The 72,089-nt window shown below is 39.4% G+C and overlaps 1 protein-coding gene and 1 non-coding gene across 3 annotated transcripts; both read left to right on the top strand.

Moving 5' to 3' along the window:
• The first annotated feature begins 19,689 nt into the window (after window positions 1–19,689).
• On the top strand, window positions 19,690–70,362 carry PARP1 (poly(ADP-ribose) polymerase 1). 2 transcript variants are annotated; one of them, XM_044672423.1, is made up of 23 exons: window positions 19,690–19,916; window positions 29,475–29,643; window positions 32,102–32,214; window positions 33,687–33,901; window positions 36,751–36,847; window positions 40,632–40,748; window positions 42,541–42,717; window positions 43,677–43,821; window positions 46,924–47,064; window positions 48,881–49,120; window positions 49,757–49,825; window positions 50,358–50,490; window positions 53,356–53,551; window positions 54,624–54,752; window positions 58,627–58,710; window positions 61,556–61,678; window positions 63,912–64,040; window positions 65,404–65,502; window positions 66,248–66,400; window positions 66,723–66,850; window positions 67,504–67,565; window positions 68,571–68,685; window positions 69,831–70,362. In XM_044672423.1, exons 1-23 carry the CDS (start codon window positions 19,797–19,799, stop codon window positions 69,910–69,912), a joined length of 3,036 nt encoding a protein of 1,011 aa, XP_044528358.1. In that variant the 5' UTR covers window positions 19,690–19,796; the 3' UTR covers window positions 69,913–70,362. The 2 variants fall into 2 exon arrangements, with proteins under 2 accessions (XP_044528358.1, XP_044528356.1); XM_044672421.1 differs by having other exon boundaries at window positions 19,691–19,916; window positions 32,096–32,214.
• LOC123248100 lies at window positions 57,965–58,067 on the top strand. The gene has a single exon (XR_006506204.1). It is a non-coding gene; the product is annotated as a U6 spliceosomal RNA (small nuclear RNA).
• Window positions 70,363–72,089: the final 1,727 nt, after the last annotated feature.

Here is a 72,089-nt window from a genome sequence, read left to right as displayed (position 1 = left end):
TAAACAGACTTGTAGGAAAATATTTATAGCTGTGCTTTTTGTGGTGGCAACAAATTGGAAAAGGAGGGTATGTCCTTCAATTGGGGAATGGCTGAACAAACTGTGGTATATGCAGGTGATGGAATACTACTGTGCTAAAAGGAATAATAAACTGGAGGAGTTCCAGGGGAACTGGAGAGACCTCCAGGAACTGATGCAGAGCGAAAGGAGCAGAGCCAGAAGAACATTGTACACAGAGACTGATATACTGTGGTAAAATTGAATGTAATGGACCCCTTTACCAGCAGCAATACAATGACCCAGGACAATTCTGAGGGATTTATGGTAAAGATGCTACCCACACTCAGAGGAAGGACTGCAGGAGAGGAAACATATAAGAAAAACAACTGCTTGAAGGCATGGGTCGGGGTGGACGTGATTGAGGGTGTGGACTCGAAACTACCACACCAATGCAACTACCAACAATTTGGAAATTGGTCTTGATCAAGGACACATGACAAAACTAGTGGAAATGCTCATCGGCCATGGGTGGGGGGAGTGCGGGGGGGCGGGGTGAAGGGGATAGGAGGAGCATGAATCAGGTAACCATGTTAAAAATGTATATTAATAAATGTTAAAAAAAATTATATCCAAAACTCAAAGTATTATATTTTATAAGAATTTTATCAATAATAACTTGAAGTAGAAGAAATAAAAACAATGAGAGAGAGAGAGAGAGAGAGAGAGATAACCAGGGGAAGAGGAGGAGAGCTCCTGAAGAGGAGAGAGAAAAAGGAGGGGTTACAGCCAACTTTTATCACCAAAATGAAAGGATGCAAAGTGGTGATGAAAAAGGAAAGGGATTATGGGAAATGAAGCCTAAGAGTACAAAATTCTATTTACACACTACCCAAATCCTTTCATCTTAAAACCTACTGAATTTGAATCAGTACCATACTATTTAGCACAAATTTATTTCCTAATTGTATTGTATGTATTTATTTTTTCATCCTCCAAAATAGTCCATGCCTCTTTATAGCTAAGTGATGATCCTAGCTTCTTCAAAGGTAAGCAAGAGGACCCATGCTCTAGCAAGTCCTACCCAGTTGAGAAGGCTTTAAATATTATCCACCTTCACACTATATATCTCTTGTCTGAGGACCAGCTTTGCTAAACATAGTAGGACTCATCACCAGAAAACCATACACCAAATGATTAACTTTGAAAGCCCATGAAATGGACAAAAACACAACTCTTTTGAAATCCCCTTTTGCTTCCATGGTGAGAGAGGCAAAGGAAAAAGGAGAAGCTAGAGCTTCTCAAATATTATTATTTTTAGTCTACATCTACTAAGAGTTGACAGTTTTATGTACAGTTCCTATCATTGACCAGTTTCTTGATTTATTCATTGCTACTCGGATTTCTATTAATGAAAGTAACCAAATAGACTGACCTTTGGATCCCAAAAGAATTCATTATGGTCTTGAAAAGATATATGTATTAATGCAAATATATACATATCATATATATCACATTGTGATGTCTTTCACTTGGCATTGTAAAGCTATTAATTAATACATCAAGAATGAGCAATAGTAACACAAGAATACCGCCCATGTGTCATTACAAAACCATAGACTTTTAACGTGACATTGAAAAACTCATGTGGCACTATAAGGTCAGTGTTCTTGCATCCAACTGGATCATACCCTCTGAAGGTCAGTCTTCAGCTGAAACTCCTACACAGCTACTCTCAATTCCCAGTCAAATCAACTGAGACAACTTGGAGTACTTTTTAAATCTTGTTACTCTGTACTGTAAATGTCAGTCCAAAAAATATGTTTTCTCTAACACAACCCAATATTTACACCAACTCATGCAGGGTAGAAGGCCATTCATGTCTGGTCTTATAGTCTAACCCCTCATTTTATAGATAAGAAAACTGAGGCTTATAGAGAAGTGATTTTGCCTAAGTTGCATAGACGTTAAGTAGTAACTAATGGACCCATGTCTTTTGATTTCATGTTGTTATTGGAAATTTTGGGGTCCTTGAACTACATTTCCCATGAGCCCACTGGCTTCCTGTTATATGATGAAGTAGACAGTTATGTGATGACGTAGACAAGAGGATAAAATTGAGGGGCTGGACTTGCACTTTCTCTTTTCTCCTGATCCAGCATGGTGGTAGCAGGTAATGGCGGGCCTTTTAAACTGACTAAGTCAGAATGGCATGTGGCTTCATTTTCTATTGGCTACTAATAAATCTTTTTTTTTTTTTAAACCCTTGTACTTAGGTGTATTGTCTCATAGGTGGAAGATTGGTAAGGGTGGGCAATGGGGGTCAAGTGACTTGCCCAGGGTCACACAGCTGGGAAGTGGCTGAGGCCGGGTTTGAACCTAGGACCTCCTGTCTCTAAGCCTGACTCTCACTCCACTGAGCTACCCAGCTGCCCCCGGCTACTAATAAATCTTATAAAACCCATAATATTTCTAAGGCTATCTTTTCACATTAATTTTATTTCTTATAAAATCTAGTGCTCCTTCCAAATCACCATCCAGTTATATTCCTTGCCAAGCCTAAATTGACCTCTCTGCAACTTTTACTCATGGCTCCCGGTTCTATTCCCTGAAGCTAAACTACAACCCTATTACAACCCTTCAAATACTTGAAGACACAGGTCATTTCTCCACCAGTCATGCCATGACCCTCCTGGTTTTTTATTTGTTTGTTTTCTCCTACACGTGTCCATTTCCTCCAATCAATCCTTATGTGACATGGACATACCATTGATTGCTTTCCTTTGGATACTCTCCAGTGGGGAACCATAGACTTTTAGTGCAGGGAAGAAAAGGAAAAGTTATTGAAAAAATAAATCAGAACAATTGAAAAGTGCTTCCATACAAGCATGCTTATGCAACCTCTATGCTGATTGACATTATATAACAATTGCCAAAGTGACTGTTTTATAAACAGAGATTCTCAACAGGACAATAATGGAGTTTTGTAAGCCCGTTTCCCTCTGGAAGTGGTGAACTATCTGTGGCTTCATTTTCTTTACTGTCCTCTTTATGTGTATTTAAAAAGGAACAAAGATATTAAAAGGATACACTCAGTAATCTCAACAACAAGGGGAATGGATGAAATGATCTCCAAGGTCCCTTTCAGCAATAACAATTCAAAGCCTCAATCACTTGACAAGGTAGAAGATATAAAAACCAAAAGTAGGCAATGAAAAATGTGGCTCTTTTTGATCCCAGTTGGTTTCCCAAAGCAATGCTATCCCTAAATATCACATTATGATCTAACAGCTTTTATTTCCAAAGGGTTCAGTTTCATTACAACAAAGCCCTTTATCTTGACAGAAAAATCAGTATCCAGTGCAATTGCGTGGGCTAGGGAGGGAACATAATTTTCTGAGACAGTTGTGGGTGTCTTTAAGTTGGCCTTGAATTTTAAAATAACATTATGTGTGTTTACTGTATGGATAATTTGTTCAGTAGGAACTGCTCTATGGATCATAGGTTCAGAGCCATAAGGGAACTTAGTAATCATTTAGTCACAGAATCAAAATTTAAGAGTTGGAAGGGAACATCTAGTCCAAATTAAACACAAAAGAAAAACCCACTATAACATACTCAATGAGTAGTCCTCCAGCTTCTGCTTGAAGCAAGGGGAACCTACCACCTCCAAAGGCAACCCATTTCAGTTCCAATTCAAGATAGTTTTAATTGTTTGAAAGTTTTTCCCTGAGGCTAAACCCGTTTTGGCATATAAATGTTATAGAACACTACTGTGCTATAAAAAATGACAAAAAACTTAGAAGATTTGGATTAACTGTTTTAAAGTATGAAGAATGAGAACAATTTATACAATAAAAATATAACTATAATTAATGGAGGTCGGGGGCAGGGCAGCTTAGTTGCTCAGTAGATAGACAGGCCTGGAGACAAGCGGTCCTCAATTCAAATCTAGTCTCAGATACCTTCCAGCTGTGTGACCCTGGGCAAGTCAATTAATCCCAGTTACCTAGCCCTTACTGCTCTTCTGCCTTGGAACGAATACTTAGTATTGCTTCTAAGACAAAAAGTAAAGATTTGTTGTTTGTTTTTTTACTTTTTTTTTGGTTATTTGGAAAATTTTATTTAATTAGTTGATTTAGAATATTTTTCCATGGTTACATGATTGATGTTCTTTCCCTCCCCTCTTCCCTCACAACCCCCCCAACAAGTAATTCCACTGGGTTTTTTACATATGTCATTGATAAGACCTATTATAAAAAATAAAATGAATATATAAATGATGACTTTAGAAATATTATGGTTTTTATAAGATTTAACACCAGCTCCTCAGTTTTATCCTTCTGTCTACATCATTGAGTAATGACAGGAAGCCGGTGGGCTCATGGGAAATGTAGTTCAAGGACCCCAATATTTCCAATAACACACTATTTCCATATTATTAATATTTGCATTAGAGTGATCATTTAGGGTCTATATCCCCAATCATGTCCCCATCTACCCATGTGATGAAGCAGTTGTTTTTCTGCTGTGTTTCTACTCCCACAGTTCTTTTTCTGGATGTGGATAGTGTTCTTTCTCATAAGTCCTTCAGAGTTGTCCTGGATTATTACATTGCTGCTAGTAGAGAAGTCCATTACATTCGATTGTACCACAGTGAATCAGTCAGTCTCTGTGTACAAAGTTCTCCTGGTTCTACTCCTTTTACTCTGCATCAGTTCCTTGAGGTCATTCCAGTTCACATGGAATTCCTCCAGTTCATTATTCCAAAAAGTAAAGGCTTTAAAACAACAACAAAAATTAATTTGGGGGGCAGCTAAGTGGAGCAATACTGGATAGGAGTCAGAAAGACTCATTTTCCTGAGTTTGAATCTGGTCTCAGATACTTTCTAGCAGTATGATACTGGGCAAGTTACTTAACCCTGTTGGCCTCAGTTTCCTCATCTGTAACATGAGCTGGAGAAGGAAATGGCAAACCACTCCAATATCTTTGCCAAGAAAACCCCAAATGAGACAAAGAAGAGTCAGACACAACTGACAAATGATTGAACAACAAATTAATTGTTAAAAACTATTAACAAGACAACCTTGAGATTGCACAGGTGGTAGAAAATAGTGAACCCAAGTCTTCTAACCCCCAATTCAATGCTCTTTCCAAAGTACCACACAATTGTGTTCCTCCCTAAATCTAAATTGGCCTGTTAGCAAATTCTACCCATGGCTCCTAGTTCTGCCCTCTGGGGACAAACAGGGACAATGTTTGTGATAATCCTTCAAATATTTGAAGACAGCTGACCCTCCCCTCCTCTGCTCCCTCTCTTCTTTTCTCCAGGTTCAATTCCTTCTACCAAACCTCATATGCTATAGACATAAGTGGGAAAGAAAAGGGACCAGCAGTGTCCAATCTCAATCAAAACAGTAATTCTCAAACCAATTTGGTACTAGTTCAAAAATTGAGACATTGGTCAGTAGAATAGAATAGGTACACAACACACAGTACATATATGCTATATTAAAATAGTTGATTGGCTGTGTGACCCTGAGCAAATCACTTAACCCCCATTGCCTAAGGCTCTTCTGCCTTGAACCAAAATGCAATATTGATTCCAAGACAGAAGGTAAGGGTTTAAAAAAATTTTTAAAAATAAATTAGATGCAGCCATCTCTTCGATAGAGACAGAATCAAAGACTTAGAGCTTGAAGGGTCCTCAATAATAATCCAGTCCAACCCATTCATTTTACAGCTAAGGAACTGAGTCTCAAAAAAGTTACGTGATTTGCTGATAGTCACATAAATAACAAGTAGCAAGAAAATCACACTCAGCTTCTCTAATAAGTCAGAGATGGACAACTTTTTGGATAGAGTGCCAGACCCCATCCCTGCCCCAGACCAAGTGGCATGCCCATGCCCCACTAGAGTCCACTGTGCTCCTCCCTCCAGTGAGTGCCTGGTACACCCTGCTTCCCCCACTTACTCTACCCAGGGGAGGGAGGAAGGAAGCACTCCCATTGGATTGCTGGGCAGGGGGGTGGGTGATGTAGTCAGGCTTGGAGAGAGGGAGAGGGGAAGGGCACAAGCACTCTACTCTGCTCCCCTCCAGCTATGATCCTCTCAAACCTAGCTCCTCTCCAAAGTGGAAATAGAAGAGTCCTTGAAATTTTCGAAGAACACCCTCTTTAGTTATTATTCAAGGAACCAGATGCCATTTCAAATACAACACTTTATTGAGTGAGAGAAAAAAGGTGGCCAGAAAAAAAAAAAAGCATAAAAGCCCCTGCTTACAGGGAAAACCCTTATTTATAGGAAAATATAACCTTCAGGTTAAATTACATCATCCTAACACATTCAACCCATCCTGGTCCAGGCCCAGCCTTCCTGAAGCTGGTATCCTCCAAATGAACCTTTTTTAGCAAATGGTCAAGGGTTAAAGTCAGGTTTTAATCTAGATGCAGGGATGATTGGGAGATTGCTACCTTCCAGAGCTTCTAGTTCACCTTTCTCCCTCAGGAAGGTACCCCTTTGAATGCAAATTGAACGGGCTGCATCAGGGGATTAAGAATGCAAATTAAAGCAGCCTGAGTTTGCTTAAGAAAGAAACTGGGGAATAGCTGAAGAGGCTATTAGTTCCATAAAACTTATTCCTAAATCACTAGACTACAGTTTTGAACATTTTTAAAGTAAAAACTCAAAAGACACATCCCCAAATCCCAAAAATACTTTGTATAGTAAAGACATTGGTTGCACAGTCTGGTCCTGCAAGGGATGCTTTCTTGGAGAGAGCTGCTGACTACTGGGGAGATGGGGAGGGGAGCAGCCCAGTTGTGCCTCATTCAGGCTTTCTAGTTAGAACTCTGGTGACCTCTGTGATGCAAGAATGGGCACACTGGGTCCTTGGCATGCCTGCTCACAGAGAAGTCTAGACATACCATCTCTGGCACATGTGCAATAGGTTCGCCATCACAGATATAGGTCTATGGCCCTCACAAATGACCAGTGAATGGAAAGCTTAGTCAGGCAGGTCAGTTTTAGGAGCTTATTATTCGATCCCTTCCTTGAACACCCCAAGATTTTTCTAATTGGTAAATAGCTAAGTAAGAGGTGATCCATCAAACTATACACCCCTCTCTATCCCAACAGGAGTTTAATTACACAAACCAGGAAAAGAATCATTGTAAAACATTCCTGTTAACCAGAATCTATGAAAGGAACACATTCCTAAGAACAAAGGAAATGCAAAAAGCAGCAGACTGGATAGAATTTCTGTCCTAGACCCCAGATACAGAAATACACAGAAATTCTCACTGACCCTTATATAGAAATGAATATAGTATTTTTTAAATTCTCACACTTCCTACCATATCACTCCATTCTATTAACTCCCAAGAGAAAATAAAATCTTAGCAGCTTTCACTTGAATGTAGTTAATAAATATTAATAAATTCCTATTCTTACAACTTTTTCTGGATTCCATGCAAATATTTGGTTATGGTATTATTCAGATCAGGTTTCAATAAATTAGACTATAGCTTATATTATCTGGATTTTAGACAATTATCTCTTGGGAGGCACTCTATTCCTTTGATGATTTGGGAAATCCTTGATCTCCTTAACTAAATCTAGCAACACTATCTCAAAACCCATTCACTAAGCCCCTCTTGGACTGGATTAATTTTGTAGTTGGTTCATCGTTTTTGTTTATTATAATTTATTTCAGTTCAGAAGATGGTATTCTCTAATTCTTCTCAAAAGTCTGAGGTGATATCCTATATGAGGTTTGTAACCCCTAATAGTGACTATACTAATGATGTGTACTTTAACTATCCACAGGTTAGAAGGTTTAAATAAATCTGATTCTGAGCCAGAAAGCACCACCATCTTGGTGGTTAGTGACAGTCTGCTAAAGGAAGAAGATCTGACATAGTTGATTAAGATCTATGCTGTCTTTCTGGACCATGTATGTAGGAGGTGACATAGAGTCTGCTGAGACATCTCAAACCTGCCAACTGATAGTCACTTCTGATGACTCACACAGAAACAAATGACACTGCAAGAAGGAATTTGGAAAGGATTTTGTAATTATATCTAAGCAAGAAAATTTATGGACTTGGCTACATAAGGTAACATTAAAAGGAGCATAATTGCAAAGGCATATGTAAAAGCAAAAGCCATCAATAAAACATTATTTTTAACTGATAAGTAAAATGAGGGAAGGGGTAGTCTCACTGTATTCAGCCATCATCAGGTCACATCTCTAGTATCATGTTCATTTCTAGGTACCATATTTTTAAAAGGACACTGATAAGCTGTAGTGACACCCAGAAATGGGTAACTAGTTTGCCAAGAAGATTCAAAACCAAGTCATAATAATAGCAATAACATATTTATTGAATACTTTGTTCTACAAAGCATTTTCTTCACAGAAATCTTGCAAAATAGGTTAATGGAAAAATTATTCTTCTGTCCTATAGATATAGGAGGAATATATACAGGAAATAGAAGTTTAGTGAGATTACAACTTGACCTCAGGCACACAACTAAAAAGTATCAGAATTAGGACTACAATCCAAATCCTTTGGTTCTAAATCTGGCACCTTCTGATATATTACCCTACTTCCCACATAAGTATGGGACCAAAATCAGGACATAGGATCAAATAAAAACTATCCCCCTTCCCAATTTATAAAGGAAACAGAATATTTAAAAATTAGAAGTGTCCCAAAAATACAGTCACAGTACATGAGAGAGGTTGATAAAATACTATTATACAGATCATGTATGATCCCACCCAAAATAACTTTCCCCTTGAAGAAATTTCCTCTATATAAGATCACCAAGAGAGACCAACCACTTTAAAAATATTTTTGTTACAATACGTTTACCATCACAACTCTTTCCAGAAAAGGAGCCATACTATGTGTAAGGCACAGATCATTCCAGGTGAACAAGGCTATTGACTCACAAGATGAATGGGCATCCTACCACTTTCTGTCAACCTACAGGTTGGCTAGTTCTCCTACTTTTGTCTTATCTACAACTCTGATAAGTAATCAATGATAGATAAGTGGTCAAAGACTAGCAATAATTTTTTTTAAAGAGGAATTACAAACCATTAAATATATAACAGACTTGAAAGTGCTGATTGTTAAATTTTCATTGTGAACATTAACACCTTGGAATTTAGCAAACATTATGAATCAAGGCTTGGTTTATCAGTTTATTGATTGCCTAGAATTAAGAAAGCAATGGGTAAAATATTAATAATACAGATTAAACTTAAAAGTATGTCATAAGTATTTTTTTTCTTAAGGAGATGATTGTTAAATATTTAAAGGCAGACCCCTGGAAATGGGATTTTAGCTGTCTGGATCTGTGTTCTCCATCTAGTAAAAGCAGAACATTTAGCATATTCTTTTTTTTTTTTTTTAATTTTTTTCCAGTTATGTGTAGAAACAATTTTTGACAATTGTTTTTTGACATTTTTTAATTCAGATTTTCTTCCTCCCTATACTCCTTCCCCCTCCCTGAGTTGGTAAATACTCTGATATAGATATAGATTATAGTGATCCCTCATCTGTCCCAGGAGTTATGTTACAGAGACCTCCGAGATAGGTAAAAATCTGCAAGGTAGGGGCATTATATTTATTTTATTATTTATATGTATTTTAAGGCTTTATAATCCCTTCCCACTCTTCTATAAACCTTTTCCACACTCTTTTTAACGAATAGTCACTGAACCAATCAGCACCCAGGATACAGAAATCAGTGCTATGGTTGGTCGCCTTTCATTCCATCAGCCAAAAGTGTGCCGTCATAAGTGTAATTCCTCACTCCTGAATTAGATTTTTTTTTAAACCCTCAATAGAATGAAGCCAGGATAAGTGAACCATGATATGGCAAGGGACAACTGCATACCCATACTTTCATTTAATACATATTTCCATATTGCAGCTAATATAGTCTAATATTGCCTTAACGATGAGATTTCATTCTTCAAAAGATGGAAGTATCAATCGCTATTCTGTTAAGTGACATAATTCAAACATATAAGATAAAGAACCATTCCTCAGTTGACAAATGACTAAAAGATATGAACAATTATCAAAAAGAATAATTGAAAACTATTAACAATTATATGGAAGATTACTTCAAACACTGACAAGAAAAATATCTAGAAAGTGCTCTGAAATTTTACCTCAAACCTAACAAATTAGAAAAGACAAAACATTTTGGGAGGCAGAATAATACAAAGAGCTCTGCCATCAAAGTCAAAGTCTCAATACTCCTCAAGATTTTTGTCAATGATTTGGAATAAGACATAGATAGCTTGCTAATCAAATTTTTTGTTTTATTAATGGCTTTTGTTTTTGTGCCTGTCTTTCCAGATAGACATCCTCTTCCCACTCCAAAGAGATTTACCCAGTAGCAAAGAAAAATACATAGGTGATATCCCTTGACATTGTGTCCTGTTGAACAGCATACACAACATTCTATAGCCATAGTACTCCTCACCCCAACCTCTCCTACAAAAGGAGTGTGTCTTTCCTCTTTCTTTCTCCAGGTCAACATTGTTTATTATAATTACTCAATCCCAGAGAGAAGAGATTTAATGTCATTATTCACATTATTGAAGTCGCTGGGTAGAAGACTCTTCTATGGTTCTTTCTAACTCTAAATATGTGTCGAAATTGGTTCTAGTTTCATATCCCTACTATATCATACCTTCTTGCAAAGCTTGTGATTTATGAGCTAACCTTTTCTATTTCTTCCATCTATCCATGTGTTCTATAGTATATTGCCTCTATAATTTCACATATGTTCCCCTCTGTTGATCCCTAAATTATCTGGTCCTAGAATATCCTCATGAATATATCTTCCCAATAGATAATGCTACTAAGAACTGGAAACAACATAGATTACCACTGTGTGGAGTGGGAATATGGGGATGGGGGGGGTTGGAGAGGGGTGGAACTTGATAGAGCAAGATGCACCCCCTTTAATCACTTGAATAATAAGAGAGGCCAAAATAAGATGAAGACAGACAGTGGCTTTATTGCTTTCAAGCAATGGAAGGAGACCTTAACTCTCAAGTCAGAGACCCAAAGATACACACGAATTTCCTCATTTATAGGAAACCAATGCAATGCCCTCCACCTGTGCAAAAGAATACCAACCAAAGACCTATATGCAAGACTGTGAAGCGGAGGGGTAAAGGGAGAGCAAAGCTGTCTCTAATTAAGCCAATAATTTAAACTTAACTTCTACAGGGATATTGATCTTAAAATATTTTGAGAATAATACATTGATTTTCACTCCATACACCATAGACTGGAGAAACAAGGGACGAATTAGAAGCAGTTAACATGTTAGTTATAGTTCTGACTGGAGTATATGGAGTGTTCTGGGAGGACTGGCACCTCTGTTGTAAGGGCTTGCCATGTCCTTTTCAGGGCTGCCCATCCACCTTTGGTGTCTACCTGTCACTCAGCTCTCACCTGTGACTCCAAGCAGTAGCCACATCCCATAACTGTCTCAGAAGGCAGCTAAACTAGGTTGAGGGGAACCAACAGACCTCAAAATCTGTGAGCTAGGTGGTTGTCTGTCCCAAGCCTGAGAAGACTTCCCCCAGAGGAATGGGGAAATGAAAATGATTTGCTCCAATGAACAGGCAATGAGGAGCACTTAGAGCTTGGTCAAACATCAAAGAGATCAAGGTCATCCACTGCCTTTTGAGCTATCACTAGTCATCCTGACTTTTGTCTTATTACTGGACTTTGATAGCTAGAAGAGAGAGCAAGGTTGAATTACCTTGCTTAAATCCAATTCACTCAAAAATCAAACTATAACCCACAGCATGATCAGTCTTCTTCAAAATGAAGGACAAACAACAAGTTTTGGTTAACTGTTTAATATTAAAAAAAAAAAAAGATTCATTGGGTAGGAGATGGTAGGAATATTTTTAGAAATGATTACATAAAAACATAGGACATCATTTAAAACTTAAAATGTGAATGTGTATTCCACTTTCCCTTTTATTCATTCTGTTCCTTTTGAATAACAGTCTTCCAGAACCAAGTTCTAGTAATGATTCTTATCCTATCAATCTCAATATCACCAATAAAATCAAATTGCTTTCTTTGCTTAGAATTTCTTTCACTTGCTATTCATACTTCCACCCACCTCTGACACTTATTACTTGTGTGTCTTTAAATCACTTAGTGCCTAAGGACTCACAGGTAATGAGTTTCAGAGGTAAGAGGTGAACCCCTATCCTGTGACTCAATCAGGGCTCTTTTCCCTGTACCAAGCTGTTGATTTACAACATATCCAAAAGCTATCCCTCTCCTTTCCTCTCTATCCTAATTTTTCCTTGTTTAGGTCCTTAACAGCCCTTACTTGAACTGATAATAATAGCTTCTTGTTTTATTTCTATTATCACTAAAAATAGAGCATCTCTAATAATCTATCAATATCCTCTATAATCCATCAAAACATGACTGCAAATAAAATGTTTCTAATGATCAAGTCAAAAACCTTCAGCAGTTCCCCATTACCTTCAAAATAAAGTCAAAATGGCTTAGCTTATTAAGACTCCCTTTTGCACTACAGCTGTAACCTATATTTTAAAAATTATCTCACTCAACTCCCTGCATGCTCTACTATCTAGCCATATGCTACTCTTCACTATCTCAGGTCTTCTGGCCCTCTTGCATCTCTGTACATTTGTTCATGTTGACAAGAATAGACCCCTATAGTTATTCTCATCTCTCCTTGAGGAAATTCTTCCCTTCCTTCAAGGTTTCTCTCAGCTGTCACCTCTTCCATGAAGGTCTCCTGATTCTGCCCAGTAAAAATGATTGATTATAGATTTTGGGTTACTTTCCTTATTGGTTAATCTGTTTATTTGTAACCCGTTGATTTAATAATAAGAAGTAGTTTCAGTTATGAGTTCTTATCACATAAGTTAATCATTACAAACTAATTATTATGAGCTAATTCTAGACTAATTAAATTACTGTTAAATCCTGTGCTGTCTCCTTAAAGAAATGTAACTCTTTGATAGGTCCCTTGAAAAGACCTATTAGTAAGTAAGATAGTTCCCTTATGTAACCCTTTAGTCTCTTTCCTGTTTTAGATGAAGGGAAGTGGATGTACTCTAATGGGGGACCCTTAAAGACCAAGAAAGGTCATGCATTCTGTTAAAGGACCCTAAAGGGACTAAAGATATTTGTATCTCAAACAAGGTATCTCAGGGAAAAGCTGAGTCTTTAAATACTCCTAGAGGGGCAAACAAATGGGTCTCTAGCCCTCAAGCCTCAATTGTTCCTCTTTATATCTAAATATAGTTTATTTAATTCAATATACTTAAATTAGTTACTTTAAATAAATATATTTATTAATCCAATAAGTTCTTCTTTCTATCTAAAATATCTGTCCCTTGTGATATTTAGGGTCTCAGATCATGTTGGTCATAGGCTACTGACTCCTGTGATTTGCATTTTCACTATTGAATTCAGTTTGTAAGAAGATTTGGGGGGGCAGGCATCGAGTGGTTCAGTGGGTGGCTCAGTGGATTGAGAGCCAGGCCCAAAGATGATCCTGAGTTCAAATGTGACCTCAGACACTTTCTAGCTGTGTGACCCTGGGCAAGTCACTTGACCCCCATTGCCTAGCCCTTACCACTCTTCTGCCTTAGAACCAATTATTGGTTCTAAGACAGAAGGTAAGGGTTTAAGAAAAAAAAAAAAAAAAAAAAAAAAAAAAGATTTGTTCCCAGTAGTTGTTTTTTTCACCAACTGGACTGGATCTCTCTTATTTCAAATTTCTCAAAGCATTTTGGACCTCTTTTTTGAACTTTCCACATTTTCCCTTGTAGTATGTATATAAACATCCTGCCTTCCTAAATAAATTGCAAATTTCTTGAGATTAAGATTTTTGTCACTTTATCTTTGGGCTCAGGAACTATCAAAATAAATTTTAAATGTATACAATTTTATTATTATTTTCTACATTCAATATTGCTAAATCCCACACAAGAAGAGTGGAAGAAAATTGGTTAAAAACTATCAATAGAAAAGTTAACAAGGGAATGATACATTCTGATTCTAAGATAATCAATCAAGGTTTTATCAGCCTGAGGTAATGAATCAAATCATAGATTTGGAGTCAGTAAAACCTGGGTTCAGAGCTCACCCTTGGCACAAGATATGAGATCATGGGTAGAAAAGTTACAATTTCTTTGAGCCTCGGTTTGCTTATCTGTAAAATTTAGATAATCTTATGACCAGTTAACAAACAATTATTAAAATGCTTAATATGTCAACTAATATGGAAATGTGTTTTCCATGATTACACATGTACATATATCAAATTGCATGCCTTCTCAAAAAGAAGGCAGAGAGGGAGAGAGTTTAGAATTCAAATTTTTAAAATGTTAAAAAATTATTTTTATGTATAATTGGAAAAAGAAAATATTATTAAAATAATAAATGCCTACTGTATAGCATGCACTATACTAACTGCGGGGGGGAGGGGGTTACAAAACAAAGGCAAAAGACAATCTTTGCCCTCAAGGAGCTCACAAGGAGAGAGACAATACACAAACTATGTACAAACAAGATATATACAGGATACCAGAGAAATTGGAGATAAGCAAAAGAGGAAAAACACTAACATTAAAGAGGATCTAGAAAGGCTTCATGTAGAAAGTAGGTTGCTATGAAGCTCAAATGATGTCTTGTATGTAACTCCCACCTGTGCACAGATAAATTGGTTTTGGGATCTTAAACTTTGTATCTCTTTCTTACCCCTACTTTTCCTTCCCCAATAAGGACAGTTTCAATTTCATTCACACGTTGAAGTTCAGGATAAGGAAATTCCCTCTATTGATGTCACTTATTATGAATTATCCTGATTGATCAGAACTGCATTTCCCAGAAAGCCCTGTTTCCATACTAACTACATTCTTTTTTTTCTCTTTTTTAACAATATTTTATTTTTTACCTTAATTACATGAAAAAAACACTATTTTTTTTAAGTTTGATTCTTCCCTGTCCCTTCCTTCTTCCTTTCCCCACTCCCAGAGATGGCAAACAACCCGATATAGATTTTACACATGTAAATTACTTATTTTGTAAGTATTTTTACAATTTTTACTCATTTTTAATTAATGTTTTTATTATTAATTATCAATTCATTAAATTATTTATTTTATTTATTTATAAATTTATTCAATATTAGTTAAAACATTAACTAAAATATTAATTAAAATTAAGTATTAATTAAAACTAAGTATTAAAATAATTAATAATTTTAATTAATAAATTATTATTACAATAATTTACAAAGTAAATTTGTAAAAAATTACTACATGTAATAGTGTAAAGCATTTTTCCATCTTATGGAAAATATGAGGGTTAGAGGGTTAGAAAAAGAATTTGGACTTCAAAACTTTTTTTAAAAGAATGTTTAAAAATTGTTTATACATTTACTAGGGGAAAAAAATAAAACATTATTATTTTTTTAAATTTGCCCAGGGAATGGCTGAACAAATTGTGGTATCTGATGGTGATGAAATACTATTGTGTTGAAAGGAATGATGAAATGGAGGATTTCTATGTGAATTGTAAAAACCTCCAGAAATTGATGCAGAACGAAATGAGCAGAACCAGGAGAACATTATACACAGAAACTGAAACGTTGCTACACAATCATATGTAACAGACTTTTCTACTAGTAACAATGCAGTGACCCAGGACAATTCAGAGGAACTTATGAGAAAGAATGCTTTCCACATCCAGAGAAAGAACTGTGGGAGCAGAAACACAGAAGAAAAACATATGATTGGTCACGTGGTTTGATAGGGATATGATTGAGGATTTTGACTTTAAATGATCACTCTATTGCAAATATGAATAATATGAAAATAGATTTTGAACAGTGATAACCAGTGGAATTGCTTGTCTGCTCTGGGAGGGAAGAGAGGAGGGAGAGAAAATAAATCATGTAACCTTGGAAAAATATTCTTAATTAATTAATTTCTAAAAACTTGCCCAGAGTCACACAGATAGTAAGTGTCTGAGGCCAGATTTGAACTCAGAAAGATGAGTCTTCCTGATACCAAGCCCAATGTTCTGTTCACCATGTCACCTAGCTGCCCAAAGTAACCATGCACTCATTCTTTATATGCCTTCTAAATCTCCTTGAGCAGTTTGTCTCTAAGAAGACTTAGGGAATCTGTTTGTTGCTCTTCCTCTAAAATCTACTTCCTCTCTTTTTTGTATGTTTGATGATAAACATGAGTAAAGCTTATCCTCTATCTCTAGATATTATTCTACATTGAAAGGATCTTTCCAGCACCTTTAGGAAAATAATAAATGCTGGAGGGGATGTGGCAAAATTGGGACACTAATACATGGCTGATGGAATTATGAACAGATCCATCCATTTTGGAGAGCAATTTGAAACTATCTTTAAAACTGTGATTCAGCAATACTATGACTAGGACTGTATCCCAAAGAGATTTAAAAAAAAAAAAAAAAAGGGAAAAGGATTTGTTTGTTCAAAAATATTTATAGCAATTCTTTTTGTGGTGGCAAAGATTTGGAAATTGAGGGGATGTCTGTCAATTGGGGAATGGTGAAACAAGTTGCAGTATGATTGTAATGGAATACTACTGTGCTATAAGAAATGATGAAAAGGATGCTCTTCAAAAAATCTGGAAATATTTATATGAACTAATGCAAAGTGAAGTGAACAGAACCAGGAAAACATTGTATGCAGATAAAGCAATATAATATGATGAACATTTATGAATGACTTAGCTCTTCTTAGCAATACAGTGATCCACAACAATTCTCAAGGACTTATGATAAAAAATGTCATCTGTTTCCAGAGAAAGAACTAATGGAATCTGAATGCAGACTGAGACATATTATATTTGAGTTTATTTCTTCACTTTTGTTTGAGTTCTCTTTTACAAAATGATAGCAAGCAATCTGATATAGATTTTACATGTATAATCATGTGAAACATTTTTCTGTTAGTTGTTTTGTGGAAAAGTTCTTAAATAAAAAAATAAAGAATAAAGAATGAAACATAGTATGTTTCAGACTCCAACTCTTTCTTGGAGGGCAGATGGCATTTTTCATCATGAGTCTCTGAGATTGTTCTGGATCACTGAATTGTGAGAATAACCAGGTAATTCCCAGTTGATCATCAAAAAACATTGCTGTCCTTGTGTACAATGTTCTTCTGGTTCTGCTTACTTCACTTTGCATCAGTTCATGTAAGTCTTTCTAGATTTCTTCTGAAATTATCCTGCTTGTCATTTCTTAAAGCACAAAATTGTATTCCATAGCTATCATATACCACGACTTGTTCAGCCATTCCCCAACTGATGGACAATTCCTCAATTTCCAATTCTGTTACCAGAAAAACTTCAATAAGTATTTTTGTACTAATACATCATTCCCCCCCCCTTTTTTTTTTATCTCTTTGGGAAATAAGAACTAGTAATGGTATTGATGGATCAAAGGATATGCATAGTTTTAGACTTCTTTGAGAATAGTCCAAATTATTCTCCAGAATGGTTGGATCAGATCACAACTCTACCAGTAGTATATTAATGTCCCCAATTTTCCTGTGTCCCCTCCAACATTTATCATTTTCCTTTTCTGTCATATTAGCCTATCTAATATGTATGAAATGGTACTTCAGAGTTGTTTTAATTTGCATTTCTCTAAGAGTAATTGAGAGCATTTTTTCATGATTGTAAATAGGTTTGATTTCTCCATTTGAAAACTTCCTGTTCATATCCTTTAGCCATTTATCAATTGGGGAATGACTTTTATTTTTATATATTTGACTTATATCTATATATTTGAGAAATTAGTCCTTTATTAAGGATACTTGCTCAAAATTTGCCCCCTGCTTTCTGCTATCAATACAATCTTATCTGCATTTGTTTTGTTTATACAAAAACTTTTAAATTTAATATAATCAAAATTATCCATTTTATATTTTATAATGTACTTTATCTCTTATTTGGTCCTAAATTCTTCTCTTATCCATAGAGCTGACAAGAAGACTATTGTATGTTTCTCTAATTTGCTTACTCTTTATATTTAGGTCATGTACCCATTTTGACCTTAATGGTGTGAGATGTTGATTTAATTCTGAGGCAAGGCACTTAACCTTGTTTGCCTCTGGTATCTTTGCTAAGAAAACCCCAAATGGAGTCACAAAGAGTCTGAAAAACAACTGAAGTTAAGTAGCATTTATTAATGAAGTGCCTACTACTACAGGCACTGTGCTTGGCAATGAAGCTACAAAAAGAGGCAAACAAACTGAACAAATAAAACTGCAATATTTGCTCTCAAAGGATCTAGAAAACATGAAAATGCCTATGTACACACAAGGTATAAAAAAATAAATTTTGGAGTAATCTTAAGAGAGAAGCCATTATCCCCCTCCAATACTGGCTCCCTATCACCTTCAAAACCAAATATAAAATCTTGTTTGGCATTCAAATACTTTCCTAATCTGGTCCTTTCTTGCCTTTCCAGTATTAAACCTTACTCCTCCCCAGCCCACCACCACCCAGTAAATTGTAATCTGTAAAAAACAAAAGTAAACCGGCCTCCTCTCTCCCATTTCTTCTACTGACCCTGGGATCTGCAATGGCTGTCCCCCATTCCTGGAATGCCCTTCCTTCTCATCTCATTCTCCTGACTTTCCTGGCTTCCTTCATGTCCCAGTTAAAGTCCCACTTTCTACAAAAAGCTTTTTCTCATCCCCCTTAATACTAGGGTTTTACCTCTTCTGATTATTTAATCATTATTTTAATGATTATGTATTTTATTAGAACTTTTATTGTTATATTTATATTATTCATAAATTATATACATTTATACTTTATGTATTTTAATATATAATTTATAAATTTTTATAATGTATAATATAGGAACGATATTCATTATATTCTATTTATATAAAATATGATGCTGATACAGAATATTCTATATTTAATATGTTTACTTAATTTATTCTGCAACAATCTTGCCTGTGCATGTGGTCTCCCCAGTTATACTGGGTGCTCCAGGAGAGCAGGGTCTGGTCTTTGTCTTTCTTTGTATTCCTAAGGCTTAGTACAAAGAAGGTACTTAATAAATACTCTTGGACTGGACTCTTGAGGTCCTAGATGAAGAATCTACACGAGATTGGCGCCTTCTCTGCAACTTGCAGACTCAGTTTTCTAGAGCTCTGAAAATGCAAGTGACTTGCCCAAGGTCATGAAGCCAAATTGAATTTGTAGGTTTCCAGGCCAACTTTCTCCGCTGAGCCAGCTTCGGTTGCTACTGTAAAACAAAGGTCAGTTGAATTGAATTATCCCGCCAGGTGGCGAGGACGGATCGTCCCGCCAGGAGGCGCCTTTCCCTCTTGGTCCAGCTGCCTGCCACGCCCACTCGGAGGGCGCCTACCTCCCAAGGAGGGGTTTCCCCCGCGCCTACTTCCCGCCCCAAGCCCCCAGGCGCAGGCATTAGTAATCTATCGTAGGAAAGCAGCGCGGAGTGCACCGGGTTCTCGGCGTTCCCTCCGTCACTCGTTCCCTGGGCCCTCATGGTGGGCGGGAGGAAAGCAGGGCGCGCGAGAGCCGGAGGCGAGGCGGCACGCGGCGGGGGTGGGGACTAGCGTCGCGCCCCCCCCCCCTTCCTCACATACACTCCAACCCAGCTTGGTAGATTGCTTGCGGCTTTTCCGCGGTTCCTAGGAGCAGAAAGAAGGAGAAAGAGGCGGGAGGATGGCGGAGTCGGCGGACAAGCCCTACCGGGCAGAGTACGCGAAGAGCGGGCGCGCCTCTTGCAAGAAATGCGGCGAGAGCATCGCCAAGGACTCGCTCCGCTTGGCCATCATGGTGCAGGTAGGAAGATTGGCTCTGGAAGTCTCTTTGATGAGGGGCCGGGGTGGGGGTGGGCGGGCGGGATCGAGCCGGAGTTCTCCGGGCCTCACCTCCTCTTCTCTCTTTTCTTCCTATATACTTTGGAGAATTCGAATCTGCCCGGGGGCGGGGGGAGTGGGTGGGGTACGGCTTTGGCCCTGCTGTCTACCCCCCGCCGAGTTTTCTCTCTCCCCCCCTCCCCCCAGCTGAGCGAAAGGGCGGTTGCAAACGGGGTTTGTATGCATATTCTTTAGTCGGGAATTGGACTGGTTTTTCTCCACCCTTGGGAGGCTTTTAAACTTTTCCTGTGACCTTTTAAATAATAGTAATGAAAACTGTTCATCTTATTAGTTCCAAGTGCAAAACCTAAACCTCCTGGGAACATGTCCGCTGCTCTGTGGGCACTGGTGCCAAACCGTGCTTGCAAAAACGAGGTGCCCCTCGGAAGGTTTTGCTAAACCCTACGAGAAAAGGCCCAGTCTTAGGAAGAGGGAGCCGGGTCCGTTAGGCGCCCTTTATGTTTGGTCGGCAAACCGCATGGACAGCGCGCCCAGTTCCCCCTTGTGTGCTCGTGGGGGGGTGGGGGGCGCTTGAGTGCTGAGATGGGCGTGAATCCACCTGTCCCCTCGTGAGCCGCCGCCGCAGGCATTGGGGGTGGAGGGCTTTTTCCTCTCTTCTGGGCTCCTCTCCACATCTCTCTAGAGTCCTCCCACTTTCTCGCTGAATTTTCTCTCCTTGAAACCTTGTAATCTCTTCTCGCGGTGGAGGAGTGGGTTCAGCTTTTTGGGCTCTGTCTATGACATTCTGAAATAATTCAGATCGGAAGGAGGAAAAAAAAAAAAAAGAAGAAGCTGAGTGGCCTAATTTGTGTCCTTTAAAATTGTTCCCTGGAGAGCTCTGATTTTTCCACTGCCATATTTCACCAGAGCTTGTGCTAGAATTAGGCAAAGGAGCAGCTGCTTGTAATGATACTTTTAATAAGTGTGCGTTTTAATGCCTGGAAATTGTAGTGTTCTTGGCATGTAGCTTTTTTTTTTTTTGATAATTGGCATAGCTGTGGGCTTTAATAATATGTAATGGGGATAGAATTTTCGAACTTTTACTAGGACACACACGAGATGCCTTACCCCAGCTCTGCTCTGGAAGTGAAGGGAGTAAAATGTCCACCAGAGAGCCTTACTGGACAATCCTTGTAATCTAGGGATCTTTTCCAAAACAGGAAGGTTTCTGGGATTGTAAAGTGTTGATATTTGAGACTGGCAGCATGACTTGCAGAAGTTTTTCTGATAGCAGTTGGAAACCCTTCCATTGAATAAGTACACCCAGTTGAGTGCAAACCCAATCATTTCCACCTGGGTTTCACTTGTAGGTTATTATTTCTCCAGGCTATTCCTGAAGTTGCTGGCCGTATTCAAAGGTAGTTAAGTGCCTCCATTTCTGCTAACCTCTCTTTAAAGTTATGATCAGGAGGTCCTTTTAAACATTTACTTATAAGTAAAGTACTGTCATCCTTATCTAACATTTGTTGATCACTTTAAGTGTGCTCAATCAACTAGGTGACTCAGTGAATGTGCCACCAGGCCCAGAGGCAAGAAGACATGAGTGCCAATTGGCCTCAGACATCAGGCGACCCTGGGCAAGTCACATAACCCTGACTGCCACAGTTTACTCATCTGTAAAATGAGGTGGAGAATTTGGAAATGGCAAAACACTCCTATGCCTTTGCCAAGAAAACTCCACAAAAGGTTAGACACACCTGAAGAATAAAATTATACTGAGAGGGAAAGTCTAGAATGCTAATTAAACAAAAATTTCTTAAAACAATGTGAATTTCCTAGCCCTCCCTTTTTCATTCTTCCAACCCTGATCTCTTCCCCACTAAAGCCTACCCTCCTATTTCTAGTCTTCCTCATTGAAGGCATCCTTTAACATTAACAACCCTTATTCATTTACCCCAGAAATGCCATATCTTTTATCATCTAGTGTGGTTTTGCTTTGTCTGGTAATTAGACTTAAATTTTGTGGAATCTTACAGTACTGTAGGAAAGGTTCTGAGGACCTGGGTTCAAACCCATCTCTGTGGCCCCAAGGCAAGCCACTAAAATATGTAAAAAAAGAAAAGGAAAGGAAAGGAAAACAATTGGAATGCTTGGTTTCTGAGGTCTCTTCTTACTATATCCTTAAAATCATTGAATGTAAAAACTGTAAGGGATCTCAGAAGTATTAGTGCTAAAACACTATTTTGAGGGGAAAGGTCTAAGTTCCACTCTGTCACTTCATTTGGAGTGGCCTTTGTGGTTTTAGCCAAATCTAGGTCTCAGTTTTATTTCCTGGAAAAGAAAGGCACTGAACTTGTAAAATGACTTCTTGGGGTCCTTTTATAGCAGCTAAGATTCCATATGGGTCTTTTCCTCTCTGTTTTGATCTCTTTGAGCCTAGTGAGTATTGCTGGGTCAAAAAGTTTCGCACAACCAATCTTAAAATATGTCCAAGTGGAAAATCTTTCTGAAGAGAATTGGAAAAAAAAATTCAGGTTATTGGGAAACTTGGGCAGATAATTCATTCTTTGCTGATTAATGGGAGGAAATAAGTATAAAAATAGGAAAATCTTAGGATCATAAATTTAGAGTTGATAGAAAGTGACTAGAGGTTAGGAAGCCCAATGCTGTAATTACACAGGTAATAACACAGAGGTTGAGTGACTTGCCCAGGTTCACACAGCTAGTAAATTTCTGAGTCATTATTTGAACCTAGGCCTTTTCAGTTCCCCAGGCCTGTGCTCCAGTTACTACAACATGCTACATACTACTTCTGAAGCACTGTGAAACCACCTTAGAGGGCATTGAGTCCAACCCTCTCTTTTTAAAGCTGAGAAAATTGAAGTAAGAAAACTTAAATAACTCACTCAAGATCACACAGGCAGTAATCAAGAAAATAGGCATTCCTTTGACCCTAAATCCAGTGATCCCTGCTTCCCCATGAAAGGAACCTAGGTGTCCTGGCATTTATTTATTATCTCTCTTAGGAGTATATAGCCTGACCTTTTATCTAATGCCCTGAGACAGGAATTTTTCTGTACTTCTCATAATGTCTTATCAATCTAAGTTGTTGTAGAGGTTTCTGTTGACAAGGTTGGTGGCTTTCAAGGGACATGGAATCCTCTCCAACAAGCCTTTGTTTTAAGATTTTCTGATATTTTTTTCATTTTTTATTATAAACTTAAACATTGACATTTTCATATGCAAAGAACAAAAAGAGTACTATGCCAGGTATCCCAAAAGTCTTAGTTTTAACTTTAAATTTATGAACTAAATAAAAACTTGACATTCATATGCCTTACACATAGCTTTAAATGTATATTCAATTTAACAAAGTAATACCAACATTACCTGCTTGACTTTCTGAACTTTTTTGTGCTCTTAAGTATTTTTTAAAAACTCTTTCTTTGAAGCTCTTGTTTCTTTTTAAAAAAGTCTCTCACCAGTCTCCCTTAAAATATAGTCTAGCAAAACAGATTGGTATGTTGCCTGAGACCAAAACTGTATGTCCTGTTATTCAATTTTAGTTTATCTCCCATCTGCCGAGAGGTAGAAAACCATTTCCAGATTTCTGGAATCAGGAATGGTCATTGAACTGTTCTTCTGTCTTTCAAATTTGTTTTCTTTTAGATTGTTGTATTAATTGTATACATTGTTTTGTTCACTTCATTTTGCAAATCTTTCTAGATTTTTTTGAATCTATCCCCCTAATTATTTTTTATAGAACAAATTATCGTTTGTATTCACGTACCACAATTAACCCAGTTGATACATCCACTTTTATTTCCAGTTCTTTGCTACACCAAAAAAATGCTGCAATAAATATTTTTGTAAATATGGGTCCTTTCCCCTTTGTTTTCATTTCTTTGAGCCTAGTCGTGAGTATTGCTGGGTCATAAAGTATTTACAGTTTCATGACTTCTGGTATAGCTACAAATTGCTCCTCAGGTTGGACCAATTAGACATTAGTGTTCCTATTCTCCTACAACTCCTCTTTAAAATTGCCATTTAAGGGGGCAGCTGGGTAGCTCAGTGGATTGAGAGTCAGGTCTAGAGACAGGAGGTCCTAGGTTCAAATCCGGCCTCAGACACTTCCCAGCTGTGTGACCCTGGGCAAGCCACTTGACCCACATTGCCCACCCTTACCACTCTTCCACCTAGGAGCCAAAAACAGAAGTTAAGGGCTTCAAATAAACAAACAAATAAATAAATGAAAAATTGCCATTTGGAAAAAAAAATTTTTTTGAGGTCTTTGCCAATCTGAAGGTGCCAAATAGAATCTCTATGGATTTTGTTGTTATTTTTTTTTAAATAAGTTTTTTGTTTTTACATCATCTTAGTTATCCCTGGTATCTTTCTCCCTTCCCCTCTTCCAGAGAGCTATCCCATATAATAAAAATAGTATTTTTTTTAAGGGGAAGTAGAGACCAGCACAACTAAATTGTAAAAGTCTGAAAACTTGTACTTGTGTAAAACCTGTGAACCTACCACCTTCACAGAGGAATGGGTTAGGAGGTCCTCCTATATCTCTTCAAGTCATGCTTTTAATCTTTATAATTTGTTATATTTATTTTGGTATATAGTTCTTAATATTTACATTGTTGCAGTTACTGTGTTTTGTTTTTTCTTTTTGCTTATTCTGATGGGTGTTCACTTTGTTTCCAATTATTTGCTGTCACAAAAAGTGCTGCTATAAATATTTAGCTATTTATGAGAACTTTTTTTTCTTATCAACATCTTCCTTGGGATATGATCTCAATCATAAAAGTCTCTGGTTCAAAGAGCGTGTACATTTTATTCACTTTGTTTGCATAATTCCAAGATTGCTTTCCAAAAATGGTTGTCTCTTTTCACAGTTCCACAAACTATATTAGTATGCCTATCAATTCACAACCCTTCCAATAGTTGACTATTGTCACTTTTAGTCTTTTCTGTTTTTCAGGGTATTAGATTGTTTTGCTTTACATTTCTCTTATTGGTGATTTAGAGCATTTTTTCATGTGGTTGTGAATACTTTGGAATTCTTTTGGAGAATTGTTTATTCATATTGTTCATATTCATTGACCCCTTATGTATTGGGGGGTGGCTATTCACCGTAAATATATTAATCATTTATACATTTTGGATATCAAACTCTTATCACAGTCATCTGATACAAAGATTTCTTCCCATTGGACTCTTCTTATTCTTAATACGTTATTAACTGTGCAAAAGCTTTTCAGTTTATACGTAATCAAAGTTGATTTATCTTTGGTAAGGGAACCTCACATTATTAAGTGCACTGTGCTAAGCTTTAGGTGCAGATGACTTCCTAAGATTTACTACCCATATGAATTGACCTTCCTAAATTTTCAATGTACAAAGTTTAGTAAACTATGGGTATCTTAAATACTGGCAAAAGAAATCATTCTAGAAATGAGCATAGTAAATAATGCTTAATTAGAACTTCTGCTCTAGAAACACAGAAGAAGAAATTTGCTTGATCACATGGTTCGATGGGGATATGATTGGGGATGTAGACTCTAAAGGATCATTCTAGTACAAATAATAGGGAAATAGGTCTTGCTCAATGACATGTGTAAAACCCAGTGGAATTGCTCTTTGGCTAGGGGAAGGGAGTGGGAGGAAGGGAGGGGAAAGAACCATGAATCATGTAACCGTGGAAAAATATACTTAATTAATTAAGTGAACTTAATTAAAAAAAGAACTTCTGCTCTAAGACCAGAGGAGATCCACTGGAGTAGAATGCTTTCTATGTCTTTGTGGGGACAGATTTAATTTATTGGTTGTGTGTCTTTGGGTCTTTCTATTAGTTTACTGAGGTCTAAAGAAAAGGGCATTCACATTCTGCTTTTGGCCTCATGTGGCTTGTTTTACATTTTGTATGGAGCATTGTTCAGAAACTGTCTATCTGCTACTGCTACCTGATCTTGGAGGTGCAATCTTACCTACAGGCTGTAGGAAAGAGATGGGCACTTCTAAGGTCTCTTCAACCCATTCTGTAGTGGAAATGGATAAAATGGATTCATTTATCACATTCTTTAGATTTCATTCATTTATTCTTCTCCCCCTCAAAACTCTACAACATTCCTAGTTACATCCATGTTTTTTAAAGTAAGGACAAGTTTTCCTTTCTAAAAAAGCAAGTTGCTAGTACTAGTCTCTACTCCATTTGGAAAACAAAAGCTAAGTGGTTTTGGCTTCTCCGATGGCTGCCTTCTGATGAATCTGTGACAAGGCAGGCTTTCCACTAAGTGAGCTGTTCCACTTAGCCAATCGATAAAATTTAGTGAGCATCTGCTTTGGGATCAGCATTATGTGTTCTATCAGCCTTGTGCATGAGGTGACTGAGGCAACCCAAAGTTTAAATGACTTGTGTGATGATCTTCCAAGAATAAAAATTAGAATCCACCATCCCCAAGTTTCCATTTGGTTGCTTTGCCATTAAGCCATGTACATCCTACTTTGCATGAGACCAATGTTCAGAGTGGTGTTTGGAGGATCAAGTGCTAGAAATTAATGGTGTGAGATTCTTCAGGTCATTTTGAAAGAAATAGGGTTATAAATTTGCAGTAAAGCATGAAATAATCTCATGCTTGAGTTCTTGTACCCAAATTTAGATTGGGAGGGCAGAGTGTCACTTGTCTCTTCTCATAAGATCAGGTGGCAAATTTGAATGTTAAAGCATAACTCAATTTTTAGAAATGTCACCTAGTCTTCTGATGTGTGTGCACAAGGCATCCCAAAAGTCTAGTTTAGAACTGCCCTAAGACTTGGAGTACTCTCCACCCCCCCTTCTTCTGTTCCCTATTCTCATGTCAATATGTTATCATTATATATATATGTTGAAATTGATATGAGGATGGGAACACCCGTTTTGAAATTTAATTCTTCTATATATCTAGGTTAATTGCAGTACATTGCTATGGAACTTTCAAGGTACCTTTTTCTCCTTAAAACTTTTCATCAAGATCTCTAGAGGTCTACTCATAAAACATCTGTATTTACAAAAGAATGTCACCTGAAATTTAATTTAATATAAGTGAATTAAAATTAAGACTGCATTTTGTTTGAATATTTTCACTTGAGAGAAAACTAGAAACACTGGCTGAGTTATACAGATTTCCATTTAGAAGTCCAGATGATCTCTAAGATACCTTGCTATGGCAGGGAGAAGAGTGTTAAATTTGGATATAGAAGATGTGGGTCTGATTCCTACTTTTGCCACTATGGTTTTAAATAAATCATTTTACCTCTTGAGACCACAGGTTTCTAATCTTCCCTCTCCTCCCCCTAATATATGATTCCATCAGTGTCCCCATTTGAGAGATGAGGAAACTTAGGTAGAGATGAAAAGATCTGCCCTTCTTTATACCTCTACTTAGTGACACAACTAAGCCCAAATCCTAAACTACTGGATGCCTAGATTTGATGGCCTTTATACTTCCATCAGACTGGCTATTTGTACTGTTAAATGTGTTAATGTAGTATTCAAATTCTCAGGGTCAATCTGGTTCCTTCTACAAATAGTTAACTGCTTCAGCCCTGACACTGACAGCATTTTCCCATGTTGGGGGCCCATAATTGAATATGAATGTTAAAGAGGAGGGAAAACTTTTTTAAAAGGGTAAAGTGAAAGAGAAAGCCAAATCTATGAGTAGACTAGTTAAATTTAGAATTTGAACAATGGAGATCAGCAAAGCGTTGCTTTTCATTTCTACTCTTAACTTTTCAAATATTTCTTGCTCTTACTGAATGATTTTTATTCTCTTAATTATTCATTCCTTTCTGAACTTTGATAGTTTGCCAAATACTGAGAAAATTCGTTGGACTATTTCTGACCTGCATATTTTCCTGCCTCTCAAGTTTTTCTATTCCATTATGAATTCTTAACTACAAAAAGCATTTGTAGGCTTTCTGACCCTGGCCTGAGCATGCTATCATATCTAATTCTGGAGTAGACCGATTATTGATGCTTATTTGTTTATCCACTATAATAAATTCTATTATATATATTTTATGGCATATACTGGATCATATCAGCAAGATGTAATGGAAAGGATGGCATCAGAAGATTTCCATTTACTAGTTATGTGACTCTACATTCCTTACCTATAGAATGGCAGGGTTGGACTAAACAACCTCATTTCACTGTCCTACATCAATTATCCATGTCTTTTTTTTTTTTTTAACCCTTCCTTCTTAGAATCAATATTATGTATTGGTTTAAAGCAGAAGAGTGGTAAGGGCTAAGCAATGGGGGTCAAATGACTTGCCTAGGGTCACACAGCTAGAAAGTGTCTGAGGCAAGATTTGAACCCAGGACCTCCTGTCTCTGCGCCTGGCTCTCAATCCACTGAGCCACCCACCTGCCCCCTCCATACATCTTTACAGATAACCACATGGATCAAAAGCCTGAGTTAACATAACCAGTCTCTAAAATAGATATTTTTTCTTTTCTCTAGTGCCAGCATCATAAAGGGATAATTTCATATTCAGACTGAATAATGTGAAGAAAATGAAATTATTAGGGACTCAAGGAACTTTTCATTCACTTTCTAGCTTACATGAGGGGAAAGTAATATATACAAAATATGAAATATATAAAATGGGATTGTTCCCATTTTAATAACACAAGTACAGAATATCTGTTATGTCTTTTAGTCTTTGAAGGGCCTCAGGAGCTCTCTATTCAGTGTAGAGTTCTTAATTTGGAGTCCATAGACTTGCAAGGAGGCCATGTATAGATTTCAGTATATTGAACTTGGATGAGGAAAAAAATTACATCTATCTCGCTATAGTTGATTTCCTTTATAAACTTACGTACAGTTAGTTTTATTGTAATGGAAGCATTCTTTTTAAATTACACAATAAAAACCTTAGGGTTTATGGGGAAAATAAACTTAGGAGCATAATACTTAAAAATTTAAATGTGATACCTTTAAAAAAAAAGAAAAATTAGGAATTTAATAAGGATGGTATCACATCTTAAGTAATCAAGAAATACTATAATGGTGGTGTTTCCGGACTTGGTTGTTGCTGGGCCTTTGCCACTATTTCCATGGGTCATAGGTGTGGGGGAGCTGGACCTCTAAGAAAGGGGACTGCCATGCAAAGAGATGAAAAAGACCTGAAGTTTGTGGAAGCGGACATCAGAAGGGTAATATCTTGTGGAAGTGGTATAGTTTTCTTTGTTTTCACCCATGAAATCACAAAGACATATGCAAAATCTGTATTAAATTCAAATTGCTCCTTAATATATTATCTGGGTGTATATGGAACAAATTTGTACTTTCAAAACAAATATTATGGCAGAATTGGTTGTATTTTATTTTATGCATTTAAAATACATTATTCTAAGAATGGGTCTATAGGCTTTGCTAAACTTCTAAAGAGGTCCAGGACACAAAGAGGCTAAGCACCCTTGGTGTCTAGATGTGATGTGAAATCCATACCTGTGTTAACATTCATCTGTCTTCCTGTAATTCTGCTTTCTTCTTAGTCACCCATGTTTGATGGGAAGATCCCAAACTGGCATCACTACGCTTGCTTCTGGAAGCGTGGGATCGTCATCTCTCAGGCTGAGCTTGAAGTGGATGGGTTTTTGGAGCTGCGATGGGACGACCAGCAGAAAATTAAGAAGACCATTGAGACTGGAGGGCTGACAGGAGGTCCGTGTTGTGAGAGTGTTATGGGAGAGTGAATGCTGGTTCTTGCCCGAAGAACTACAGTTCAGACTCCATCTTGAGGCATGAAAGAGATGTTAGTGTAGCCAGGGAGATTGAAAAGCCATAGCAGGGATTTCTAGATTCTTATGGGTCTAGGGTATTGCCCTCCTCCAACCTGGGAATTCTCTACCGTCTCTTAGATTATTCCTCCCATGGGCATTCTGGGAACCTTCCAGGGGAAAGGGTGCAAAGATCCCAATTACCTGGATGATGTTCCCTCCTGTGTCCCATTTGTCAAGCTTTCAAGGTTGTTTGTCTTCTCTCAGCAAACTCTTATCAAAGGGAATGAAGTCATAACATATCTCCAGTACTTTCCCCCTCCTTCAGGCTTGACCTTGTAAGCTCTTACTAAGCTTGAGTGGCTGGGAAGGCACAGAGTTTCTACTGTCTGCTAACTAATAAAAAGCATAAGAAATAAATGCACCATTAAAGAAAAAGGATTTCAAAATGCTATTTACCACTGCCAGCCCACATCAATAGTGCTGTGTTTTGACACTCCTGGACAATATTCCATTGGCCTGGAGTCTTTGTGTCTAGGGAAGAATGGAGCAGCTAGAGCTAGGAAGAAATAGATGTCAAAAGCAAGTTGATTTCAATTTAGGTGGCTTAGAGTGGGTGCATAGTAGGTAGATTGTGCTGCTAAAAAAGTGAAACATTTCCCTCTAAGGAGCTTAGTTTTACTGGTGGGATGCAACATGTACACAGATAATTAATAGAAGTTAATTTGAGAAGAGAAAAAGCACTAACAATTGAGAATGGGGAGAGGATTGTGGAAGGTTGAGCCTTAAAGGAAGCTGGAGATCTAGGCCATAGAAGTAAGGAAAGTGATGTGCAGGATAGCCTCTAAAAGGCCGCAGTAGTGAAGCGATGACAGGTTATTGTTTTAGGGCAACAACTCATAAACTAGTTTAGCAGCAGTATAGAATATAGGAAGGGGGGGAGAACTATGAAAAGTCTGGGAAGACAGGAAGGAGATAGATTTTAGAAGGAGTAGTTTTTTGGGTACTAGAAGCAATAGGGAGCTACTGAAGATTTTTGAGCAGGGGAGTGAGAGTTTTCCCAAATGGTTCTTTTTATTATTACCTTCTTAAACTGACAATACTGACCTTAATTTCACCTTTTCTTGAAGACACTTTGAGTATATATGATGGTTTATGTATATTATGATCTGGGTAGCAGCATCTTAGGAGCTTAATGATATGCATTGGACACTTAGCATCTCAACTAATTAGTTTCAAATCACTTTTTCCCTTCTTGGGTCTGACTTACCAATTCTTTTCTATTTCTTCCTTTGCTTGTCAGATAGAACTTTTTAAAAATTTTTGAATTGTCTTTTATTACTAAGTCTTTTATTTCCCGTTGTTAACACCAACCACTCCCACTCCCTCCCCCCAAAAACAAAAAAACAGAACCTATAACAAATATGCATTGGCAATGTCCAAAAAGAATACATCTCATTCTGTAAATTAGTCTTATCATCACTCTGTTGAGATTTTTCAGCATTGGTCCCCTGGAGTCATTGATCAGTCCATTGATCAGAGTTCTTAAGACTTTTAAAAGTGTTCCATTTTTACAATGTAGTTTGCCCATCACTGTCTTAAGCAATTCCCTAATCACTACATCTGGATCTGGCCTGTGGGGAATAGTTTGCCCATCACTGGTGTAGTCTGTTCTGTTTCTGCTCTGCTTCACTCTGCATCAGTTCATACGTGTCTTTGTAGGTTTCTCTAATGCCAAGTCTTTGATCATTTTTTGCAGCATATGATTTACATTCCTATAATAATAACTAATAGTAACTAACTAGCATTTGTATAGCACTTTAAAATTTACAAAGAACTTTACAAAAGGTAGGGGCTATTATTATCCCCATTTTATAGTTGAAGAAACAGGCAGATAGGGATTAAGTAACTTGCCCAGGGTCACATAACTAGTAACTGATGCCAGATTTAAACTAATATCTTCCTGACTCCCAAGTCCAGTGTTCCATAATTTTTTAGCTATTCCCAAGTTTATAGAGATTTCACCCTCCTGCCCCAGTTTCCTGATCTTTATTTTTCCTCTACTTTATAGTTCTTTAGCACAATAAAAAGAGCTGCTACATGTGGGTCCTTTTCTTCTTGAATCTTTCCTGTATATGCCTAGTAGTGAGAGCACTGTGCCACAGAGAATTCAGTCTGGCAGCTTTTTGTTCAGGGAGGACTTCTTAGAGTTGCTCCTGTGTCTGATTCAAATATCCCTACCTACTTTTCTGATTTTTCTGCCCATTATTCTGGGAGCTGCTTGTACCTTTGAGCACAGCTGGTGAGTTTATCTAAAGTAGGTCTTCCTAAGTTGAATTCTAACATTCTCTCCACCTAGCTGCTAAGATGAGCATTATTCTGTGTTTTTTGTCTAGGCAAAGGCGGGAATCAGGATGGAAGTGGAAAAGGGGAGAAAACCCTAATCAACTTTGCAGCAGAGTATGCCAAGTCCAATAGGAGTGCTTGCAAGGGGTGTCAGCAGAAAATAGAAAAGGTAAGACTTGGGGAGGCAGGGTGGTCTGTTGTGGCCATAGTGGACCAGGTGAGGCAATCACTAGTCAGCATAGGGGCACAGGCGCACACGCACACACACTTATTGAGAGGATCACATGAAACAAGGTTTGAAAAGTACTTTGTAAAATGTCAACTAGTAGGGGCAGTTGGGTAGCTCAGTGGATTGAGAGTTAGGCTTAGAGATGGGAGGTCCTGGGTTCAAATCTGGCCTCAGACACTTCCTAGCTGTGTGACCTTGGGCAAGCTACTTAATCCCCATTGCTTATCCCTTACTGCTGTACAGTGTTGGTTCTAAGACAGGAGATAAGGGGGGGTTTTTTGTTTGTTTTTTAAAGAATGTCAGCTATTATCATCCCCCTTTTACATAAGGAAACTGAGGCTCAGAATAAGTGACAGCTTTTTCATTGATATTAATTTTTTTAATTAAGTTATCCATTCATCTTAGAAACCACTATAAATTCTATTATGTTTAACCATCAATACTCCAAGACCATTCATATTATAATGAACAATACCATGAGGTATACAGCTTGGTAAAGTAGAAAGAATCTTGAATTTGGAGACAAGATTGATTCTGCCGTTTACTTGGTTGTATGGTCATGAGTAACTTGAGTTTTCCAGGCCTCAGATCAGTGATATCAAATAGAAACAGATCTTGCCAGCAGTATATTGATTTATAAAACCACAAAAAAAATTTGTATCATATTACCTTTTTTATGCTTAAAAATAGTATGTTTTGTATGTACCACCCCCACCCCCCAAAAAGCATGTTGTATTAATGTGTAGGTCATAAAAGGTTTTCAGGCCACAGTGTTAATTCATTTTTCCTAAGATAAGGAATCAGACATTTTTAGTATAGTGCTGAAGTTTTCTAAAGTATGTGTAATCTGTGAGATTTTTACTGACTTTGTTAAACATTTCCCATTCTATGTTAATTTGGTTTGGTCAGCCTGGAGAGTTTTGACAGCTACAAACAAGTTTGACCTTTATAGTTTAGATGAAATCCAAAGGACATTTTCTAGCTTTGAACCAGAATCTTAGGTCAATTTGTTCAGAGATTTATTTATTTTCTTTCTTTCTTAAAACCCTTACCTTCCATCTTAGAATCAGTGCTGTGTATTGGTTCCAAGGCAGAAGAGTGATAAGGGCTAGGTAATGTGGGTCAAATGACTTGCCCAGAGTCACACAGCTAAGAAGTGTCTGAGGCCAGATTTGAACCCAGGACTTCCCACCTCTAGGCCTGGCTCTAAATCCACTGAGCTACCCAGCTGCGCTGCTCAGGCCCCTACCCTGAGAGTTATTAAGAAAGGAATAAGATGTTAAAGCATTTCTTCCTTGTTGTCTTTTGGTATTCTTGTGAACTAAGCCTTAATTTTGGTCTCTTATAAGATTGTTCTTCCAAATGAGCTCTGATTATTCGGTATGTCTCCAACTTCTGGTCTTCCTTGGCAGGGCCAGGTACGGTTGTCCAAGAAAATGATTGATCCAGAGAAGCCACAGCTGGGGATGATTGACCGCTGGTACCACCCAGATTGCTTTGTCAAATGCCGAGATGAGCTGGGATTCCTGCCTCAATACAGTGCTAGCCAGTTCAAAGGATTCAGTATTCTGCAGCCAGAAGATAAGGAGACCCTCAAGAAACAGCTCCCAGCAGTCAAGACTGAAGGGTGGGTGAGGGAATGGTATTGAAAGCTTTACCATTAGAACAGCCCAGTGCTATGGAGTTTAGAACAGGACCTGAGTTTGGCAAGATCAATGAAGAACCACCTCCAACCCACCACCCTCTAAAAAAACTCTGGATTTGACCCCATCACTACTCTGAAAACTACTTGAGTAGAGCTATTTTTCCTTATGCAAGCATCCCCTCTAGAAGGTCTGCTTGACAAATGTTGTTTTGCCGTGGTATTGAAAATATTTTATAACCAAAGCCCAAGGTTAAAGTAAAAAAATTCTACTGTGACATCTTTGTCATGTTGGTCATATGCCTCATATTAATGATTTTTTCTCAGCTCTTTTTGAGGATCCAGCGAGGGATATTAGGTGATGATGCACCTGTACCAGTTTCCCCTACCATTTTGGCATCTTGAATTTCCTTGCATCTCTGTACAAATACAGAGAAAGAGGCTATCCAGACAGGCTGAGAAGCAAAATTACCAGTGGGGGATGGGGAGAGCAGTTGAACTTATTAACTGTTACAGATACCAAAGGAGCTATATCTAGAGAGGTTTCTTCTTAGGATAGTGCATCCTTTGGCATATGGCGATACAATATGTGTAGTAAAGAAAGAAACAAGTATTTATTAAATGCTCACTCTGCCAGACATTAGGTATACACAGATGGAAGCAAAGACAGTCCTTGCCCACAAGGAGCTTATATTCTAATGGGGGAAGATAACACAAAAGCTGAAAATCAAGGTGGAGAGATGGGGATTAGAATAAAGGAATCCAAGGTAAAGAATATGGTTTGAAGCCTAGAAAATCCAGAGCAGAACCAGGAGGAGAATGAAGGTTGGTCAGCCTGGGTTTTTATACAAAGCAAAGACCTCAAAAGGATCTCACCTTTGGGAGAATGAGGGCCAACTTGACAGAGGGAAACTCCAAGACTAGAAGGCCAGAGATGATGGGATTTCTCAGGATGAGATGGTAGCAGAAGTCTGTCTTTTTAAAAGTCTGGAAAGTCAAAAAACACAGCCAGGAGGGGAATCAAGTTATGCAAAGTGCATTTCTTCTTCCTTCCCCCCATCTTATATGAATGTATACCTTAAATGTGCTTACGAGCTTTTTAAGTTATTATCCAATTGGTAAACATTTATTTGAATTCTATTTGTCAGATCCTCTGCTAGGCCTGATGTCAGATCCTCTGCTAGGCCTGAGGAGAGGCCCAAGAGACAGAATTGGGGGTAGCATGTGTAAGGAGCAGCAGAAGGACCAGTTTGGCTCTTTCAATAAAAGTAATGAAAGAAATAATAATTAATGAAGCTGGAAAGGTAGAACAGGTCCAGATGAAGAACTTAAAATGCCAAACAGATGAGTTTATGTTTGAACCCAGAAGCAGTAGTAGCCATTGAGCAGGATAGTGGCATAATTAGGACTGGACTCCAGGAAAATCACTGGCAGCTGTATGGCATATGAATTGGTGAAGAGAGAGAATCTAGGTAGGGAGACAGACCAACTAGGGAGTTATTGCAATAGTCCAGGCCAGAGGGGATGAGGGCCTAATTCCAGATAGTGTTCATGTAAATAGGAGGGAAAAAGATTCACATAAGAGATGTCTTCGAGATAGAAATGTCAAGACTAGCCATTAATTGAATAAATAGGTTGGGGGAGTTATGAGGAGTGGAAGATGACTGAGGTGGCAAACTTGAATGATTGGAGTGAAGATAGTACTCTTTATAGAAATAAGGAGATTCAGAAAAAGGGGTAGCTTTTTTCAAAAACCATGCTACTACCTCATTAATTCAGTAAACATTTTTGGGCAAGGGACTGTGCCAGCCACTAGAAATACAGATGGGACAATCTCACAGACCCTACTTTTAAGAAGCTTAATCCCTAACTGTAGAGAAAACACTGGTCCAAATACTAGAGAGAACCTTAGAGATCCTTTATTCCCACCTTCCCCTGCAGTCACATAGGGAGTAAATGACAGGTAGAATGTGGACATATGTCACTGTACTATGCCTCCTCCTTTGGCCATATAGACAACACCATATTTTAGGTTGGCCCTTCCTTTTCCCTGGATGGTCTGGGGGCCAACCCTGGCTCCCTCTCTGCCAAGAGCTGTATATTTCACAAAGCTTGACTGAATTTTTTCCCCTTTTTCCTTTCCTCTCAAACTTTGGATCATGGTCAGAGGCCCATGGGGCAGGTGGTACTAAACCAGCCCAACCTCCTACAAACTGATTGCCTGACAGCTGGTCCTCTTTGTTGACCAACAACTTGTAACTTAATTTTGCTCATCGTGTATGACATCCTTAATGAAGCACCCAGAGTTCTTGTTTCAGCGCTTTCCAACTTGAATCTTCTACTTTTTCTATTGCTTTATGCAAATTTTGGCTTCTTCTGAACATCTGGGAGTACTAAAAGAAAATGCATCTATATAATTTGATATTGGCAAGGAAGGATAGCATTAAAAACATAGCTAATGTTTATGTAGAACTTTATAGCACATTGTTTCAATCCTCACACCAGCCTTTGATAGAAATGCTCTATGTCCCCACTTTATATTAAGGAAATAGGCTAAAAGGTTAAAGTGACAGCTAGTGTCTGAGGTGAGTCTTGAACCCAGCTCCAAGATCACTGACTAAAAACTGATCACCATCACTCCCCTTACCCCACCAAAAAAGCCCAAAGACAATCCAGATGTCATGAGAGACAAGTTGCGGATTGTTGTAGTCATGTGAGTTGGCATTTAATGTTCTGTTTTTGTTTTTTCTTCCCAAAGGCCTGTGATGCTTTTAGAAAGGAGAGTACCATGTTTTGGGGGAGGTTTTCCTTTCATGTGCTTGTGTCTCTTTCAGGAAGAGAAAAGGAGATGAGGTGGATGGAGATGATGTAGCCAAGAAGAAACCCAAGAAAGAAAAAGAAAAAGAAACGAAGCTAGAAAAGCTCTTCAAGGTTAGCCCGTTTTATGTGATACATGCTTCTCCTGCCTTCCCTGTCCCTAGGAAGGGTAAGTGGCAATTGTCAGTCAGGAACCTGCTACTGACCATCCTCTTTAGGAAAGCCTTCCACAGAGAAGAAAATTCTACTTTTCCTTAGATTAGACCTATGATAGTGAACCTATGGCACATGTGCCAAAGATGGCACGCAGAGACCTCTCTGGGTACCCGCAAGCCCTGGGCTTGGCCAGGCTGAGTGCCCAGCCCCACCCCTGAATGGAGGGGGAATGGGGCATGGTACCGAGTCCCTAAAAAGTTCTAAAAGACTTGCCATCACTGGCCTACACCTATCCCAGACACACACTTTTGCTGTGGGCTTGTGTCTGTTAGAATATGACTCAGAGAAGGGGTACTTGTAGCCAGTGTGGAATGGCTTCCGTAGCATGAGATTTTCTCTTCTCACAGTCTGAGTTAAGTCTATCTACCCACATGGGAAATGAATTTCCCCTTGTGAGTAAGGGCCTCTCATTTAAGGGAAATGTTAGAGATAGATGAGAAATCAGGAACTAGGAAAGAAAAAACCAGCCACCATGATTCCATTTTTTGATTCTCTGTGTACCACAGTATGTTAAGAAAGGCACTAGTTGCTGCATATGAAATTTGGATATAGCAGTGCTAAGTCCCAGGGTACGTGCCATCTTGGTTGCCTGAATTCTTGTGAGGCTTCTGCTTGACCTTTTTTTTGTGCAGGCAATGAATGTTTATTCAGCCTCATGGTTTTGGTGTTCAGGGTCTGACAAAAGTTCCATAAAAATAAAAACTTGGTATTATAAGAACATCTCCCAAAAAAGTGTTTGTAAATTTTGTGTAAGTTAAACTTTTTTTTTTTTTAATCTTTACCCTCTGCCTTATTAATTCTGAGAGAAGAGAAGTAAGATTTGGCCGTTAGAGTTAAGTGACTTGCCCAGGGTCACACAGCTAGGAAGTATCTTGAGGCCAGATTTAAACCCAGGTCCTCCTACAGACTCCAGATGTGCTTCTATCCACTGAGCCACCTAGCTACTACCTCACATGCTAGTTTTGTACTGAATATTTGGTGTTGGCTTTTTTTTTTTTTTCTATTAAGACTTCATACCTCTGGAAATTCTTCTAGGAGAGGGGGGATAAACTGCTCATGGATGATGCAGAAGGCCTTTCCTATTCACCTATATGCTAGCATCTTTCCCCTCAGATTACCTTTCATATACTCTATAGATCTTATTTACCTAATTATTTGCTAGTTGTCTCCTCTATTAGAATGTGAGCTTTTTGAGAGAAAGCACATAGTTAAGTATTTAATCAAAGCAATTTATTAATGATTGGTAAATTCCTAGAGTATAGCTGTCTCCTGTAAAAAGTGAAATTTGGGAAATGTATAAAACTACATTTCCCGTGATCCAACATGGTCCAACTGATTTCCGTTTCCGACCTCTTGACGCAGGGGAGAGCTTAAATCTCATGGGTTAGGAGGGAGTGGTCTCTTTTGTGAGTAGGCCATGGCCAGGAAACAGGAGACAAAATGGAGGCGGCAGTTTTGAATGCTTACAAGCGCGTGGTCTAATGATTTTATCTATCAACATGGCTTTAATTAAAATACTAAATTATATATTTATCTCAGCCTTCATCATTTTTCATTTTTACACTCCCAGGGTACAAAATGACTGAACTTCAGGGTATTTAATAGCTATAGTTGCCAGCAGTCATCCATTGACCACAACTTTCCAGTGGAGCTTTTTTGTCTTTAACCTGCAATACTATTTCTGTATTAGAATATTATGCCAGATAAGGGATTCCTGTTCAGTCTGTCAACCTAAAATCTTAGAGGGACTAGGAGGTATAGATGGCATGCCAGAGAAGTCTGCATTTGTTCCTTTATAAAATAGATGAGGTGCTGGACCTGGAGTCAGGAAGACTTGAGTTTATATCAACCTTATAACTATTTACATATCTGCTATGTGGCCCTGGCAAGTCACTTAACCCTCTGTCTGCCTACCTCAGGGTGTTTTTGAAGATCAAAAGAGATCATGACAATAAAGTATTTATCACAGAACCTACCACATAGTAAGTGCTTGATAAAATGCATGTCTCCTTCCTCCCTTTCCTTTGTATCCTTCATTACGTTGTAACTCGTTGTCAGAATCCCCACTCTCTTGATGATCTTCAGATTTCAAAGAAATGAAAAGCAAAAAAAGTTTGTGGGCCATAGAGGGTCTGTAGGTTTTTGAGTAATGGCAATTTCATCTGTGCTTCCAGGGTTACACAATGGGATACCATTGGGTTGTAGGCATAACAAATTTGAGGCTGTTTAGGGGAATATTTACATTTCCTCAAAACTGAGAAAAGTTAAGTGAAGTTTGAGTAGATACTAGTAAAATTGACTAGTTTCCTAGGGACCTAGAGGAATAGCTCCATGAGCATTGCTTTTGGGGGATGCTTGTATAGGGGGTAGGGGGAATAGAGGAATGATTCATTAATAAAGAAACACCTAAAACCAGGCAACTAAAAGTAGGAAAACCTTATAATAATAGTTGATATTTTTGTGATGTATCAGACTTCTCAAAGCTCTGCATGTAGAATGGAATAGGAAAATACTTATTAAGGCTTGCTATTTTCTAAGAACTGAAAATATAAATTATAAATTTAGCTAGATAGTCCCTGCTCTCGAAGAGCTCACATTCTAATTATGGGAGGCAAAACATAGGAGAATTTGGCAATAGGCTAGTTGAAAAGATCCAAGAGGAGACCCCCAGAGTACATATCTAATTATCCCCATTTTGAGTAACATCCTTAAACAGGACAAGATAGAAACTAGAATCAAAAGTTGACTTCCAGGTGTTTGCTATTTCAATAGACTAGATGTTCAAATATTTCAGTAGACCAGGAGTGCACTATTGGCCATGGACTGATGTTGAGAACAATTAAGTTTTTTGTCAATGGTCTGAAAGAACATATGTATCAACATTCACAAGTTTGTACAGATGTAATAAAACATTAATTTGATGGGGATAAAATATCTTTTTCCTATGTAAAGGCAACTGGGTGGCAAAGTGCTGGGCTAGGAGAAAGGAAGACCTGAGTTCAAATCCAGCCTTAGCCAGATACTCTTTAGCTGTGTGGCCCTGGCCAAGTCATGTAACTTCTCTCTGTTTCCTTAATTGTAAGATACTTGGTATCCAATAGGCTTCCTGTGGTTCCTACTTCACAAAAGTAATGGTGCTTTAAGGCAAGGTTATAAAAATAAATCACTGATCAGAAGGAATGAGATCTTCTTATAGAAAATCAGTGGAAAGAGATTGAATCAGAGGTTTTTGAGGAGTGGAGAGGGAAGCCCTTGGAAAGATATAGCTTGAGATAGGCTGATTTGAATCATGAAGATTAAATCAAGGATGGATCCCGAATTTTTCTCCATAGTCCCTTTTTTTTCACTCTTAAATCTTTAGTGCAAACTAAGGAATGTGTTGCTCTTACAAGACTATAACTTCCAGAATAAATACTAATCTGTATTGGTAAAGAGAATGTCTTGTCGAGACTTCCAATATCAAAACCACAAATCCTATGCCTTTTTTTTCCCTTCCTCCTCTCCAATATTCAGCATCAGCAACAGTGTGAAACCACCCCCGCCCCACCATGAACTAGTATTTGAGCCAGTGATTTGCCTGCCTTCTAAATGGCAGATCATTGAATAGGATCAGGGACTGGTCCTTCGGGGTTAGCCGGAATTGGGTACTCAGTGGGTCTTTGAGCTGCCTTTTCTTCTGCAGACACAGACGGAACTTATCTGGAGCATCAAAGACGAACTCAAGAAAGTCTGCTCTACCAATGACCTGAAAGAGCTGCTGATAGCCAACAAGCAGGAAGTGCCCTCTGGGGACTCAGCTGTGAGTAGACAGGGAGCAGGCGGGTAGATGGATGGTTAGGTTTAAAATCATTTTATTTGTGAGATCAGGCCTTCTTATCTCACCCAAGCTCAAAGTGCAGCCATTCTTCACCAACCCAAGCCCAATATGGATTGGCAAAGAAGCTTTACACTGGTTCTCCCCTTCTTTATGTGTCCTGGTGGGCACATCCCACTTACCCTCTTAGTTTGCACAGACATCCCCTGAACTGAAGTTGTGCTTCAGGTTAGAACTCCCATGTTCAAGTGATCTATCAGCCTTAGCTGCTCCAGGAGTAGGTTGACCCTACTCTGCTCCCTCATAAGTGATATTTTTATTCATTTTTCATTTCAATCCAAGCATTTGTTGTGTCCAGGCATTCCAATAGGGAAAATGAAACTTCCTGCCCTTAAGGAGCTTATATTTCTACCTTTGTTGATAACCATGTAATAACTCATCTGGCTTTGAATTACGTATTTTTATTTGTTAAATCATTGGGTTTTATTTTGGGTGTGGGGTTTCAGTTCATAGTGGCTATTGCTATCTATACCAGTGGTGTCATACTCAGAAAAAGATCCCTCCTGTATATTGAATTAGAAGATTATAAATGGCATTATTTATGTTGTATTATATTTTTATGTCTTTTGTTAAATTACATTTTAATCTTGTTTGAGAGCACTGCGGAATTTTGCTGGTGGCTCAAGTTTAATCACCCTGATGTACATCATAGAATATCTGAGGGTTCCCGGATTGGTCTAGAAATAATGCTGCTATTTTTGCTCAGGGGATGTCACAGAGAGTGTAGGAGAGGTCCATTTTCTATCATGGCTAATCCATTTTGACCTTCATTAAGGGTCCTTCATGCACTTGTGCAGGAGTGGAAGGTAGAGTTACACATCAACAAGCTACTGTGTTACTTATCTGAACATTTTAGGGGGCTGAACCCAAGAATCCCAAAGCTTTTCTAGTAGAAGAACCTTTCAGAAAATGGCAGTGCTTATCATATTACTAGATGATACATGGATAAAAGGAGCACTTCAGTAGGTGGCTGTTCTTTCCTTCTGTCACCGTCCTTTCTAGCCAAGGAAGCATATATTGGTGTTGTCCTTGGCTCCTCACTCTCTGTCACAGATGTCATACATGTTGCCATTTTACCTCCAGTATCTCACACTCTTCCCCTGCACCTTACTCACAGTTGCCACTCTCATTTAAGACCTTAATCCTTCCCCATGATTCTTGAGAGAGCATCCTCAAATATCTCCCCTCTCTAGTCATCCTTCACCCAACTGTCAGTGTAATTTTTTTTTCCCCAAAAGTGCAGGTCTATGCAAAAACTGTCCACCTTGCTCTTCTTACACTCTCCTTTATCCACATATTTTTCATTGGCTATTGCCTCATGCTTAGAATGCATTCCCACTTCGACTTTTTCCCTTAGAATCTCATCTTTACTTTAAAACTTAATTCAGCTTTCACTTCCCAAATGAGGCCTTTCCTGATTCCCCCACCTATTAGTACCTTCACCTCTAAAAATTTTTTTTCATTATATTTACTTTGTGTATGTTTGTGTTTATGTTGTTTCCCCTAATAAAAGGTAAGCTCCTCAAGAGCAGAGACTTTTGTTTTGGAGTTTTATCTCTAAAATCTGTTTAGCCCAGTGCTTGGCATATAAAATAGGTGTTTGATAAATGCTTATCAAATCTTTCCAACTCATAGCAGACAGTATTTTTCTGTCTTCTCACCACTCTCTGTTGTTCTCTGACATATTTGGGTTTGTTTTTTCCTTTTCTCAATGAAGATATTGGACAGAGTAGCAGATGGGATGGCTTTTGGAGCTCTTCTTCCCTGTGAAGAGTGCAAGGGACAGTTTGTCTTTAAGAGCGATGCATACTACTGTTCTGGAGACATTACTGCCTGGACCAAGTGTGTGGCCAAAACACAGACTCCCAACCGGAAAGAGTGGATCATCCCCAAAGTAAGTGGCAAACTGCATTTGAAGGCTGGATTTGCTTGGTGAGAAGTACTCATGGCCTTGCTTCTTACAGACTGCTACCGAAACCACATCTCAGCAGATCAAAAGTGTCTTATGGGCAATACCGTGGTTATCTAGAGCTTTAAAAAATCATTGATGTCTTTTTTTAATATCCTTTTTTTTAAAACCCTTACCTTCCATCTTAGAATCAATACTGTGTATTGGTTCCAAGGCAGAAGAGTGGTAACGGCTAGGCAATGGGAATTAAGTGACTTGTCCAGGGCCACACAGCTGGGAAGTGTGTCTTTGGGCCCATCTCTAAATCCACAGAGCCACCTATCTGCCCCCTCAATATCAATATCAACTTTGTTTCTCAATATATTCATCCCCTTACATCACTCAGAAGAAATCATGAGGGGGGAGTAATTCAGCAAACTAACCATGATTCAGCCATATCTGACAGACAGTACATAGTATGTCCCCAAAGTCTTAGTACACTTTTAAGTTTTATACAAGTCCCCCATCTCTTTAAAAAGGAATAATTTGCCTTCTTCTTGTATCTTTTTTAAACCCTTACTTTCCATCTTAGATCAATACAACTATCAGTTTCAGGGCCGAAGAATGGTAAGGGCTAGGCAATTGAGGTTGCCCAGGATCACACAGCTAGGAATTGTCTACATCTAGATTTGAATACAGATCCTCTCAATTTCCTCAAGTCCTCTGTCTCTATTGCCCTTTGTATAATGATGCCTCCTATTACTGTTCTGTATAATTGATGGGACTTTTTCTAAGCAAAGATTGTATTTTAATTTAAGGTCTACAATAATAATTTAGTGAAATAGAGACAAAAGCTCACATAGGAAAAAATTTTCAGACACAGTTGATAGTTAAATGTTTTCATTGTTTCCTAGAATATTCAGGGTGGTGCTGGCTTTTGATCTCTATAAATTTCTGTTCCATAGGAGTTTCGTGAAATCGCTTACCTCAAAAAATTTAAGTGCAAAAAACAGGACCGAGCATTCCCCCCAGAAGCTAACGTCCCACCTTCAAAGCCCCTCCCCTCATCAGTGGCAGCCCCTCCCACCGTGAACTCCTCTACCCAGCCAGGTAAGTGTGGAGGGATCAGAGCAGGGCCTTCTTGTGAATCTCCTCTGGTAGTCCAGTAGAATTCCTCCCCCTTTGGCCACCTATAGATTCTCTTCTCATTTTTCTTAATTTTGTTGTCTTTCCTTTTTTTTTTTTTTTTTTTTTTTAAACCCTTGTACTTCGGTGTATTGTCTCATAGGTGGAAGATTGGCAAGAGTGGGCAATGGGGGTCAAATGACTTGCCCAGGGTCACACAGCTGGGAAGTGGCTGAGGCCGGGTTTGAACCTAGGACCTCCTGTCTCTAGGCCTGGCTCTCACTCCACTGAGCTACCCAGCTGCCCTGTTGTCTTTCCTTTTGCAGCAGGAATGGGAAGGTTTACCATTTGTGTTGGCCCAAAATAGGGGGTTTCCATGACCTTTGACTTAGTCAGTGAAGAACCTTTGTTATTCTGGGTTCTATTATAAAGGACTTTCTGCTGCTCCTCTTGTTTCTAATCTTACCATCCTCATCCCCCAGGTGATTTTCTTCTTTTCCTATCACCTCCCCTTTCCAAGGGGTATCATTAATTATGTAAAATTGGATCCAAAAGACCACCAGAAGGTTTTTTTAACTGGCATTCAGATAAAATGTAAGCTCTATAAGGGCAATAATTTTCTTATAGCCCATACCTTCTGTCTTAGAATCAATACTGTGCATTGGTTCCAAGGCAGAAGAGCCATTAGGGCTAGGTAATGGGGGTTTAGTGACTTGCCCAGGGTCACACAGCTAGAAAGCATCTGAGATCAAATTTGAACCCAAGACCTCCCATCTAAGCCTGGCTCTCAATCCATTGAGCTTCCTTGTTGTCCCTCCTGAGAGCAAAAATTGTTCATTTTGTTTTGTAGTCCCAATACCTACCCTGCCAAGTACCTGGCACACACCTTAGGTGTTAATTAGTGTTTGTTGGTGGGTTGTTGGATTCTAGAGACGCTGTCATGGGGTACTATTATAAATCTTTTGCTGTGTCTACTCTTGTCCCTTATGGTTTTCTGAGCTCCAGGGGTATTTTGAGAGGAGTGAAATCTACGAGACCTCAGAAGTAATTTACTAGTGCTGGGGAGACTCCAAGAACACAGGAGCTTATCTGCAAGGGCTCTGTCTCCAAAGGCAGCACTTATCCATTTACAAATGGGAGGGACTTTAAGAGGTCCTCTAGTGCTTTCGTGGTACATTTGAAAAAACTGAGGCCCAAGGAGAGTACATAATTTGTCAGAAGGCACACAGGAGAAGGAACAATCATTTATTAAGCAGACACTGTGCTAAGCACTATAAAATTTAAATTTAGAGTTTCTCTTGACTAAATAAGAGTTATAAAGTAATTGTGGTTGCCAATTTAAAAATATTAGAGCTTACGACAAAATGACTTTTAGTAGCTTTTATTTACAAAGAGGTGGAAAGAATAAAAGTGTAAAATGTAGATAAAGAGACAGATTCCTAACAAGCCTACCTGCCCTTCTCTGGTGAAGTCCAACCCTGGCAGGGGCTTCCTCAAGTCCAATCTCCATGTGGATTTCCCGGTAATCCTCAGCCAGAGTTCTACCAACTTAGCCTCCTCCAGAGCCAAGGCAGGAATCTCAGCCAATCTCTCCAAACACCAGGAAAGGAATGGTCCCTAGGCCATGCTGGTCTCTTTTTCCACGTTGCTTCCTGTCGCTCCTTTTTACAGAAGCCAATGACAGTCTTTAAAATTGCCTACCACTGCCTAAGGTGGGAGGGGTGAGGGGAGCAGTGGTCTTTGGGGGTATGAGTTTACTCTAATTAGTAATTTGTGAGCTCCCTTACCTAATGGTTAAGTGGGATACTTTAAGTTCTTGATTTGGTTAGCTAAAAATAGACAAGGGAGAGTTAATCCCTATCTTCATAGCATTTTATAAGTATAATGTCATTTGATGCTCACAACAACTCTGGGAAGGAGATACTATCATCCCCATTTTTTTAAAGTTGAGAAAAACAGGCAGACAGGTTAAATGACTTACTCAGTGTTTGAGGTGGAGTTTTGAACAAGGGTCTTTGGCACTCCAGGTCCAGCACTTTGCACACAGGTGGTTAGGTCTGGAGTGAACCAAGGTTTCTGACACCAGACCCACTGTGTCAGAATAACCAGACAAGTGTGGGGTGAGTCAGCACAAATCCATCTCCAGGAAGCTTCCTCAAGTGGTCCTCACATAGGGGACATCTTTAACACTGTCACCCACCTGAGCACATGCATGTGCCCCTTTAGGAGACACCAGCTTCCGCAGCCAGCTATGCTCTTGAAGCCTCAGGCAGCTACCTAGATGGTACAGTGGACAGAGAACTTGACCTGGAGTAGGGAAGAATGGAGTTCAAATTCAAATCTCATCTCAAAAATAGTGTCATCCTAAGCAAGTTACTTAACTTCAGTCTGCCTCAGTTTCTTCATCTCTGAAATGGGAATGATAGCACTTCCAGGATTGTTGTGAGGATCAAATGAGATAACATTTGTACAATGTTTTGTAGACCATAAAGCACCATACAAGTGCTTAGCTGCTCTTGCCATTATCATCTTCCTCATCATTATTAATGATTTTTCCCTGGAGACCAGTGTTGCTGATTCCAGAAGTGCCTTCATCTCCATTTAACAAGATGCATCTGTCCCAACTTTTATGCTATTTCCCTTCATCCTTGTATTGTACCTCTCACCCCTGTGATTTCTGTCGATTATCACCAGACCCCCACCCCCGCCCTCCAGCAGGGAGCCTGTGGCACAGAATCTGGAAGCCCAAGTGCTCACAGCCTCTCTGGCCCATGTATGTCTCTTGCTTCATCATGAGAGTTATATTTTTTTCCTCTGGGCTAGTAATTCTCTTAAGTAGACATTGTCTGTTTTCTTAATATGACTTAACTCTGTTCTACTGGAATCTTTCTTCCCCTGACTAACGCTTTGTTTCCCAAACTCAGCTCTAATGAAGGGAGTGGTTTTTTTTCTAGTTTGGTAGGAGGCTCCCCCGTTATCCCAAAGTGTCTGGTTTCTCTCCAATCCCCCCCTTTTTTGACTCCTTTGAGCAGTTGTGGTATCATCTCTACTTGATGGTTCTGTTTTGTTTTGTTTTTTCCGTCATAGATAAGCCATTGTCCAACATGAAGATTCTGACTCTGGGGAAGCTTTCCAGAAACAAGGATGAAATGAAAGCCACAATAGAGGAACTTGGGGGGAAGCTAACAGGGACAGCTAACAAAGCTTCCCTCTGCATTAGTACAAAAAGTGAGTTTGTCTCTATATGACTCTCTCTGTATTTCAGAGCCCATGGAACCCTGGTCTTGAGAAAATAGGGCTTTGATCAGAGTATTGTGTATTATTGGGCATCTTTGCCCAATGCAGGGGGTAGGGTCTATAGGAAAAGACCTTACAGTATCTTACCAGAAAACAAAATCTAGGGTACATGAAACATAGGCACATTTCATCCATCTTCAGTATGTGATAACTAGGTCTCTGGAACATTGTTCAATAGATGTGGGGTTTATGGGCTAAAAGAAGCCTCTCCCCTCTTCACGTTGTCCCCATGAAGCTGTTCCTTTTAATGTTTCACCTGAAGAGTAGAGAGTAATTAAGCTCAGGTGAATGAAGACCCACAAGTGAAACTATACAATTGGTGTTCCTATATATTCCCTGAGTGTCCTGTTGTTAACTGCTGTCATTTGTAGGAAACCAATGGGCTAAATTTACTGTTTCCTGAACTTCAATATTTAATGTTTGTTTCCCCCAAATGCAGTCCACATAGGAAATAATGTTGTGTGTACTTTATTGCTTGCCTTAAGGATTTATATATCTCAAATTTGATCTTAAAGAATGCAGTAAGACTTGAAAATAGGACTTTTCTAAGTAAAGGATAGAGTGTTAAATGGCACTATATTGGGATCATGTTTCAGGTGTAAAGCAGGAGTGCAGAATTTTGACCTTTTCACTTTTGCCATCCGATCATCTGTATTAATAGGAAGAAATAAATGTGGGTTTGGATACAGAAATGGATAGGGCAGAAATTGTATGTCTAGATCTTTCCTCCTTTAAATCCTTCATTGGATTATTTTGTCTCTTGCTTAATACTGAGATGGGAAAAGAAAGCAGATAAGAAGAGGAGAAGGTGACAGCTAATTCACTGACTTGTCATTTCCAATATTCCAGGAGATTGATAAAGAGAGCCAGTTTCTCCATGAAGCCTTCTCCATTTGCCCCAGTGAGTGAGAGCTGGAAACATCTAAAATAGGGGTCCCCTTTGACAGTCTGGTGAAGCCTCTTAAGTTTTTTGGTGGTGTTTGGTGTTTTTTGTTGTTTTTTTTTTTTTTAACAAATATAAAGTTGTTTAAATTGCTTTTAATTGCATGAAATAAAATCTATAGGATAACAAAGGAAACCAATTACATTTAAAAAAAATGTTTTTTAAGATGCTGAAAACCGAGGCCTAGAGAAGCCAAGTGATTTGTCCAACCTATTTTTTTCCTCCTCTCTCCACAATTCTTCACGTAGCATCCTGCTCGGTTATTTTAGGGCATTACTCTGGTTATTTAGTGTTTAGAGGAAAGGAACATAGGAGGGAGAAAGCTATTAAGATTTTTTATTAAGATTTTTTTTTTTAACCCTTACCTTCTATCTTAAAATCAGTACACTCTATTGGTTCCAAGGCAGAAGAGGTGGAAGGGCTAGGCAATGGGAGTCAAGTTGCTTGCCCCCAGGGTCATAAAGCTAGTTGGTGTTGAAGGCCAGATTTGAACCCAGGACTTTCTGTCTCTAGGCCTGGTTCTCAATCCTCTAAGCCACCTAGCTGCCCCAGACATTGAAATAAAAAAAAATGTTGATTTCAAGACATACACATTTTACAGATGAGAAAACTGAGTCCTAGGGAGATTGTGACTTGCCCAAGGTCATACAGGTAGCAAGCATCAGTTGGCAAGATTTAAAATTTATAATTTTAAGTTATAGTGTATATGCCCTTTCCATCATTATGTCATCCTTGGGATAATGTGCCTTTATCAATGGTAATTTTGGATTTTGAACTTAACTAGTTTTTCATCTGTTTAAACAGAGGAAGTTGAGAAGATGAATAAGAAGATGGAAGAGATCAGAGAAGCCAATGTTCGTGTAGTATCAGAGGATTTCCTCAAGGATATCTCTGCTTCCGGCAAGAGCCTCCAAGAGCTTCTGTCTCTACATATCTTATCCTCCTGGGGTGCTGAAGTGAAGCAGGAGCCTGTAGAAGTGAAGGCAGGAGGCAAGTCAGGCCCTTCTTCCAAGAAGAGCAAGGGCCAAGTCAAGGAGGAGGAAGGTGAGTTCAAAGTGAGACTTTCTCAGACTCTATCCCTTGTCTCTCGTTCTACAGCCTTAGAGGCTGGCCCACTCCTGTTTTCTCAGTTTATGCACTAAATTGTAGAGTTTTCTTAGACTTGACCTTGTCTGCCCAGCTGGGGTTAAGATGTGTTCTTTCTCTAGTACCATGATTTGGGAGTTAGAAGATTCCTGAGCAACCCTATTGGAAAGGGATCTTCACTAAAGCCTATCCAACAAGTGGTTGGCCAGCCTCTTGAAGGCTTCTACCATTTGAGGGTGTTCACACTACTGTGGGATAGCTTTAATTGTTTCAGAGTCCCTCCTGGCATGGGGTCTTAACTGGTCTTTATGCAAAGGATACCTTCTACCCATTCACTGCTCCTGGTTCTGCGGTCTGGGGCCCCTTCCACCAGAAGACTGCCCTCCTCTCCCCAGAGCCTTCTAGCAGACCTCACATCCTTCACAATCTTGGTTGCCCTCCCCTGGACCTTCTCCAACTCATCCACATCTCTTAGAAATTTGTTTTCATGTGAATGTGACTACAGCTTGTTTGTTAATAAGGTCAGGGAGGGTTCAGGTACTTCCTTTTCCTGAAGCAGTCCCTTGCTCAATACCTTCTATCTCTTCTTTGCAGGGACCAGCAAATCAGAAAAGAAAATGAAATTAACACTAAAAGGTGGAGCCGCTGTGGATCCTGACTCTGGTGAGTGGAACTTAGGGGCAGCAGGAGCTCGGAATCTTAGGGTTTGGGTGCAGTGCCTTGTGAATATGTGATTATCTTCCATCATCTTCATATTCCTCCTCCCCTTACCCTTTAGGGAGCCTATAGAATATAACCTCAATTTGGAAGCAGATGTAATTAAATTTAGTCAGCTTCTCTTATCCCTTTAGAATCCTGCCTAGAAGTCCCATCGTTCCCCTTCCACCCCTCTCCTCCCCTTCTTGGAGTATACCCTTCATCTTGCATGATAAAGGAAAGGTTTTTGCTGTATGGTAGGAAAGAGTTCTGGAGTCCAAAGGAACTGGACTCAAATTCTAGCTGCCACTACTTCTGTGAACCAGGGCAAGTTCCTTCTGTGTTTTCTGGGCCTCAGTTTTATTTACTTATCTGTAAATTTGCATGGGAAGAGATTTGGATTGGATGACAGACGACCTCTATAGTCCAGGCAGACTCTATGTCTATGACCATTTCAAAAGCTGGCTTCTCTAATGGAGAACTTTGCTTCTTTCATCAGGGCTGGAGGACTCGGCTCACGTACTTGAAAAAAATGGAAAAATCTTCAGTGCTACCCTCGGCCTTGTGGACATTGTTAAAGGGACCAACTCGTATTATAAGCTGCAACTCCTAGAAGATGATAGAGAAATTAGGTAGGTTCTTGGGGCTGGGGTAGGCATGGGTTAGAGTTGTTTTTGAGGTGTTGGGTTCAGTGAGTGTTTCACAGAAACAGTCTTGAGTTGGGTGTGCCCTCAGAGGCCCACACCTGAACCAAGAGTCCCTTCTACAGGATTCCCCCAAGAAGTCATCTGGCCTCTCCTTAGCCAGATGTCCAGTTCAGGGACAGTTCTTAATAGTTAAGGAAGTATTTCTGTCTGTCAAGCCTAAATACTTAACATCTCTGAAACATCTGTTCTTTGTATCTAGTTCTGCCTTCTGGGCCCAAGCAGAACAAATGTGATTTCCAAATGAGAGTTTCAAATATTTGAAGCTATCTATTATTGCTTTCTTGAGCCACCCTTCCAGGATTCACTAGCTAACCATCTACACTTCTGTCCAAGGATTCTTTTTTTTTTTTTTTTTTAATTGTCATGCAAAACACTTCCATATTGATCATTGTAAGAGCACACTCATACATAACCAAAACCCAAAATAAAACCATAAATACCTACAACTCCCAACAGCTTTCTCTGGAGGTGGATAGAATACCCACCCTGTCATGAATCTTTCAGGATTGTCCCAGATGATTGCATTGCTGAGAGTAGCCAAGTTTTCACAGATAATCCTCATACAGTATTGCTGTTACCATATACAGTGTTCTCCCAGTTCTGCTAGTTTCATTCTTTATCAGTTCCTGCAGATCTTTCCACCTTTTTCTGAAATGATCTTGCATATCATTTCTTATAGCATAATAGTATTCCATCACCAATATACACCACAATTTGTTCAGCCATTCTCCAATTAGAAGATATCAACATTTATCATTTTATTTACTGTCATTGGCCAATCTGATAGATGTGAGGTAGTACCTCAGAATTGTTTTAATATACATTTCTTTAATCAAGAGTGATTTAGAACATTTTTCATATTATTGATAGCTTTGATTTCTTCACCTAAATTGCTTGTTCAGATCCTTTGACCATTTGTCAACTGGGGAATGACCTGTATTCTTCTAAATTTAACTTAGTTCTTTATAAATTTGAGAAATTAGTCTTTTGTCAGAGAAATTTGCTATTTAAAACATTTTCCCCAGTTTGTTGCTTCCCTTCTAATCTTGGTTCCATTGGTTTTGTTTGTAAAAAGCTTTTTTTTTTCCTTCTCAGAGGTAATTGTTTTTTGTTTTTAAGAAAATTTTTCCATGGTTACATGACTCGTGTTCTTTCTCTCCCCTCCACCACCACCACCACCACCCTCCTATAGCCAACATACATTTCCACTGAGTTTTACATGTATCATTGATCAAGACCTATTTCCATATTATTGGTAGTTGCACTGGGGTAGTCATTTAGAGTCTGCGTCCCCAGTCATATCCCCATCCACCCATGTGTTCAAGCAGTTGTTTTTATTCTATGTTTCTACTTCCATAGTTCTTCCTCTGAATGTGAATAGTGTTCTTTCTCAGAATTGTCCTGGATCATTGCATTGCTGCTAGTAGAGAAGTCCATTACATTCAATTTTACCACAGTGTATATCAGTCTCTGTGTATAGTGTTCTCTTGGTTCTGCTCCTTTCACTCTGCATCAATTCCTGGAGGTCATTCTAGTCCACATGGAATTCCTCCAGTTTGTTATTCCTTTGAGCACAGTAGTATTCCATCACCATCAGATATCATGATTTGTTCAGCCATTCCCCAATTGAAGGGCTTACCCTTCTTTTCCAGTTTTTTGCCACTACAAAGAGTGTGGCTATAAATATTTTTTGTATAAAAGCCTTTTAATATAATAAAAAGTATTCGTTTTACATCTTATAATGCTCTCCATCACTTAATTTGATCATTAATTCTTTTGTTTTCCATAGATCTTCCTCACTCTGGACCCAACACTATCCACTTCAACACCTGCTCACTCTCACTACATAATTTGTCTAGTTCCTTTTCCAGTCCTTCCTTTCTATATTTTTTAGGGTTTAAGTGTCTTTGGTTTTTTTTAAGTGTCATTGTTGGGTAACATACTGTAGCCTATTTACATCCACTGTGTTTCCTTTTTACCTTTTGAATCACAGCAAATTTGATTCTTTGACAACACTTGATCTTAACCAAAAGGCCAAGAAGTGATTAGATTTGATTCATTGAAGATCATGGCATTCTCTCTTCTGTAGAATCAACAGAATATCAGTATTAAAATGAAGGGCTTGTAATACTTAGTAGATTGTACAACTGGAACTTGAGCCCAAGCCTTCTGATTCCATATCTTAGTTTCACACCATCTCCATGAATGGTTTTTGCAACTGAAATAACCTCTTCTTAAGAGGATTTTAGGTTTTTCTTCTCAGATTGTAAGTCATGAGAAAGTTCCATGAGCCAGAAAGGACTAGAGAGATAGAGTTCCAAGTACATTTGGGGGCCAGGAGAAAACTTGGACTAATGAGTCTCAGTTTCATTGGTTTGCTTTTCTTTCTTTCCTTCCTTCCTTCCTCCCTTTCTTTTTAAAGGGTTTGATGACAGTCTTTGTTGGGGATAGGGAGATAAGCAGGAGCATTTATAGGTGAAGTTGATGGGTTCTCTTGGGGGTCAAAAGTGACATTTTTTAAAAGTCCTTAGGCCAGCCTGACATAAATGGAAATTTAATTCCCTTGTCCCCTTGTAGACGGGCAGCCAACACTATCCACATCTTACTACTGATCTCCATTCAGGCATTTTAGGAGGAGTAGAGAACTTAAGAATTTTCCTGAACTTTTCATTGTCCTTGAGTTTTTGTCATGTCTAGTAAAGTTTCTTTGGGAAAGTCTTTTCCCTTCAGTGTAAGTATATGCAACTGTTTTTGTCTCCCCTTCCTCCTACATCTACCCTGCCTCTCCAGGTACTGGATATTTAGATCTTGGGGCCGAGTGGGCACTGTGATTGGCAGCAATAAACTGGAACAGATGTCATCCAGGGAAGATGCCATTGATCACTTTTGTAAGTTATATGAGGAGAAAACTGGCAACTCTTGGCATTCTACCAACTTCACTAAATATCCCAAGAAATTCTACCCACTGGAGATTGACTATGGGCAGGTAATTATCTAATACTCTTCCATCAGAAATAGTCTGCCATTCTTAAAGCTAGTGAGAGAAAATAGATAGCTGGGATAGGAATATAATGCAATCTGCCGTAAGGGATCATTGGAGAGACTGACATCTCCAAACAAAGTGGGCAGTGATTCCACGTAGTTCCAGACCCCACCCTGCTACACAGATTAGAAGAAAGCAACTTCCTAGTTCTTTGTCCAGATAGAGAAATTAGAAGCAGGTCTGCCAGATTCCCTGACTTAACTGTAAGTCATAAATTTAAATCAAATGCTAATCCCTGGTTGCTAGCTTTTAAAAGAGCATTATTCTCTTGTTCTCTGAAAGAACATCTTAAGTTATTGTTTTTAGTCCCTTCCTTTAAGTAGAGTGCCCAAGTGGTTGCAGACTGGGTATTCTTCTGTTCCTCTCTATACCAGCAAAGCCCTTAGCATTTCTGAAGCTTAAAAAATTTTTTTTTATTATAGATTTTATTTTACTGATTACATATAATAATACATTATCTCCCTTCCCTCCCCACTCTCAGAGCTGGCAAGCAATTCAATCTGATTATGTATTATCAAATGCTTTTCTTTTTTAAATCATTCATTAAAAATCCATTTCTGTAGACTGTGTGACTTTGGACAAAGCTGTTAACCTCTTAGTGCCTCCAGGCAGTGCTCTAAGATTTATGAACTATTAGGACAATTGTTCCTTAGAGGGATCCTGTTTGGGACTAGGGAGTCCCTATAACAAGAAAATTATCTGAATGGGAGGAGAGGAGAAATGATAATTGAAAGTCAGTGTCTTTAGCATGTTCTTAGGTCAGACTGAAATTTTTCCCTCCTGTTAGAGAAAATATCAGACTGTGTTCTCCGTGAAGACAGATAACAGTGATTATTACAGTGTAGATATTAGAATATAATGTCCTTGAAGGCTGCGATTATTTTGTCCTTTTTGATAGCCTCAACCTAATGTTAGATGGGTTTTATTGATTTTGAGTTCCTAAACATTGAAGACTATTTCATTCCCTGCTTTCAATTATTTTTATTTTCTGCCCTCCCTACAACCATTCCTCCAGGATGAAGAAGCTGTGAAGAAGCTGACTGTCAGTGCCGGTACCAAGTCAAAACTCCCCATACCAGTTCAAAACCTCATCAAGATGATTTTTGATGTGGAAAGCATGAAAAAGGCCATGGTGGAATTTGAGGTTATTGCATATTTTTTTTTATTTTGGCCAGCTCATTTGTTGACAATGTGGGGAAGCATGAGGAACTGCATTGGGGTAGTGGACAGAAAACAGGCCTTTACTTGGGTTCAGTCCTTACTGGCTATGCTGATTCAGAACAAATCACTTGCTCTTTTAGTGCATGAAGCAGCTCTAACACTATAAAAGAGGTTATGGTGGGGGGAGCTTTCTCATCTTGAAGAAGTTAGTTCTGTCATTGAAATAATAAGTTAAGACTTTATATTAATGAGTGGTGATTATTCCTTCCTTTTAGGAAAAGAGCCTTACCTTCTCTTTTAGGGATAGTAACTATGTATTTCCCCAAGAGGACAGTTTTAATATGAAACAGTATTGTTGACAAGGTGTTTTAAGCTGCTTGGAGGCATTTGAGTTCTTCAGTTCCTTTCTTCCTTTTTACTCCCATCTTTCTATCTTTCTCTCTCTTCCTCCCTCCCCACTTTCCTCTCCTCTACTCCCCTTTTCCTTCTCTTTATATCCTTTCAGACAAAAAAAAATTTACTCCTTGTTCACTCTTTCTGTGACTCCAGTTTGTATAGGGGAAATGCTTAGTCTGTTTGCTACTAAATGAAATCCATGATGTAGTCTAGATTGCAAATTAGATCAGCCCTGAGAATCCTTCATACAAATTATAAGTTAGGCCAATTGAACAGAAAAGATGACATTAATTTCCTTAGTGATATTTGTTCCCAGTACATGAAATAATTTGTGTATCATCATTGGATCTGGTATTTACAAGGTGTAACTGAAAGTGTCATCTTTGTAGAGGGAATGCTTTCTTCTGTGTGGATGCCACTCTTTTCCCTGGAGTTGAAAGGGGAAGGAGTCTGCCCTTGCTTCATATTAGTAACTGATCAGCACCCTTCTCCTGCTACTAAGGTTTCCTCACAGAGCCTGCGCCTCTCATCAGATGACTGATGCTACTATTGGTAAATTCAACCTGTCTGGCTTTACCTTTAGGGGAAATTTGTTCTGGTCTACACAGTGCATTTAGGAGTAGCCTCTGGAGACTGCTGCCAAGAAACTTTAGGTTGCTCTTAGAGCTAATCTTTCTGGAAAGCTAATTTTAACTGAAAAGTTATTCCAACATATGTTTTGTTTTGTTTTGTTTTTTATTTCAAAGTCAGATAGGAACCATTGGTCAACTCTAAGTTTTTGTTTTCCCATCCCCTTCTTTCACGTCCTGTGTTCTTTTCTCCTCCTCCCCTATTCCCTTAGCACACTTTCTGTGTGTCTTCTTCCCCTTCTCCCTCTCTCTCTCCCCTTTAAGTTTTTTTCCCCCTCCCTCTGTTTCCCTTTTCCTGTTTCTCCTCTTCTTTTCCATCAACCCCTCCTCCCAGGTGTTGGGAATCTCTTTCCTATCATATGACATGCCCTAAACTGCTTCCCTTGACTTACTGATGTGCTGAGGCCTACTGTTAGGAAATGGTGCAAGAACTGATACTTTATTAGTTTATTCTCAACCTTTATCAACTATATTCTACCTCTCTGTTGCGTGCCTATCTCTGAAATAATTCTGTTCTTAACTTAAAGTCATAGACCTCCTTTACAGTCTGCAGATCATTGTCACTGTTCATTTGAGCTGCTGTAAACACAGTAGGGTAGGTGGAGTGTGTGGGTGTCCATTTTATAGAGGAGAGAAAGTGGAGACTCGGGGAAAGTCCATTTTTATTGAGGAGGAAAGGAAATCAGAACAGCAAGCCTCCTGGCTCTTAGCCTTTTGTCTTTCTTCCACAACATCTACTCTTCTTACAACAAGCTGTGCTCCACTTACAGAAATTCCAAGGGCAGTGGTATCTCCTACATATTCCCAGATCTACCCTGAAGTACTGGGTTTCAAGGGCAGCTGTAGTACAGTATGGTATTGTTTCATCTCATCATGTGCCTCTCCTTTATCTAGGCTTCTGCTTTGGGAGGTTAGACCCATCCTCTGGCTAGGCCCGAGTTCTTTCTAGGATACCAGTTCAGAGAACATTAGTTTCCCTGACAGTTTCTACTCCTCAGCTTAAGATGTCCTTTTCATGTGATGACACTAGGGAGAGGAAATTTTTTTCCCCCAAGTTATTCTCCATGGCAAATTCTCCACAATTTAAAAAAAAAAAAAAAAAAAAAAAGCGGGGGCAGCTGGGTAGCTCAGTGGATTGAGAGCCAGACCTAGAGACAGGAGGTCCTAGGTTCAAACCTGGCCTCAGACACTTCCCAGCTGTGTGACCCTGGGCAAGCCACTTGACCCCCATTGCCTACCTTTACCACTCTTCCACCTAGGAGCCAATACACAGTATTGACTCCAAGACGGAAGGTAAGGGTTTAAAAAAAAGAGAGAGAGAGACCAAATCCTGAGTCATTCATATAGACTTAAATCACACTACCTAACTCAGCTGATACTGAGCCTTGGAAAGCAGGATAGGTGGCAGAAATAGAAAGAGGGGATTCAGTCCAAATTGCCTTACCCATTCCTGCAGAACTTGTCTTCCCATGAATTGAGAGCAACAAAGGGATAGCACGCTGGATAAATTCGAAGTCATGAAAGTTACTTAAGGAAGAGTATCATCCATCTTTATTCTTCAGTCCCACCTCAACAAAAATATTCTGCCAATTTTTTAAAAGTCTGAGTTTAAAAGAAATTAAATAAGAGTCCAGGAAATTTGAATATAAGGACTGTTGCCAAATTACCATCAATAACACACATGTTCTGAGCATCAGCAATATGGTATATTCATGCATATTTACTTACATTGTGAGACATCCACCTAGAGTTGGGGAGTGCATATGCTATGACTGGTATACAACGGATGTGACTATGTATTTGCAAACACATATGGGAGTTGAACTTGTGATTGCATCATTGCCAAGTCTGGAAAGTAAGGTGAATGATGACCATTCTGGATAATCTAAAAGCAAATATCAGAAAAGAAATTTCCTTTTAAGGTTACCTGAGTCAAGATGGTTTACAAAAAAGAGAATAAGAAGAGAACTTCTCATAGACCTTCTCACACCTGTCACATAGCTGGGTGACTTTGTAGCCATCCTCAATTTTCTCACTTGTAAAATGAGAACATAAATAATATGTCATAGTCTCTGACTGTCGGCCTTGAATTAACTATCTCTGCAGTCGCCAATCTTTACAGCCTTGAACATGCTCTAAACTCCTCTCCTTTACTGATGAAGAAATATACTTGCTTTGGCAGCACATGTACTAAAATTAGAATGCTACAGAGAAGATTAGCATGGTCCCTGTGCAAGGATGGCACGCAAATTTGTGAAGCGTTCCATTTTTTTTTTGTGCATTAAAATTGTTATTAAATTAAAAAAAAAAAGAAATATACTCTCCTCCTGGCAGAGAATCATGGACTCAAGTTACAGGATGAGAAATGCATTTTTTGGACATGACCAGTATAGGGTTTTGTTTTATTTGACTATGCAAGAAAAACCACACGAGTGGCTTGCATTTTTCTTCTCTTTAGGGAGGGGGAATGGAGATTAAAAAGAGATGAAATAATTACTTGTTCATTTTGGAGGGGGAATTCAATTTAAAAAAATAAAATAAAATCTCAATACTAGGTCCCTTTAAAAAGGGGCATTAAGGAAAGAGCTATAATTTGGTTGACTCTAGATTTAGTGATGAAAATAATTCTAGGTCCCTTTCTGATGATAGTAACTTCTTTCAGATGACCTAGATGCATTTAGTTAGCCCCCCAAACAAATGGTGAACAGCAAAGTCATTTTTTATAGAAGTCCTTAAAGCTGTCTATAGATTTGACTCATTGAGTTTAAGAGTTACTGGTATTATCCCATAGCACTTTAGGGAAACCCTTTAATGGAATTAATCTCTTCTCAGATTGACCTTCAGAAAATGCCATTGGGAAAGCTGAGCAAAAGGCAGATCCAGAATGCATACTCAATCCTCAGTGAGGTACAGCAGGTAAGCATGAAATGTTTTAACTTTAACATACCCACTACCCACCCCTTCCCAATCACCAATTCTTCTCCAAGACATAGGAAGCATTTTATTAATCACAACCTTCTATTAAGCCAAATCTTTTCCTTAACAGAGATCATATTATCAGAGTTCACATTTGAGGAAGAAAGAGAGAAGTGAGAATATACCTTTTTTTTTTTTTTTTTTAACCCTTCTGTCTTGGAATAGAAACTTATGTATCAGTTCCAAAGCAGAAGAGTGGTAAGGGTTATGCTAGGCAATAGAAGCTAAATGACTTGCCCAGGGTCACACAGCCAGGAAGTGTCTGAAGCAAGATTTCAACCCAGATCATCCCAAACTCAAGTCCTGGTACTCTATCTATTGTGCTACCTAGCTGCCACAGTATAAGCTTTTTAAGAATCTTCTCAATTAATTAAAAAAATGAAAGTACCCAGAGCTGAATGGGTAACTTGATTTTATCTTAAATTTCTGTTAGGATGAAATTCAAATGAAAAAATAATTCTTAAAAATGTAATAAACTTTATTTTTTTAAGTTAAAAACTTTCTAAAGATTTTCATTCATTAGGCCATTAAAAATATTGGGTTTTTAGTAGAATTTGTCTTTTTTTTTTTTTTTTTAAGCCACTATAAGAGATCTCCTATCATAGTCTTGAACTTAGAGCTAGCCAGTTCGACTTTACATTTCCCACCACTCTTGAATTTCTTTCTCCTTTTTCCTACTTCCCTTGATATTCTTCCCATCTTCAAACTTGGATCACTGTACCATCTGCCTTCTTTCTTCCTACTTCTGTGCTATTGAATATCATTGGAAGGTATCATATAACCATGCCAACTGGATCACTTACAAATTTATGCTCACTAATCTCAACTGGGCTCTTATGACTATTCAGAAACCCTTTTATTCTTCTCTATTGACTTTCTGTCACCATTCCAAACTGTTCCAGAATTTTTCTGTCCTCAATCCACTCCATCCCTTCTCAGCTTGTGATCTTGAGAAAATGGCAACCATCCATCATGCATTTTTTCATTCCTCCTATTCTATGTCCCAATATATTCATCCATTCTGTCTTCCTTTGCTGTAGCTTCTGAGGATCAGATGTCCCTTCTCCTTGTCAAGACCAAGTGATTACCTCATCTCTTCAACTTATCCCTCTTCCAGGCATCCCCCTTTCTGATAAGGACACAGTCACCATCTGGTTTCTAGCCACAATCATTCTTGACTCATCCTTCTCCCCTACCCCACCAACACATCTACATTCTTCACATCTCACTGAGCCACCACCATAGTACAGGTCTTCATCTCCTCTGGTCTACTGTAATAATGGCCTGCTAATAAACTTGCTGCTGCCAGTCTCTGCCCTCTCCAGTCCATCTTTGATATGGCCAAGATAATATATTACTAAAACGGAGGTCTGACCACATCATTCCCCCCCCCATTCAAAAAACATTTAGTCATTCCCCATTGCTTCTAGAATAAAACAGAAACTCTTCAGCTCAGCTTAGCATTTAAGACCTATCCCTATCTGACTCCCACCTGCCTCTAAATATTACTAAATATTACTCCGCCTTCATGCTCTCCGCATTCAGCCAAAATCAACTTCTAACAGCTTCTTCATGAATGTGACATTCCCTCTCCCACCTCTTTACACAAGCTGTCTCCATTCTCTCCCACCACTCTTTACTTTTTAATTCTTGGGAATGAATTCTCTCCTTATTTCCACCTCTCAGAATCTTTGTCTTGTCTTCCTTTAAGGATCAATTCAGGAGCCACCTTCTCTGATCTCCTAATTGTTACTCTATCTCTCTCCTCTAAATTGCTTTGTGGTTAGATATCTGTACATTTTACATGTTACAGGAGAAGAGAAGCTTCTTGAAGGCAGGAACTATTATATTTTTTGTGTTTGTATCCCAGCACCTTGTACATGGTAAGTGTTTAAGGTGGCTGTTAAATTGAAGTGAATAAAGGTAAAAATAGAGCTTGCAATTAAACCACAAATTGTATAGAAAACTCATCTACTCTCAGGGGAAAGGGAAGGGGTACCCATACCCATTTCAGTGGATCCAACCCTGGGAAAGGTCAGGGATGTTTTAGGGAAATAAGATTCTTGGCATTAGTGTTTAGACTGGAGATAGAGCTACTTCCTTCCCATGGCACCTTTCCTTGATGCTTAGGGCATTGCTGTCATCTCGTTGTGTCAGGGCAGGAATTAGGAGAGGGAAGATTGGTTCTAGGAGATTATGCCTTTCCCAGAGTCACTGCCCACCACTTTGCAGATTCAGTGAGCCTATGGCTGTCAGGTGACCCAACTTTTATTCATTTAGTAAGGTTTATTAAGCCCCTTTGTAAACATTCCATCAAGGAAATCTTCATCCAGACTTTCTTATTAGATGGCCAGTTCCCTGCCTGAGAAGATAGGCAGAGATTGAATAGAAGTCATTTAAAAATATACCTTCTGAGTTTGTGAGCAGCAGATTTGTCTTAGTTTAAAAAAAATTTTTTTTTCCAGAAACATCTCATAAAAAATGTCTATTCCTTCATCTATATTAATATCACTACTAACTCCTTCTTGAGTACTGGTTTTTAAAACATCCCAAATGTCTTTTAGTAATATAATATATGGAAAGAGTAATTCTCTGTGGAATCTAGATACTTCCTATAATCGCCAGACCCTTTGCTTGGACCTGCCTGGGATAATACAGTTTGCGACATCTTTCCAAGCAGAGAGGTAGAGAAATTTAGGGGAGGGGCAATAATCAGCTCCCTTCCTCTTTCTTCACTATGTGTTCCTCCCTTCCTGATGTTTTTTTGTTTTTTTTCCCCCTGCAGGTGGTTTCCCAGGGTGGCAGTGACTCCCAGATTCTGGATCTCTCCAATCGCTTCTATACCCTGATCCCCCATGACTTTGGAATGAAGAAGCCTCCACTCCTGAACAACATTGATTGTGTGCAGGTAATAAAAACCCATGGGTGGGCAGGCTGGAGAGGGCTGTTGGACCGGGGTCATTTGACACCCTCTCCAACTCCCCTCCCTCCCACATCCATCCCTGCTTCTCAAACCTCATGAGATATTAATGCTTAGATAAATGTTTTCTGAAACAAGTAGAGGCACTTAGTGGTAGAGCAGATGACTCCACCTACTCATAAAGAATTGGCTGAGGGAAGAGTTAAACTTATCTCACTTTCTTGCTTCCCAAGACTCATCTTCCAGACAACAGTCTATCTTGGGAATATAGCATATGAGTGAATCAAACCTGGTGGAGACTAAAAATCCTAAGGAGGGGAAAAGATATTTCTTTCTCTATCTCTTTAGCCCATTAGTAATGTGGAACATATTCCCTCAAAATAGACCACTAGTCAATCAGCATGCATTTATTAAGCATCTAAAGTGTGCTAGGCTCTGAGCTAAGCACTGGAGTTCAATTCTATAAACATTTATTAAGTGCCTGCTAAGTGCCACACACTGTCCTGCTAAGTACTGGGTTTCAGATACAGCAAAACAATTCCAATATGTAATGTGGAAAAGGGGATTTTTAGGTCAAATATATTAAAAGATTGGGTCTCAGGGCATTGAACAATTATCAATCCCCATTTAAAGAGTAACCTCAAGTTAAAATGACTTTTATGGAAATTCATTTAGAAATGAGAAGAGGAAGAAGAAATAAGGAAATAAGAATCTAACACAGTAGGTAATTTGCTCTGATCCCCTAGTTAATCCAGGTAGATCTGATTAATCCAAGGCCGGGAGGAAGGGATGGGGGCAGAGGCGAATGAAGCAAAAGTTTTAGTCACAAAGTCTCTATTAAAAAAGAAGTTCAGGAATATTCAGTCTTAACACTCACATGGAATGCCCCATCACGAACCGGCAGAGCTCCTTTAGGTCCCATTCACAAACCAGAAGATTGAGCCCAGCTGACTGAGGTCTCTTTAAAGGGACCTCTTATGTGTCACTTCCTGTGGCCTCTTAGTTTATGTGTCCAATCACAACAGATGCTTTTCTTAGGACTGCCCTTGAGGCAGTCAATAAACTCTGATTTGTTACTCTAGCACATGTGGGTTACAGACCACCCAAAGCAGCTGAGTCACTCAGTGTATTGAGGGCCAGGCCCAGAGATGGGAGGTCCTGGGTTCAGATCTGCCCTCAGACACTTCCTAGCTGTGTGACCCTGGGAAAGTCACAAAACCCCTTTTACCCATTACAAATATGAAGAGACTCATTGCAATAACTTTTAACCTTTACTTTCTGTCTTAGGGTCAAAGGCTAGACAAACAGAGTTAAGTGACTTGCCCAGGGTCACTTGAGATGAGATTTTTGAATCTTGGTCCTCCTGACACCAAGCCTGGCACCCTATCCACTGTGCTACCTCATTGCCTCTGCAATAGCCCTCTTGGCTCAAGTCTCTTCCCCCATGGCTCAGATGCCAGAATCCTTTTATTAATGCCCAGATCTGTCACACATACCCCTGCTAAATTAAACTCCAGGATAAAATAGAAAAACCCTGTTGAGCATTTCAAGTGCTTCATAATCTGGCTCCTTCCTACCTTTCTAGTTGTCTTACATTTTATTCCCTCAATACACTCTACAATCCAGCTACACTGGCCTGCTTATCATCCTTGGCACATGAAGCTTCCATTTCCCTCATCTGTACCCTTGCATTTGGCTATGCCCCATTCTGTAAATGCTCTCCTTCCCTGCCTCTGCCTCTTAGTTTTCCTTGCTTACATCAGTTCAATTCATATTCCACTAAGCTTTTTTCCTGGTCACTCAGCTCTCAGCTGCCAATGTCTTCTTCTGATACCTTCTGTCCTATCAAGTATGTTAACATACTTGCTGTCTTCCCCCTCAGAATGTGATCATCTAGAAAGCAAGAACTGTTTCTGCCTTTCTTAATATCCCCAGCATAGCCACCCATCCAAAGTAAGGATTTAGTAAACATTTGTTGACTGGCTTGATTCACCAGAATTAAGAATTAGTCCCGTATATAAGGAGTGACTTCTCTTTTTTAGTTCTCATCCTTTCCCTATCATCTTCCCTTACCATCAACTCAAAGTGTGTTGTATTTTCCCTTGGGGAACTATAGCCTACTGCTTTCCATGCAGAATGAAATCATAACCTCTAAGTTAGCCTTCACACCTCTGGTATGAAGGTTTGAATAGAAACTTGGGACCCATTTTTGATTCTCTAGGCCAAAGTAGAGATGCTGGACAATCTACTGGACATTGAGGTAGCTTATAGCCTACTCCGTGGCGGATCTGAAGATGGCAGCAAGGATCCCATTGATGTCAACTATGAGAAGCTTAAAACTGATATTAAGGTAACTGGTTTCCCTTTCCTTTGCTAAAGGAACTATGCATTTGACTATATTATAACCTCTGATTAAGAACTCCTCCCAAAACTTGTCCTTACTATTGATAAAATAGTTTTTCTTTATAAACTCAGCTTCCAAGCTGTTAGTTTAGAGTTCATGGAGTTTGTGAACTAGGATAGAAAAAAAAATTATGTCTGTATTTTTAGTAATTTCTGAATGAAACAGTATTTTCTTCAATTATTTATTTTATTAAATAATAATAAATATTTTGAGAAAGGGTCTATAAGCTTCATCCAACTATCAAAGGGGGCCCTGTGACCTTCATAATGCCCCGATTTAGAGGAATCCTCAAAGTTTAAAGTATTTCAAGGAAAGTTTTTGCTTCCTTTTTTGGTCCAGAGTAGCCATTGTAAATCTTATCTTTGTGGGGCGAGGGGCTGCAATTGAGTCTCCCTATCTCACCTAGGCTAGAATTATCATACACATTGGGACCCCAAAGGAGCTTTAATTGACTTCATTTCTTATCTGGATTTATTTCTTTCTGCTTAGGCCTGGTGGCAGCCTCTACTTCTGAGTGCTCAATGTGCTGCGGTTAAATTTATTGTGGACATGATTGGCTTAACCCACTGCAGCTCAGAGTCCCTTTGCTCAATCAGTCCACCATCACTGACTGCAGATCAACTTTTAAAAGACTACGCCTGTGTCTAATTTTAAGACTTCTGAGAAGATGTTGTTCTTGGAAATCTAGTGAAAGTTACATTACCTCAATGGCAACTATAGCATACCTGCCAATTGATAAGATTCTTTATTTGAAAAATAAAGTGGCAGTTATAGACATCTAAAAAGTGTAGTGTGATTCAGCCCTAGGTGGGCCAACTGCAGAACCAGAAAGATCATTGACCCTTAGAGTTAGAACCTGGGGTTCCAATCCCATGTCTCTCATACTTACTCTCTGGGTGATAATGAGCAAGTCATTAAAACCCCTTGAGCTTTAATATCTTCATGTGAAAATAAGGGAATGGGACTAGATTGCTCTGAGGTCCCTTCCACTTTATCTGGGATCCTCTAATCCCAATTTGCTATATAGCCTTGAATCAAGTAATTTCATATGTGTATACAATGAAATGTAGTACTGCCCATTTCACAGGAGTCTTATTAGAGTAGAAAACTGCTCATGATATTACAACCTCCTAGTGATTCTAAGATTCTCATTGTCCATCCAGTGCCTTTTCTCCTGTGGCATAGCACTTCCCAGTGAATTGACCTACTTCCCAGAAGTAGTTAAGCATACTTTGATCAGATCTCTGATCAGTCCTGGGCTGGCAAGGGTCAGTTTCTTCCTTCCCTTCATTCTGTGAATCTCTTCCAGGTGGTTGACCAGAATTCAGAAGAAGCTGACATCATTAGGCAATATGTTAAGAACACACATGCTACTACTCACAATGCCTACGACTTGGAAATTATAGATGTAAGAAATCATTCTACTTCTTTCTCTCTTTGTCTAGCCCTGAGTGGGACAGAGAATTATATTATACCCAAAAGCAATTGAACAAAAATTGGGCATGTTTTAAAGTGCCTTTTTTCCCCAAAAATTAAAAGGTTGGGCACAAACGTTCAAAACCGGAGAGATTGATTTTTAAAAAGCTAAAACAATGTTTTTTTCTTTTAAAACTTTTTTTCCTTCTATTTTTTTATCCTTTGTTATAAGGGACAGTTCTCTGGTTAAGGAGGTAGAGGGTAGTTATATTTGGATATAAGATAACTAGTTTCAAAAAGAAAATATATGCTCTGTTCATTTTAATAGGTAAATGTCCAAAGTAAACATCTAGCCCTGGCAATTCTAGAGAGTAAGTAATTGGATTAACAAATCTTTTTGAAGAAAAATGAAAGTAAAGAAAGTAACAATATAAATAGTTGAATAGTGGAAACTAGAACTTGAAACCAGCTACCTCTGAGAAAAATTTCATCTAAACCATTTTAGGAGATTTAGAAATTCTTGCTTTTTTAAAAAGACTTCCAAAGGGAAAAATAGAATAATCTCTTGCCCAGAAAACAGGGTTTCTCTTAGTAGCTCTCCAAAGTTTATGTGTTATTTTGGATTTGAAAAGAGGGAAAGTAGTTCTTTTTGCTTTGAAGAAGCCTGGCCCCTAAAAGTGCAGTTCATTCCTTCAGTGAGTAACCAGCCACTCTTCCATCCTTTTATCTTTTTTTAGATCTTTAAGATTGAACGTGATGGAGAAAGCCAACGTTACAAGCCCTTTAAACAGCTTCATAACCGGCGTTTGCTGTGGCATGGGTCCAGGGCTACCAACTATGCTGGAATCCTCTCTCAGGGTCTGCGAATTGCCCCACCCGAAGCTCCTGTGGTACGTAGCTTCCTTCATGCCCTGTTCTGATCAAGGAACTTGCCCACAGAGGCTATGACCTGAGACTAAGAGTAATTCTGGACTCCACCTCACCCTCTACACCCCAATGATTCCTGCAGGTTATGCAGGGTAAATAATACAACTTTAAGATTGCCCCATACCTTTCAGGAAAGGTTACAGTGTTCTTGCCTTGGAATCCGTTCTCTGTTGAGAAGATTTCAGCTTATTTACTCTTCATTTTGTTCCTTTCGTGTTCCCCCATGATACCTTGTTCATGTACCTAGTGGTCTCTTAGATCCTTGTTCTTTTTCCAACACTATAGACTGGCTACATGTTTGGTAAAGGAATCTACTTTGCTGACATGGTTTCCAAGAGTGCCAATTACTGTCACACATCTCAGGGAGACCCAATAGGATTAATCCTCCTGGGAGAAGTTGCCCTTGGAAACATGTAAGTAACTTTGGCTTGGGGGCCATGGAGACCTAGTGGGCTTATTAGAGGTGGAGAAAAAACCCTTTTCAACAGCTATTCAAGGTAGACTACAGAAATTTCCATCACTTAGACCAAACAAGAGGATCTTTCCTAACAAATAGATACAGAGATTCCTTAAGCACTTAATTTATGCTGTGTGCTAGAAATACAGATACAAGTGAAAAGTGAGTTCCTGCCCTCAAAAAAGTTATGTTGTAATGGCAAAGAAGGCAGATAAAGGGGAGCTGGAAATGCAAGTTGTTGGGCCACTAAATGGAAAAGATGGTAGGAACCTGTGAGGAGGCTCGCTTCTGGCCAGGGAAGAGGAAAGCTCTGCGAGGGCAGAAGCTGCCCTCCTTTTTGTCTTTCTATCCTCTGCACGGTGCCAGCCTTACTTAATCAGTACTTGTTGAATTAAATGAGGAGAAAAACTAAACAGTGTTTCCGATTCCAAGTTCTGCTGCCATTGGCCTAGTTTGAACAGACTGACCGCATTCTCTTTAGTCTGTTCAGGTTCCTGAAACGGGGGGAGTCCCTAGAGTCTTGGGGTGACTTGTAGCCTTGTCTGTGGCGCCCCATTGGCCCTGAAGAGAAACTGCAAGATGCCCTTCTCTGTGTATTCTCTTGACTAGGTATGAGCTGAAGCACGCCTCCCACATCAGCAAGTTACCCAAGGGCAAACACAGCGTCAAAGGTAACCCCTCCAGAGCCCTCGTCAGAGACTGAGGCTCACCCCTAGCCCCTGTTGTCCATGTTATGTGGACTGAGCTGTTTGGGCTAAGAGTGATCAGTTACTGTGGCTTGGTCTAATGGCAGAATCCTGGACTCAGGGTCAGGAGACATGGGTTCAGATTCTCCATCTGTCCCTCAGCTGGTGACCCTGGGTACAGGACCCCTCAGCCATAGCAACTTCATCTGTAAGTGTGACATGGTGTGTGCAAGAAAATCTGCCTCTAGTGCAAGGAGTTTCCTTGTGAGGAGTTCCCCACTCTCATGAATCGCAGGTCCAAGATGAAAATAACATTAATAATTGTTTTGCCTTCCTCATAGGATGGTGGAAAGAGTACTTCCAAACCTTCAAATGATATGGAAGTGGTGGGGCAGTTGAGTGGATAGAGAGAGCCCTGGGCCTGGAGTCAGGAAGACAGCATCCCGAGTTCAAATCTAGCTCTCAAACACTTCTTGGCTATTTCTCTAAGCAGTGTGTGAAAAATATGAACTATTTTTCAGATTGACCTGGGGAAGCTGGTATTTCAAATTTGAATTTTGATTTGGTAGCAAAATAGTATGCCCAGTCTTAACCTAATAAGAATATGCCCTGAATTGTTACAGTCAGTCCCCAGGAGCCTCAGGGTGTGCACTTTTTCTCATTTTGGGGGATGACTAAAAATGAAGGGACCTGTTTAGAGATTTAGGGCAAAGTAGGCCAATCTTTAAAAACTTAATATTAGGGACTTTAACCAATCACCTTGTACTTGGCTGTGCTGACTTCATTTCCAGTCTAGACAATGGGGGGGGGGCAGAAGGAAAAGGTGAGAAAATAATATTTGGGAAACAACTGTCTTCTAAATAATAATAATTCACACTTACGAAAGACTTTCCTTACAATATATCTGTGTGTGAGAAAAACGGAAATTTCTCCCTGGGACCTGCATATTTATGCCACCACAGTTTAAAGCACTGTTTCTCTTTTTTTCAGGTTTGGGCAAAACTACACCTGATCCAGCGGCCAGTATCACTCTTGATGGTGTGGAAATTCCTTTAGGAACTGGGGTTTCATCTGGTGTTAGTGACACCTGTCTGCTCTATAACGAGTATCCTTTTTCTCCCAGACGCAGAGCATGTGCTATTTGGTCATTATTTTAGGAGGTCACTAGTTCAAGTGTCCGTTCTTGTTCAGTTGTGTCGAGCTCTTTCCTTGACCCTGTTTGGGGTTTTCTTGTCAGAGATAATGGAGCCATTTGCCATTTCCATCTCCAGCTCCTTTTACACATAAGGAAAGGGAGGCCAACAGGGTGGAGCGCTGGAGCCACGTTGGGCCTTGGGAAGATGAGTCTTCCTGACTCCAGATTCCGGGCCCTAACACTGTGCCGCCTAGAGGTCCCCAGGTCTAAGTGAGGAATCTGAGTCGAGGGAGTGTCTTCTGGGGAAGGGGAGGGCTCTTGTTTTGATCACCTCCATTCTCAGATAGAATGTACTCCACTCCCAACAGGCCGCCCTTTGTGATGACCTTTTAAAAAGGAAAGCAGGAGAAAGAAAGCCTTTCAGCCAAGGCAGCCAGCCTGAGGGCTCTGCAAAATGTCATGCCATAGGGCTCTCCTCGGGGCTGCTGGGGCTGTTCTGCTTCTGCTACGGGCAGGCCTGTAGGAAACCTTCCCTTCCATCAGAATCAGTGAATGCTCTGGGACTTGCCCAGCCGTCTCCCCAGGTGTTTTGTGCACCCCAAGCACCATGGGGACAAGACAATGGACTGAAGGAAAGAAAAAGCCCTTACCATAGGGGCCGAGTGCTGAAGACACACAAGCATTTAGGTGCTATGGGGCCTGGCTATATGACCTTGGGCAAGTCACCTACCCTGCTGGCCTCATTTTCTCAATAGAAAAATGAGTATAATAATAGCACCCCAGGATGGTGTGAGGATCAAATGAGATGTTTGTAAAGTATACAACTGTTGTTATCAAAATTATAAAAGCGGGGAAAGAGCTCCTGCTCATAAGAATCTCCCATTCACATGAAGGAGGCAGTCCCTATAGGAGGGTTGTTAGCTTGGAGTCAAATGGAAAAGGGAGCTGTGGGAAACGATTAATGCATCTTCTTTTATGCTGTTTTCACTGGAAACTGTGATGGTGTTGAGCCATGTGATGGTGCCAGCTTCAGGGAAGCTCAGAGTGGGGGGCAGCCTGCCCGCCTGGGAACCCCACGGGTGCCGCTGCCTTACTTTCCTTAACTCTCCCTCCAGATACATTATCTATGACATTGCTCAGGTCAATCTGAAGTATCTACTGAAACTGAAGTTCAACTTCAAGAGCTCTCTGTGGTGAGCCGTCAGCACGTACATCCCAGCGCTGCCAGGGACCGCGGCATGGAACTGCTGTAGGCTGCTCTCTGTTAATGTACTAAATCTTCTCCATGGGGATTTTATAGAAACAAATGGCCATATGTTGAAAAGATTCCCCCCCCACCCCAAACTGAGTCTCTGGGTTTTTGTTTGTCTTTAGAGATTTCACTCCCTGCCCAGCCCCACGGTCCAGGTGCCCCTGGGGCATAGAGGATCTCCTGTAACTGACATGAGGAAAGGTTGGAAGAAAAATGGTTTTACACAAAATAGGCATGAGGGGAGGGATTTTTAGAGCGGGAAATTAAACTGTGATGTTTACATTATTAGATTTCAGAGAAAAATAAAGTGCTTCCGACTCTTTCTAAATGTTCTCAGTTTTGATTTTGGAAAAAAAGTGTTAAGCACATTTATTTTAAGGTAAAAATAAAAGCTAATTTCATACTAATTAGATTTTTTTCTTATTTAATTGCTCTCTTTCCTCTTTTGATCTTTTTATATTTTGTTTTGCAAGAAACTAAATAGCTTCATATACCTAGAGGTATATGAAGGAACGACAAATCCTTCATCATTTAGTCTTGGGAACTCATCCTGTTGGCAATGAAAAGCAGCATTCACAATTCTTGCCTTTGACGGTTTGTGTCTAGAAATATCACTGCTCTGCCTGAGGGTTTTGTGTCCGTTGTCCATTAACATTTAAATGTGCCCTGAGGAGTGTGCCTGTTCGGTGCTGGCTCTGGGCGCCGTTTGTTTGGATGGTGCAGCCTGTGTGCCCGGTGGAGCAGGTCTTGGTGAGGCCCGCAGACATCCAGAGGTCTCTGAATGAGCATTCTCACGTGGAAGTCGGGCGCTGCCCCAAGGGGAGCAACTCCACGTTTGGCTTCGGGATGCCGTAGGAGCTGTGTAGCATGAGGGATGCCATGTAGTAGATAGGGCGCCAGATTGGGAGTCGAAAATCTAGGTTCGAATCCTGCCTGGGACACATCCTCTTTGTGCCCGTTTCTTTATCTGTAAAGTGAAACAGACTTGATGGTCACGGTGGTTTCACAGCTCATGTGGTAAATAAGCTTCCAAAAAAACGTTGCCCAGAGCTGGGTGGCCTGGGATGAAGAGAAGAATCGGGGCATTTCTTGGCATCAGCAATTACCCACCAAGAAATGTTCCTGCGCAGGAAATGACCTTGATTAGTATGGACCTGGTGTAGGTCCATTTCATTCATGTAGCCCTTTACTGGTTCTGTTCCCAGCCTCTCCGCCCATACCCTGTGTGTTGTTTTGTTTTTTTAAGGCAGAAGAGCAGTAAGAGGTAGGCAATTGGGGTCAATGACTTGCCTAGAGTCAGATTTGAACTTGGGGCCTCCCAACAAGACCCAGCACACTCCACCGCCTACCTCCCCCTCTGTAGCCCTTGTGGAAAATAGACATCCTGAATGAACTAACTCAATGTGCTCTTCATCCAGCTACGTGTCATAGTTAAACAATCTACTTTCTATACTCTGGTTTTCCAAGTGTGGATGATTGAGCCCAATGTTTACACATTGCTATAATTTTCATAGAAGAGGGTTTATTAAGAATCCATGTGGCGAGGTTCCGGGTTAAGATGGCGGCAGAGTAAGAAGCAGCTCTTAACCTCTCCTGACCAAAACACACAAAACTCCTCAAGGGGACATAAAAACAAGTCCAGACGAACGGAGGAACCCCACAACGGAGCACAGCGTGGAAGGTACGTGGAATCGAAGCATTCCCATGCTATAAAGGGGTGAAACAGCTCTCACTAAATCGCAGGCTGAGCAACCACCCCACCCCCACCCCCTCCACACACAACACCTATAGCGCCGAAGACAGCTAAAAAGAAATAGAGCAAGTTTGGGGCACCCATCGAGTCATTGGCAGCTCTGGGGCCTGTTCCTGAGAGCAGAAAGATTTGGAACCCCAAAAAGCCAAAGAACGCACCCGAAATCTGAGCGCGGGCTTAGGGCGCAGAGCGCGGGAGCAGAGCTCAGGCGGGCTCAGAGCTCAGGCTCCGAGGAGGCGTGGGTGGAGGCAGACACAACCACAAGCTAAAGCTCTGAAATCCTGAGTGGGGAACCATTGCAAACAAATGCAAAAGAGCAGAAATAATAAATGTAACCTTCTCAGATCATAATGCAATAAAAATAATAAT

This window comes from Gracilinanus agilis, chromosome 4, assembly GCF_016433145.1.
Source record: "Gracilinanus agilis isolate LMUSP501 chromosome 4, AgileGrace, whole genome shotgun sequence".
Taxonomy (NCBI): Eukaryota; Metazoa; Chordata; class Mammalia; order Didelphimorphia; family Didelphidae; genus Gracilinanus; species Gracilinanus agilis.
Note: the sequence above shows the minus strand (reverse complement) of the source record. Positions and strands in the feature narration are given on the sequence as shown.

Coding starts and splice junctions, on each gene's coding strand:
- PARP1 (XM_044672421.1), top strand. CDS start 19,797: ATGGCGGAGTCGGCGGACAAGCCCTACCGGGCAGAGTACGCGAAGAGC. Junction 40,749..42,540: donor TGCCCTCTGGGGACTCAGCT/GTGAGTAGACAG, acceptor TTCTCAATGAAG/ATATTGGACAGAGTAGCAGA. Junction 65,503..66,247: donor ACGACTTGGAAATTATAGAT/GTAAGAAATCAT, acceptor ATCTTTTTTTAG/ATCTTTAAGATTGAACGTGA.